This window comes from Rattus norvegicus, chromosome 1, assembly GCF_021556685.1.
Source record: "Rattus norvegicus strain SHRSP/BbbUtx chromosome 1, alternate assembly SHRSP_T2T, whole genome shotgun sequence".
In the NCBI taxonomy this organism is placed as follows: Eukaryota; Metazoa; Chordata; class Mammalia; order Rodentia; family Muridae; genus Rattus; species Rattus norvegicus.
In genome coordinates, this window is record NC_141534.1 from 84125486 (window position 1) to 84197574 (window position 72089).

The following is a 72089-nucleotide window of genomic DNA, read 5'->3' on the forward strand; positions in this document are numbered from 1 at the left end:
TTTGACAATTATGTGACGGGAGGTGTTTCTTTTCTGGTCCAATCTATTTGGAGTTCTGTAGGCTTCTTGTATGTCTATGTGCATCTCTTTTTTTAGGTTAGGGAAGTTTTCTTCTATGATTTTGTTGAAGATATTTACTGGTCCTTTGAGCTGGGAGTCTTCACTCTCTTCTATACCTATTATCCTTAGGTTTGATCTTCTCATTGAGTCCTGGATTTCCTGTATGTTGGACCAGTAGCTTTTTCCGCTTTACATTATCTTTGACAGTTGAGTCAATGATTTCTATGGAATCTTCTGCTCCTGAGATTCTCTCTTCCATCTCTTGTATTCTGTTGGTGAAGCTTGTATCTACAGCTCCTTGTCTCTTCTTTTGGTTTTCTATATCCAGGGTTGTTTCCATGTGTTCTTTCTTGATTGCTTCTATTTCCATTTTTAATTCCTTCAACTGTTTGATTGTGTTTTCCTGGAATTCTTTCAGGGATTTTTGTGTCTCCTCTCTATGGGCTTCTACTTGTTTATTTATGTTTTCCTGGAATTCTTTCAGGGATTTTTGTGTCTCCTCTCTATGGGCTTCTACTTGTTTATTTATGTTTTCCTGGAATTCTTTCAGGGATTTTTGCGATTCTTTCAGGCATTTTTGCGATTCCTCTCTGTAGGCTTCTACTTGTTCTCTAAGGGAGTTCTTCACGTCTTTCTTGAAGTCCTCCAGCATCATGATCAAAAATGATTTTGGAACTAGATCTTGCTTTTCTGGTGTGTTTGGATATTCCATGTTTGTTTTGATGGGAGAATTGGGCTCCGATGGTGCCATGTAGTCTTGGTTTCTGTTGCTTGGCTTCCTGCGCTTGCCTCTCGCCATCAGATTATCTCTAGTGTTACTTTGTTCTGCTATTTCTGACAGTGGCTAGACTGTCCTATAAGCCTGTGTGTCAGGAGTGCTGTAGATCTGTTTTCCTCTCTTTCAGTCAGTTATGGGGACAGAGTGTTCTGCTTTCCGGCGTGTGGTTTTTCCTCTCTACAGGTCTTCAGCTGTTCCTGTGGGCCTGTGTCTTGAGTTCACCAGGCAGCTTTCTTGCAGCAGAAAAGTTGGTCTTACCTGTGGTCCCGAGGCTCAAGTTCGCTCGTGGGGTGCTGCCCACGGGCTCTCTGCAGCGGCAGCAACCAGGAAGACCTGTGCCGCAGTTTCCGGGAGCTTCAGTGCACCAGGGTTCCAGATGGTCTTTGGCTTTTTCCTCTGGCGTCCGAGATGTGTGTGCAGAGAGCAGTCTCTTCTTGTTTCCCAGGCTTGTCTGCCTCTCTGAAGGTTCAGCTCTCCCTCCCACGGGATTTGGGTGCAGAGAACTGTTTATCCGGTCTGTTTCCTTCTGGTTCTGGTGGTGTCTCAGGCACAGGGGTCCTGCCGCTCCTGGGCCCTCCCCCACATGAGCCCAGCGGCCTTATACAGTTTCCTCTTGGGCCAGGGATGTGGGCAGGGGTGAGCAGTGTTGGTGGTCTCTTCCGCTCTGCAGCCTCAGGAGTGCCCACCTGACCAGGCGGTTGGGTCTCTCCGCATGTGTCCTTCTTGTATGTTAAAGCACCTTTTGGTTATTTTCCCAGGAGCTAATCTTATTTTAATTCTAAAATTACATTAATTGATTACTTTGCTTATAACTGAGATTCTGCGTGTGCATGTATACGTGTCTGTACACATGCGAGTGTTCCTGTGTGTATCAGTGTGTGGGTGTGCCTGTTGCACACACGTGTACACCTACAGTATGACTGATGGCCGAAGAACAGTGTGACGAGTCTTTTTTTCTATCCAACTCTGAGTAACAGAGGATAAAACTCAAGTAATGGGGCTTGGCAGCAGTCCTTTTAACTACTAAGCCATTTCTCTGTCCCTCATCTCTTACTGATGCCTCCCATACACTATGAGTAACATGCAAAACACACTAAAAACTATGACTGACAGTTATTCCAAATTAACTTCTGAGAGTCAGATCATAACTTCCCTTCATCTAAGAACACATGTCAGACCCAAAAGCTCACCCCTACACATCCTAACCCATTTTCTACCTTTTAGCGATATATGGTATAAACGTCTCATGATGACTGACAAAAAAAAATCATACATGACAAGTGAAGCCCACAAGGTGGCAAGATTCACAGCCAAGCCTATTCCCAATCCCTAGACCTCAGTGCTCTCATATACCTCAACAATTCCACCTGGTGTTTTCAGCACTCTCAGATGGTAGTTTTCTCTGTATCACCTGCTGGGTCCTGATCTGTCACTAATATCTCTAACTGCTTTCAGGAATTTGAACATGGTGCAGCTGTTTCTCTGAGAGGATTTCTAATCCCCATGCAGACACTTTCACTGCACTACAGGGTAAAATGAAAATCACCTCCCAGCAGGATGACCACAGGGTGTGACTAGTATTTATTTCAGGGATGAAATGCCCTCCTGTGCTCATGTTCTTCCTGTGACTTAGATGGCTACTACCCCTCTGAACATGGCTTGGTAAGCTGCCCCCTTCTTTACTGATAGATTTTTTTTTCTGTAAAAATCTTTAAGGCTAAGTATGAACATACAAAACTTTTTTTTTAAAGATAGGCTCTAACTATTGCCAAGCATTAGCCAGAAACTATTGGATTTAGGTCATCTACTTTGCACAACTTTAAAGAGTACAAGGATTTTTGGGAAATTTTTATCTTATGGGAACTTGCTGTTCTTAGCTGGATGTATGCTGAGCATTTCTGTAACATCCATAAATCCATACATCCCCTGCTCCTTTCTTACTGCTCTGGTAAACAAGATGAAGCTTATGATACAACTGATCCCATTGAAATAGAAAATTTCATGGACCCACGTGATCCAAGTAAAGAAATCTTTTCAAAAATGTATTAAAAATGTCAGTGAAAATTCACTAAGAGATTTGCAGAATTCTGGGGAACATAGAACTACAATCCATAGATATATTACCTGTGGATCTATCACGTGACCAAATTGATAAAACCTTGATAGAAACTGTCTCAAAAGGTTTATGCATGTGTTTGAAATATTTAAGCTTTTAGCATTTCCTCCTCTTAACCTTCCTGTAATTTTATCTAGATTTTAGTGTTTTCCAAACTTTAATATGAGCTATGTAATGTTTTTTCTAATACAATACAATTAATTTTGAAACAAATTTTTGTTACAAAAAGAGAGACAATTCTTCTTTTGGTGAATCCTATTTTAATTTTTAGGAAAATCATTATCATTTAGATAAGTGTTCTTCTATCTCTGAGTTAGGTGGGAATTGTTTATTTTGAGAGAGATTCTAAGAATGTGACCCTGCATGCCTTGAAACACCCTGTGTAGATCAGGCCAGCCTTGAACTGGTGGATACCTGATGCCTCTGCCTCAGGAATGCTAGAAATAAAGGTGGATTCCCCACACCTGGTCATTTCTTTAATAATAAATATATATACTTAACATCATATTGTACCATATAATTAATGCATATTAAATTTCATGGATTCATCTGATTCTACTTTTAATAATGCCACTGGAAAAACCTAACTCCTGTAATTTTGTCTCATGCATACAAACAAAGATGAACTTACTATATATCGGGGACCATCAATGCTTACTGTAGATTAGTTCTGCTGTCAAAAATGATCTTGATTTCCCCACTATTTGATTCATACTCCTCCTTTAAGGTCATTTTCTTGACTTTGCTTTTGTCATGCAGTTTTTGTTAGAGTTTTTTTTTTGAAAAGGAGTATTGAACCCTGGGCCTGTGCATTCTAAGTAAGTGTTCTGTTACTGAAAAACAGCCCAGCCTTGGGTGCTCCTGAACAGTAGCAAATTTAGAGTCATATATATTAATTTCTTTTAATACACTTGAAGTCTTTGCCATTAGGATTCCTCTGTGCTAAGTTTTCATCCAGGTTCCATCCATACATGTATACTGCTCTTCGTGTCTCCTTTTGTTTCTGTGAACAGAGGGAATAAATTTATTCCTTATGTATACAGGTGGCCCACACAAGTATTCTGAGCATTCTGGAGGTAGAGTTTAAGATTCCTCAGTAGCTTGGGGCCTAGGCAATGGAGCAGTTTCTGATCTCAGGATCCAAAAACCAAAATTGAAGGCATTTTAAAGCTATGTATGTATATTAAACATATAGTACATGTAACATATACTTGTTAAATAACTTACAATAATATCTCTTAACATTTTACCTGTATTTAATTTTATTATTGCATTGTGTAAAATTGTGCTGAAACAAATCTACTTAAACTCAATGTAAACAATAACTCACTGCTAGATTAGTACCAAATTCTGGGATAAGGTTTGGCTTGCTACTGTATGATTTGGTGGTTTTCTTGTTTTTGTTTTCTTCGGATTTGCTTTATGAGACAGGGTGTCACTACCCAGTCCTGGATGGACTGGGCTCCTTATATTGATCAGGATAGCCTTGAACTCATGGAGATATGTCTGCCTGTGCATCTCATATGCGAGAATTGAGCTTTACCTAGCTGGTTATATTTTTAATGTTAATCCTTAGACTTATGAATTATTTTTGACGCAAATGTTGGTATTATATGTTTATAAAAATGAACTTCTTTAATTTTTTTCCAGATGTATTTCTTATATTTGTAATCATATATGTGTGTGTATTTATGTTTGTGTGTGTTTGCATGCATAGGCAGGTACTTGTACACCTGAATGCAGTGCCCATGGAGCCTGAAAGAGATAGATAAACCCCTGCAGCTGGAATTGCTGGGAGTTGTGAACTGCACAAACTATGTTTTAGGTATTAAGCTTAAATCCTCTGAGAAGAATGAAGTGCTCTTAAACACCAAGTCATCTCTCCAGTTGTCCCCGTTTTGACAATGTACATGCTTGTGTATAGATATGCAATGTTGTTCATTTGGAAGGCATTTGTAGCATTATAGTTTGTTCTCCTACCACATACATCCAAAGGATCCAACTCAGGTAATCAGGCTTGGCAAGAACTTTAGGTGCTACGACACACGACTAAACACAGACAAGAAGGAAGATACATTTGTGACAGCCTGGTTCCATGCTGTCTTCTCTGAATGGCTACTGACCTTCACAAATGCTATTTTTTGAATTTGTGGTTTACTTTTACTTCTTAAAGATAAAGGAATAGAGATCTATCTGTGCCATATACTATGTTTCTCTTTGAAAACACTGCTGTTTGCTCAAAGGAACCCAGTCCACAGGATTTCTTTATCAGGTCCACAGTGGCAGAGCACACCGTAAGGGTAAAACCAAGCCAATGAGTCTTCTAGTGATTAGAGTGAAACACTTTGAGTGTGTGACTACAAGCATTGCTGTTCATAATGACATTACATCCAAAATGTCTCTCTGGTCATAATGTTGATATTCACAATAGAATCCGGTTTTGATAGAAAAGACATTTGTAAATTGGGGGGAATAAACAATACTGGCTTTCTGTGGTGCTATGATAAAACACTATAACCAAAGCAAATAAGAGAAGAGAGAATTTGTTTTTGCTTATGGCTCCAGAATCTATCATGAGGGGGAATGTACCACAAGCAGTCAGAGAAACATTGGAGAAAAGAACAGGAGGATGGATGATTAAACAAGCAAGAAAAACAACAGAATGTGGGACCAGGCTATCCTCAGGGCTTCCTCCTTTGCTCCCAGTGATGGCCATCCTCCAGCAAGTCATCATCTCCTAAAGAATCATAACATCATAAACAGTGCTACCAACTGTGAGGAAATTTGTCAAATACCATAAGTCTCTGGGAATTTTCTCATTCAGTCGACCATGAGTAACAACCCACCTCCATATTTCTCTGATTCAAATAAAGGAAGCTCAGAGCCTTCTCATAAAAATGGATACAGTAGTTTATACAGACTTAAACTGGGGAATAATGTTCCTCATTCAGACCACTGCTGGAATCCTAGGCAATTCCTTTCTCTTTCATATGTATAACTTCCCATTTTTCACTACACAAATGGTGAGACCCACAAACTTGATTATCAATCAGCTCATCATATCAAACCACCTGGTCCTTCTCTCCAAAGGGATCCCTCAGACAGTGACCTCTTTGGGGTTGACATCTTTCCTGGAAGATGCTGGGTGCAAATTTGTTCTCTGTTTGTACAGAGTGGCCAGAGGTGTCTCCCTCAGTACCACGTCCCTCCTCAGTGGCTTTCAGGCCATTAAGCTTCACCCCAATACTTCTGAGTGGCTGAGTCTTAGAATTAGATCCTCAAAGTGGATTGGCACCTGCTGTTTCCTTTGCTGGATGCTGCAGCTCATGCTCAATATACATGTAACCATTATTGCAAATGCCCCACAGAATACGAAAAACCTGACTTCCAAAGGAATCCGTAGATACTGTTACTCCACCACCCCTCAGAGATTTGTTTTTGTATTACTAGCAATGATAATAACCCTAAGTGATACAATATGTCTGGTCATCATGGCCTTGGCCAGTGGCTCCATGGTCCTTGTCCTACGCAAGCATAAGCAGCAAGTCCAGTACATCCATAGACACAGCCTGTCCCCAAAGCCTGCACATGAGAAGAGAGCCACACGGACTATCCTGATCCTAGTGACCATGTTTCTCTCCTTTTACCCTGTAGCTGCCATCTTATCACTGTGCATAACAGAGACTGTGAATCCAAGCCATTGGCTGATTACCATGTCTGTGCTGATTTCCCTGGCCTTCCCAACACTCAGTCCCTTTGTGCTGAATTTCACCAAAACTTGTGCCCCTCAGTTCTGTTCTGTCTTTTGGTCAAAGAAAATGAATCGCCCAACTATGACCTCTGAGTTTTGAGTTTTCTCTAGGATATGTCCAATTTTATATAATTTGCCATCAATATTAATAAGCATATATGCTTGTGATCATTCTTGCTAATATGCAAAACTTTGGAATTTAGTATCAATAATCAGGATGGTTATTTCTTCACACTGATCATTACAGTCCCAAAAAATGAACATGGTTCTTCTGCCAAGAAACCATGTAGGTTGACCTGTCCCTTTGTTTTTACTGATCCAGTCCCCTAATCTCATAGCCAGCTCAATAGCAAAACACAAGTCTAAGCTTGTCTCCAACTCTTGAGATCCCACAATTATTCTTCTCAGAATCCCCTTCCTTATACTTGTTGTTTTGTTCCAGCCTCCAACTCCAACAGGCCCTCCTTGATAACACAAAGGTCACTCCTGCCTGGGAAGCAGATACATGGGTGAATATTTTCACTTCTCCTTCTGCTCCTCCAGATCCAATTTCTCAGTCTCATGTAGCAGAACACATGCTGCAGTCTCTCCCCTCTGACCTAATCCCCAAGATATGAGCAAGATTATCCTCTCCAACCTTCCTTCCTCCATCCCATCCTATTACCACAGCCTACAATAGGATCAGACATTTCCAGGGAACACAGGATCTTCCCCAGGCCAGGAAAATAAGTAAGATAACTAAAATGTTCCCCATCCCCTCACCTCCTCTATAACAATCCCAGAGTCTCATCCCTTACTTTGCACCAGATCACTTGCTGCAGCCTTCCTGCCCCTAACCATACCCATATATCCTGATGATCCCAAGTACCTTCCCGTTCCTACCCATACTTTTTGCTTTATCCCAGGCCCTAAATCTAGTAGGCACTTCCTGATAAACCATAGGCCATTCCTGACACAAAAGCTGGTAAGCTGACTGCAAGTCTTCCCCTCTCCTTCCATTTCTCCATATCCAAACACCAAGTCTCATCAAAGAAGTAGTAGACCTTCAGGGACAAACTTCCTTCATTCTTTACTCCTATTCCTAGGAGACTAAATAAGCAGATCTTGGTGGAATGAACTACTTTCTTCCATTCTATAAATCTCTTCAGATAACCAGCCTATCCCATTTCCAAAGTATCAGCTCTTAATAGACAGAAATGTATTTACCTAGAATCTCTAGTACCCATATCTATCATGTCCACTTGTACTCATCCTTCATGTATTTGCTTCTTTTTGTTCTAGAACTTTCGAGAGTGCTGTGACTCTACTAGTGTTTGTTTTCTCCAGTAACTTTTTGGAGGAACTCAGAGCTATGAGTTTTCCTCTTAGCACTGCTTTCATTGTGTCTGATATGTTTGAGCATGTTGTACCTTCATTTTCATTAAATTTTAAAAAGTCTTTAATTTATTTTTTTAAATTTCCCCATCTTTATTAAATTGGGTATTTCTTATTTACATTTCAAATGTTATTTCCTTTCCCAGTTCCCAAGCCAACATCCCGCTAACCCCTCTGTCTCCCCGTCTACATGGGTGTTCCCCTCCCCATCTTCTCCCCATTACCACCCTCCCCCCAAGAATCCTGTTCACTAGGGATCCAGCTTTGGCAGGACCAAGGGCTTCCCCTTCCACCGGTGCCCTGACTAGTCTATTCCTTGCTACCTATGCAGTTGGAGCCAAGGGTCAGTACAAGTTTAGCCTATGGGTAGTGGCTCAGTCCCTGGAAGCTCTGGTTGGTTGGCATTGTTGTTCATATGGGGTCTCGAACCCCTTCAAGCTCTTTCAGTCCTTTCTCTGATTCCTTCAATGGAGTTCCAGTTCTCAGTTCAGTTGTTTGCTGCTGACATTCTCCTATATATTTGCCATATTCTGGCAGTGTCTCTCAGGAGAGATCTATATCTGATTCCTGTCAGCCTGCACTTCTTTGCTTCATCCATCTTATCTAGTTTGGTGGCTGTATATGTATGGGCCACATATAGGGCAGGCTCTGAATGGGCGTTCCTTCAGCCTCTGTTGTAAACTTTGCCTCCCTAGCCCCTCCTAGGGGTATTCTACTTCCTCTTTTAAAGAAGGAGTGAAGTATCCACATTTTAGTCATCCTTCTTGAGTTTCATGTGTTCTATGCATCTAGGATAATTCAAGCATTTGGGTTAGTATCCACTTATCAATGAGTGTATACCATATGTGTTTTCTGTGATTAAGTTACCTCATTCAGCATGATAGTTTCTGGTTCTATCTACTTGCCTATGAATTTCACTGTTTTTGATAGCTGAGTAGCATTCCATTGTGTAGATGTACCACATTTTCTGTATCCATTCCTCTGTTGAAGGGCATCTGGGTTCTTTCCAGCTTCTGACTATTATAAATAAGGCTGCTACGAACATAGTGAAACAAGTGTCTTTGTTATATGTTGGAGCATCTTTTGGGTATATGCCCAAGAGAGGTATAGCTGGGTCCTCAGATAGTGCAATATCCAATTTTCTGAGGAACCTCTAGAATGATTTCCAGAAATGGTTGTACCAGTCTGCAATCCCACCAACAATGAAGGAGTGTTCCTCTTTCTCTGCATCCTGGCCAGCATCTGCTGTCACCATAGTCTTTGATCTTAGCCAATCTGACTGGTGTGAGGTGGAATATCAGGGTTGTTTTGATTTGCATTTCTCTTATGACTAAAATTGTTGAGCATTTCTTTAAGTGCTTCTCAGCCATTCGATATTAGTCAGCTGTGAATTCTTTGTTTAGCTCTGAACCTCATTTTAACAAGGTTATTTGTCTCCCTGCAGTCTAACGTCATGAGTTCTTTGTATATTTTGGATATAAGCCCTTTCCCAGTGTAGAACTGTAATTTATTTATTTCTTCCTTGACCAAGTTGTCATTGAGTAGAGCATTGGTCAACTTCTCTGTGTATGTGGGCTTTCTGTTCTTTTTGTTGTTATTAAAGAGCAGCCTTAGACCATGGTGATATAATAAGATGCATGGGATAATTTCTATCTTCTTGTATCTGATGTGGCCTATTTTATGAGAGAATTTATGGCCAGTTTTAGAATAGGTGCCATGAGGTGCTGAAAAGAAGGTTTATGCTTTTGATTTAGTTTGAAATGTTCTATAGGCATCTGTTAAATCCATTTGGTTCATAACTCCTGTTACTTTCACTGTATCACTGTTAAGTTTCTCTTTCCATGATCTGTCCATTGCTGAGAGTGGGGTTATGAAGTCTCCACTATTATTGTGTGAGGATCAGTGTGTACTTTAAGTTTTGGTAAAGTTTATTTCATGAATGTGGGTGCTGTTGCATTTGGAGATTATTCAGAATTGAGGGTTCATCTTGGTGGATATTTTCTTTGGTGAGTATGAAGTATCCTCCCTTATCTTTTTGATATATTTTGGTTAAAATTCGATTTTATTCAATATTAAAATGGCTACTCCAGCTTCTTTCTTGGGACTACTTGCTTGGAATTTTTTTTGAACCTTTAACTTTGAGGACGTGTCTGTTTATGTCACTGAAGTGTGTTCCCTGTATGCACCAAAATGCTCGGTTGTATTTACCTATCCAGTAAGTTAGCCTAGGTTTGTTTATTGGGGAATTGAGTCCATTGATGTTAATGGGCAAAAAGGAATAGTGATTGCTGTTTTCTGTTATTTTTGTTGTTAGAGGTAGAATTATGGGGGTTGGAGATTTAGCTCAGTGGTAGAGCGCTTGCCTAGCAAGCGCAAGGCCCTGGGTTCGGTCCCCAGCTCCGAAAAAAAAAAAAAGAAAGAAAAGAAAAGAGGTAGAATTACGTTTGTATGACTATCTTCTTATGGGTTTGTTGAAAGAAGATTACGTTCTTGTTCTTTCTTTGGTTTTGTTTCCCTCTTTGTGTTGGAGTTTTCCATCTAATGCTTTGTAGGGCTGGATTTGTGGAAAGATATTGTGTAAATTTGGTTTTGTCATAGAAACCATAGATGGTTTCTCCGTCTATGGTAATTGAGAGTTTTGCAGGATATGGTAGAGTGGACTGGCATTTCTTCTGACTTTCATAGTCTCTGTTGAGAAGACTGGTATAATTCTGATAGTTCTGCCATTATATGTTATTTGACCTTTTTTCTTTACTGCTTTTAATATTCTTTCTTTGTCTTGCGTATTTTGTGTTTTGACTATTACATGACAGACGGTATTTGTTTTCTGGTTGAATCTAATTGGAGTTCTGTTGGCTTCTTGATTGTTTATGGACATCTGTTTCTTTAGGTGGGGGAAGGTTTCTTCTATAATTTTGTTTGAAGATATTTACTGGCCCTTTAAGTTGGGAATCTTTGCTCTCTTCTATACCTATTATTCTTCAGTTTGATCTTCTCATTATTTCCCAGATTTCCTGGATGTTTTGGGTTAGGAGCGTTTGGCATTTTTCATTTGCTTTGACAGTTATGTCAATGTTTTCTATGGTATTCTGCCCCTTGGATTCTCTCCTCTATCTCTTGTATTCTATTGGTGATGCTTTGTCTAGGACTCCTGATCTCTTTCCTATGATTTCAGCCTTCAGAGTTGTCTTCCTTTTTATTTCTTTATTGTTTCTATTTCCATTTTTAAGTCCTGGATGGTTTTGTTCAATCCTTCAACTGTTTGGTTGTGTTGTCATGTAATTCCTTCAGGAATGTTTGTTTCTTCTTTAAGGGCTTCTACCTGTTTACCTGTGTTGTCCTGTATTTTTTAAAATGAGTAATTTATGTCATTATTAAACTCCTCCAATATAATCATAGATGTGATTTTAAATCAGAATCTTGCTTTTTCGTTGTGTTGGGACACATAGGAATTGCTGTGGTGGGAGAACTTGGTTCACATGATAACAAGTGTCCTTGGTATCTGTTTCTTAGGTTCTGGTTCTTGCCTCTTGCCATGTGCTTACCTGGTGTTATCTGGTCTTGCTGTCTCTGACAGTGGCTCTTATGTTTACTACATGAAGAAAGTCAATTAGACCAGCACCATTTATTGAAGATGCTCTCTTTTTTCCATTATATATTTTTGTCTTCTTTTTTAAAGGTCAATTGTGCTTACATGTGTGATTTTATTTCTGGGTCTTCAATTCAATACCATTGCTCAACCTGTATGCCAGAGAGAAAAATGGAAAAAGATCTTCCAAGAAAATGGTCCCAAGAAACAAACAGGAGTTCCCATATTAATATCCAATAAAATAGACTTTCAAACAAAAGTTATTAATCATGGTTAAAAAAAGGTCACTTCATAGTCATCAAAGGGAAAAATCCCCAAAAAGAAAGTCTCAATTCTGAACATCTGTGCACCAAATTCAAGGGCATCCACATTCATTAAAGAAACTTTACTGAATCTCAAAACACATTGAATCCCATACAATAGTAGTGGGAGACTTCAACACTCCACTCTCATCAATGGACTGGTCATGGAAATAGAAACTAAACAGAAACATGGTGAAACTAATAGAGGTTATGAACCAAATGTGTTTAACAGGTACATTCAGAACATTTCACACTACAACAAAAGAATGTACCATCTTTTCAGCACCTCATGTTGCCTTATGAAAAATCAAACATATAATGGCTCAAAAAACAATAGCCAATACAAGAATATTGAAATAATCATGAAGCAAAAACAATAGAAAACCCACATACATGAGGAAATTGAACAACTTTCTACTTAATTATAACTCGCTCAGGAAAAAAGTAAAAATATAAACTGAGACTTCCAGGAATTTAATGAAAATGTTGATACATCAAACCCAAATTTATGGGACACAATTTAAGTGGTACAAAAAGGAAAATTCACCGCACTAAATGTAAAGAAACTGGAGAGATCTTACACTAGCAACTTTACAGCACACCTGAATGCTGCAGAACAAAAAGAAACTAACTCACCCAAGAGGAGTAGAAATCAGGAGATAGTCAAACTCAGGGCTGAAATCAACCAAATAGAAACAAAGAGAACAACATAAAGAATCAGAAAAGCAAGAGCTTGTTCTCGAGAGAATCAAGAAAATAGATAAACCCTAGGTAAACTAACTAATGGCCCCAGAGGCAAGACCCAAATGCACAAAATCAGAAATGAAAAGGGAGGCATACTGGACTCTGACCTCATAGGTAGCAATGAATATCCTAGTAAGAGCACCAGTGGAAGGGGAAGCCCTGGGTCCTGCTAAGACTGAACCCCCAGTGAACTAGATTGTTGGGGGGAGGGCAGCAAGGGGGGGAGGATGGGGAGGGGAACACCCATACAGAATGGGAGGGGAGGGGGATGGTTGCCCGGAAACCGGGAAAGGGAATAACACTCGAAATGTATATAAGAAATACTCAAGTTAATAAAAAAAAGAAAATTAAAAAAAAAGAAATACTCAAGTTAATAAAAAAGAAAAGAAAAGAAAAGAAAAGGGAGGCATAACAGAAATGGAGGAAATTAAAAAAAATCAGATTCTACTACAAAAGTCTATACTCAAAAAAGTGGGAAATTTACATGAAATGAATGGTTTTCTAGGCAAATACTACATAGCAAAGTGAAATCAAGAGCAGGGAAACTATCTACATAGGCCCATATTTCAAAAGGAAATAGAAGTCATTAAAAAACTCCCAACAAAAAAATGCCTAGGGCCAGATGGATTTAGTTCAGAATTCTACCAGTCCTTCAAAGAAACCTGATAACAATCTTCCTCAAACTATTCCATAAAATAGATACAGTAGGAACATTATGTAATTCATTCTGTGAAACCACAATTTCTTTGATACCTAAACCACATAAGTACTCAACCAAAAGAGAGAACATCAGAACAATCTCACTTACGAATATCGGTGCAAAAATTCTCAATAAAATTCTTGCAAACTGAATCCAAGAACATATCAAAACCTTTATTCACCACAATCAAGTAGGATTCATCCCAAGGATGCAAGGTTGGTTCAGCATACAAAAATCCATTAACATAATTCACCATATAAACAAACTCAATGAAAAAAACCATATGATCATCTATTTATATGCAGAAAAAGCATTTGACAAAATACAACACCCCTTCGTGGTAAAAATATTGAAGATCTCTTGAATGCCTAAACATAGTAAAAGCAATTTACTTCAAACCAACAGTCAGTATTAAATGGAGAGATACTTGAAGCAAGCTCACTAAAATCAGGGACAAGGCAAGGGTGCCCACTCTCTCCATATCTATTCAATGTAGCACTGGAAATGCTAGCTAGGACAATAAGACAGCAAACAGAGATCAAGGGGATACAAATTGGCAAAGAAGAAATAATTGTATCACTATTTGCAGATGATATGATAGTATACAAAGCTACGGCAAAAACTTCTTCAGCAGATAAACAACTTCAGCAAAGTGGCTGGATATACAATTAACTCAAATAAATTCCTTTATAGAAATGATAAACCGCTGAGAAAGAAATTAGGGAAAAAACTCCCTTCACAATAGCCACAAATAATATCTTGGGGTAATTCCAACCAAAAAAGTGAAAGATCTGTAAGACAATAACTTCAAGTTTCTCAAGAAAGAAATTGAAGATCTCCATGGGTATATCTCCTAGGCTCATATTTACACAGAATTAACATAGTAAAAATGGCCATCCTACCAGAGCCAATTTACAGATTCATTGATATCATCAACAAAAATCCCAACACAATTCTTCAAGGAAGAATTTGCAATCTAAAAAGGCAAAAAAAAACTCACAATAGCGAACACAATTCTTTTTTTTTATTAGATACATATTTTTACTTACATTTCTATTGTTATTCCCTTTCCCGGTTTCCTGTATATAAGCCTTCATCCCCTCCACCTGCCCCATACAGTTATTCTGCCCATCCATCCCCCTTACTGAACCAGCCATATTCCCCTGCACTGGGGGTCCAACCTTGGCAGGACCAAGGGCTTCCCCTTCCACTGGTGTCCCAACAAGGCTATTCTAGGCTACATATGTAATTGGCACCTGTGTCAGTCCATGTATAGCCTTTCAAGAGTGGTTTAGTCCCTGGAATCTCTGCTTGGTAGGCATTGTTGTTCTTAGGGGGTTACAAGCTCCTCCAACCCTTTCAATCCTTCCTCTAATTCTCCTCAAGGGGGTCATTTTCTCAGTTCAGTGGTTTGCTGCTAGCATTGACCTCTGTATTGGACATGCTCTGGATGTGTCTCTCAGGAGAGATCTGTATCTGGTCCCTTTCACCATGCATTCTTTAGCTTCATTAATATTACCTAGTTTTGGTGGTTGTATATATATTGGCCACATGTGGGGCAGGCTCTGAATGGCTATTCCTTCAATTGCTTCTCTAAATTTTGCTTCCATACACCATCCTATGGATATTTCCCCTTTTAAGAAGGAGTGGGAGCATCTGCCTTTTCGTCATCCTACTTCTTGAGCTTCCTGGGGTCTGTAGATCGCATCTTAAGTAGTTCAAGCTTTTGGGCTAATATCCATTATTCAATGAGTGCATACAAAGTGTGTTTTTCTGTGATTCGGTTACCTCATTTAGGATGATATTTTCAAGTTCATTACATTTGTCTATAAATTTCATGAAGTCATTGTTTTTGATAGCTGATTAGCACTCCATTATTTAGATGTACCACATATACTGTTGTCATTTCTCTGTTGAAGGGCATCTGCGTTCATTCCAGCTTCTGGCTATTATAATTAAGGCTGCTCTGAACATAGTGGAGCATGTGTCTTCATTTTATGTTGGAGCATCTTTTGGGTATATGCCAGGAGAGGTATAGTTGTGTCCTCAGGTAGGGGAATGTCAAATTTTCTGAGTAACCTCCAGATTGATTTCCAGAGTAGTTGTACCAGTTTGCAATCCCACCAACAATGAAGGAGTGTTCCTCTTTCTCCACATCCTCACCAGCATCAGCGGTCACCTGAGTATTTATCTTAGCCATTCTGACTTGTGTGAGGTGGAATCTCAGGGTTGCTTTCATTTGCATTTCTGTGATGACTAAGGATGTTGAACATTTCTTTAGGTGCTTTCTGGCCATTCAATAGTCCTCTACTGAGAATGTTTTGTTTAGCTCTGTACCACATTTTAATAGGGTTATTTGGCTTTCTGGAGGCTAACTTCTTGAGTTCTTTGTATATTTAGGTTATTAGCCCTCTATCGGATGTTTGATTGGTAAAGATCTTTTCCTAATCTGTTGGTTGACATTTTGTCCTACTGACAGTATCTTTTGCTTTACAGAAGGTTTGCAGTCTTATGAGGTTCCATTTATTGATTCTTGATCTTAGAGCATAAGCTATTGGTGTTATGTTCAGGAAATTTTCCCCAATGCCCCTGTGTTCAAGACTCTTCCCCACTTTTTCTAATATTAGTTTGAGTGTATCTGGGTTGATGTGGAGGACCTTAATCCATTTGCACTTAACCTCTGTACAGGGTGATAAGAATGGATCGATTTTCATTCTTCTACATACTCACCTCCAGTTGAAGCAGCACCATTTGTTGAAAAAGCTATCTTTCTTCCATTGGATGGTTTTAGATATTTTATCAAAGACCAAGTGACCATAGGTGTGTGGGTTCATTTCTGGGTCTTCAATTCTGTTCCACTTTTCTATCTTCCTGTTTCTGTACCAATACCACACAGTTTTTATGACTAGTGCTCTGTAATACTGCTTAAAAATCAGTGATGATGATTCCCCTAGAAGTTCTTTTATTGTTGAGTATAGTTTTAACTCTCCTGGGTTTTCGTTATTCCAAATGAACTTGCTCTTTCTATCTCTATAAAGAATTGAGTAGGAATTTAGATGGGAATTGCATTGAATCTGCACATTGCTTTTGGCAAAGTGGCCATTTTTATTATATTTATCCTGCCAGTCCATGAGCATGGAAGATCTTTCCATCTTCTGAGATCTTCCTCAAATTCTTTCTTCAGAGACTTGAAGTTCTCATCACCCAGATCTTTCACTTGCTTGGTTAAAGTCACACCAAGATATTTTGTATTATTTGGGACTATTGTGAAGGGCATCATTTCCCTAACTTCTTTCTCATCCTGTTTATCCTTTGAGTAGAGGAAGGCTACTGATTTGTTGGAGTTAATTTTATACCCCGACACTTTGCTGAAGTTTTTTTATCAGGTTAAGTAGTTCTCTAGTGGATCTTTTGGGGTAACTTAAGTATACTGTCATTTCATCTGCAAATAGTGACATTTTGATTTCTTCCCTTCCAATTTGTATCCCTTTGACCTCCTTTCACTATCTGATTGCTCTGGCTAGAACTTCAAGAACTATATTGAATAAGTAGGGAGAGAGTGGGCAGCCTTGTCTAGTCTCTGATTTTAGTGGAGTTGCTTCAACTTTCTCTCCATTTAGTTTTATGTTAGCTACTGGTTTGCTGTATATTGCTTTCACTATGTTTAGATATGGGCCTTGAATTCCTGATCTTTCCAGGACTTTTATCATGAAGGGGTATTGAATTTTGTCAAATGTTTTCTCAGCATCTAATGAAATGATCATGTGGTTCTTATCTTTGAGTTTGATTATATAGTGGATTATATTGATGAATTTCCATATATTTAACTATCTCTGCATCCCTTGGATAAAGCCTACACGATCATTATGGATGATCATTTTGATGTGTTCTTGGATTCAGTTTGCAAGGATTTTATCGAATATTTTTGCATCAATATTCATAACGGCAATTCAATAAAGAAACAGCTGGGGTAATCTCCATCCCTGGCCACAATCTCTGCTACAGAGCAATAGTAATAAAAACTACATGGTAGTGAGATTAAATTTTATACTAATTTTTATTCTTTTTTATTGTTTATCTCAGCCTCTCTTTTGACATTTTTATCATTTCCATTCATCTTGCTCACAAGATTTGTGTTTCTTCAGGTTTTCATCTCTTTTTTGGTTTGTTACTTTGTTTGTTTCTTTGAGTAACTGGATTACTGAACGGATTAAGCCTTTTGTTCACATTAGTACATTCAATTCATTCAGAAAAGTTAGAAGTATCTATTGGAAAATAATTTAGAAAAAAGCATTAGAGAATCTGTGAAGACTGGGAATGCATATCTACAAACAATTCTTACTCTCACAAATGCTAACCCATCTTATTTTATACCATGATAGTGTATCGTGATGGATTATATAACTTGAGATAAAATGGTCTTTTTGGACTTATTGACAACTTTTCCAGTAAAATTGCCAACTAAGCTCACACAGATGGATGTGGTTGATTGTCATGTGTGAGAAACACCAGTAGTAAGGGCAAATGAACATTTGTGTCCCCCATTTTCGAGGATGCAAAAGTATATTCATCCATCCCTGTTGTCATTACAATAACAATGTTTAGACACTCTGGAAAGGAAATCAATTAGGGAATGCTGTAACTATTATTTACTCAAACTACATACACACACACCACCACCACCACAACCAATAATACCACCAACACCAAGAATACCAACACCACTAACACCACTAACATTACTAACACCACTCCACCAAACACCACCATGAACACCACGACTACAACTCCACCATACAAAACTGTACTATAATTTTTATGTCTTTTACCCACAGCAAGAAGACAAGTTGATCACTGTGACTGATATATTTAGCACCATTTGCTATGAACATGTGTCATTTCTACCTGTTTTCTGTAGACTCTCATGATAATGCAGCAGAGCAAGCTTCCTTCATGTACTAAGCAATGCACACTACTTACTTTGTTTTTACAAACTGTAGTTACTTATTGATGATTCTCTCCTTCCTCTCTGCACTCACCTTGGCACTTTCTATCTCCAACATCTGATTTTCAGCTCTGAATTTACATGTGTGTTCTCTTGGCCCATCCTACTACTTCAGTACCTCTTTTCACTTTCTTGAGATTATCTCTCTAATGTTAAGCCCTATCTTGTGTGCACCTTTGTCTTCTATTCAATGTCCATCATACTGAGTATCTATCTATTCAACAATATTTGACAATCCAGGGCTCTGGATAATCAACAACTTTACATTGCTAGACACGTGCTTCCCCACATTTTGCCCTTTTTTCTTACCACTAACAAAATCTTCTCCCAAGAACCATTTTCCCTGCTGTGGGGAAAAGTAATTTTGCATGGTATATGTGTGCTATGGAACATTTAAATATTCTTCAACCATTACTAAAGATTAGATTCACCCATGACCAGGTGTTATTAAACAAGTCAATGGCCCTGTAAATTAACCATCATCAGCTGTTATAGCTATCATAATGCTGGCCAAACAGCTCTAAAATATTAAGATGTTTCATTGTTTTAATTCAAAATGCTCATGTTTTTCATGTACTGAAGAGTATATTATGTTAGAGATATTCAATTCACTGTTAAGATAGGAATTTCTCTATAGACATAGGCTGAGCTCTTGTCCTACTGCTGCAACTGAATAAAAGAATGGAAGTACAAAGAAAATGCAAGGTCTACAGAACATTGAGAGTAAATGTTTGTGTGACCAACCACACTCTATGTATTCATTCGTCAGCTTAACTGATATCCTACATGTGAACTAATGGCCCAAGCTTATGTCTCCAATGCAACCTTCTCTTTGGGAAGAAGAGTAAAATGATGCCTGTTTGCTTGCCTACTGACTCCTCAGGGTAACACTTGAACCCAGATACACCCCTACACACATCCCACCTGTGCAAAAACGTCATCTCTCAGTTGCCCATGCCTTGATATTTTGTACAATAGCCTTTACGAAGAAGAGTCTCTACATTTCAACAAAACAGTCTCCACATATTGTCTCATTGCACAACTCAGTGTTGGCAATATTGTCTCCAAACTCTGTTGAGATTTGGTCTGTTAATATGTATTTTACTCTAAAATACTTTCCCCCAAATCTGCTTGCTCCCACGGACAAGGAAATTCTCATGTATACCAAGAGATGCTATGTAACCTTACTCCTTAATTAAAAACTGTTGGTTAAATAAATATGTTTACAGCTAGTAGTTGGGTACAAGAGAGGTAGGCAGTGTTTCAGTTCCCAAGTTTGGGGTTGGAGGAGGACTACAATAAAGAGGAAGAAGGTGAGGACAGGAGAGGATTCTATGGGATATGTGAACCATGAAACCGTGGAAATGAGGACTGGTCAATTAAAGTAAGAGTAGCCCAGGTAGAAGATGGCAAGTCATATTTTACAGTTTTGACCAGGAAATATATACTAATAACATTGAAGGTTGATATCTGCACAGTTTATTGTTTTAAAGGATTATCATGAATATAATTTTTTTCTTTTATATAGAAACTAAATATTAACAATTAACATTAAACCTCCCTGATCCTGGCCCACAGATCCCTGCTCCCAAACACCGAGGGAGAAAGAGCTCATCACCCAGACAAGTGGACACTCCTGAGACTGCAGGGCAGGAGAGACAACCAGTACTGCCCACCCTTGCACACATCCCTGGCCCAAGAGGAAACTGTATAGGGCCTCTGGGAACAGGAAGATAGGGGCACTCAAGGTGCAGGTCCCCTGCAGTCCAGACACCGCCTGGATCTGAAGGTACCCAATCAAACAGCCCCCTGTACCCAAGTCCTGTGGGAGGGAGAGCTAAACCTTCAGAGCGGCAGACATACCTGGGAAGACAGAGGAGACTACACTCTTCCCACATTTCTGACTCTAAAGGAAAATGCCAAGCACCATATGTGCCCCTGTGCACAGGGACCCGAGAAAAGGTTGGGCAGGCCTTTCTGGTTGCTGCCCTCACATAGAGCTGAAACGGTGCAACTTCAGGCCACAGACCAGAGGTAAGACCAACTTTTCTGCTCCAAGTGATCTGCCTGGTGGACTCAGGACACACGCCCACAGGAACAGCTGAAAACCAGTAGACAAGAAAGACTACATGCCTGAAAGCAGGAAATCCAGGACTCTGTTCCCATTACTGGCTGAAAGAAAACAGGAAAACAGGTCTATAGAACTCCTGACACACAGGCCTATAGGACAGTCTAGCCACTGTCAGAAATAGCAGACAAAGGTAACACCAAAGACAACATGAGGGCAAGAGGCATGCCCAGGAAACCAAGCAACAGAAAGCTAGACTAGATGGAATTATAAGAGAACAATTCTCCCACAAAAGCAAACCCTGAATATCCAAACACACCAGAAAAGCAAGATCTAGATTTTAAATCACATTTGATCATGATGATGGAGGATTTCAAGAAAAACATAAAGAACTCCCTTAGAGAAAAGCAGGAAAACATAAATAAACAAATGGAAGACTATAGAGAGGAAGCACAAAAAATCCCTGAAAGAATTACAGGAAAACACAATCAAACAACTGAAGGAATTAAAAATGGAAATAGAAACAATAAAGAAAGCACACAGCGAGACAACTATGGATATAGAAAACCAAAGCAAGAGACAAGGAGCTGTAGATATAAGCATCACCAACAGAATACAAGAGATAGAAGAGAGAATATCAGGAGCAGAACATTCCATAGAAATTACAACACAACTGATAAAGATAATGGAAAATGGAAAAGCCACTGGCCCAAAACATACAGGAAATCCAGGACTCAATGAGAAGATCAAACCTAAGGATAATATGTATAGAAGAGAGTGAAGACTGCCAGGTCAAAGGAGTAGTAAATATCTTCAACAAAATCATAGAAGAAAACTTCCCTAACCTAAAGAAAGAGATGCCCATAAACATACAACAAGCCTACAAAATTCCAAATACATTGGACCAGAAAAGAAACTCCTCCCATCACATAATAGTCATAAAACCAAATGCTCAAAACAAAGAAGGAATATTAAAAGCAGTAAGGGAAAAAGGTCAAGTAACATATAAAGGCAGACCTATCAGAATTACACAAGACTTCACACCAGAGACTGTGAAAGCCAGTAGATCCTGGACAGATGTCATACAGACCCTAAGAGAACACAAATGCCAGCCCAGGTTACTGTATCCAGCAAAACTCTCAATAAACATAGATGGAGAAACCAAAATATTCCATGACAAAACAGAATTTAAACAAAAACTTTCTACAAATCCAGCCCTACAAAGGATAATAAATGGGAAAGCACAAAACACCCTAGAAAAAGCAAGAAACTAATCGTCTTGGAAAAAAAAAAAAAAAAAAAAAAGAAGACAAGCACACAAACATAATGTCACATCCAAATACAAATATGACAGGAAGCAACAATCACTATTCCTTAATATCAATCAACATCAATGGACTCAATTCCCCAATAAAAAGACGTAGATTAATGTAGGGAGACATTCTGAGCTATACAGTCACAAAGGATGTGGGAAGCAGGTGTGGCAGCAGTCCCAAGATGGCGCCTGGGACTACAGTTAAGTCTCATGACTAGCACCTGTCTTCCTCACACACCTGAAACTAGCCATGTCCATTGTGAGAGCTGCACAGGCGCACCACGGCACAAGATCAGGCCATGTGACATGGACCTAAAAACTGAGACTATGCCGTCTGGCCTGAGGAGGCAGAGATCAGGGAGGATATAAGGGAGTGTGCTTGGGGGCTGGAGAGGAGGAAGGGAAGAAAAGAGAGATTGCTGCTTGCATGCAGAAAGAAAGGTTCCTGAATAAACTGCTTTGAGAAGAATGTCGTGGTGTCGCTCCATGTCAACCTACATAGTTTCTTGGCAGAAGAACCATGTTCATTTTTTGGGAATGTAATGAGCAGTGTGAAGAAATAACCATCCTGATTATTGATACTAAATTCCAAAGTTTTGCATATTAGCAAGCATGATAAAAGCATATATGCTTATTAATATTGATGGCAAATTATATAAAATTGGACATATCCTGGAGAAAATACAAAACTCAGAGGCCATAGTTGGGCGATTCATTTTTTTTGACCAAAAGAACAGAACGGAGGGAAACAAGTTTTGGTGAAATTCAGCACAAAGGGACTGAGTGTTGGGAAGGCCAGGGAAATCAACACAGACATGGTAATCAGCCAATGGCTTGGATTCACAGTCTTTGTTATGCACAGTGATAAGATGGCAGCTACAGGGTAAAAGGAGAGAAACATGGTCACTAGGATCTGGATAGTCCGTGTGGCTCTCTTCTCATGTGCAGGCTTTGGGGACAGGCTGTGTCTATGGATGTACTGGACTTGCTGCTTATGCTTGCGTAGGACAAGGACCATGGAGCCACTGGCCAAGGCCCTGATGACCAGACATATTGTATCACTTAGGGCTATTATCATTGCTAGTAATACAAAAACAAATCTCTGAGGGGTGGTGGAGTAACAGTATCTCTGGATTCCTTTGGAAGTCAGGTTTTTCGTATTCTGTGGGGCATTTGCAATAATGGTTACATGTATATTGAGCATGAGCTGCAGCATCCAGCAAAGGAAACAGCAGGTGCCAATCCACTTTGAGGATCTAATTCTAAGACTCAGCCACTCAGAAGTATTGGGGTGAAGCTTAATGGCCTGAAAGCCTCTGAGGAGGGACGTGGTACTGAGGGAGACACCTCTGGCCACTCTGTACAAACAGAGAACAAATAATTTGCACCCAGCATCTTCCAGGAAAGATGTCAACCCCAAAGTGGTCACTGTCTGAGGGATCCATTTGGAGAGAAGGACCAGGTGGTTTGATATGATGAGCTGATTGATAATCAAGTTTGTGGGTCTCACCATTTGTGTAGTGAAAAATGGGAAGTTATACATATGAAAGAGAAAGGAATTGCCTAGGATTCCAGCAGTGGTCTGAATGAGGAACATTATTCCCCAGTTTAAGTCTGTATAAACAACTGTATCCATTTTTATGAGAAGGCTCTGAGCTTCCTTCCTTTGAATCAGAGAAATATGGAGGTGGGTTGTTACTTATAGATGACTGAATGAGAAAATTCCCAGAGACTTATGGTATTTGACTAATTTCCTCACAGTTGGTAGCACTGTTTATGATGTTATGATTCTTTAGGAGATGACGACTTACTGGAGGATGGCCATCACTGGGAGCAAAGGAGGAAGCCCTGAGGATAGCCTGGTCCCACATTCTGTTGTTTTTCTTGCTTGTTTAATCATCCATCCTCCTGTTCTTTTCTCCAATGTTTCTCTGACTGCTTGTGGTACATTCCCCCTCATGATAGATTCTGGAGCCATAAGCAAAAGCAAATTCTCTCTTCTCTTATTTGCTTTGGTTATAGTGTTTTATCATAGCACCACAGAAAGCCAGTATTGTTTATTCCCCCCAATTTACAAATGTCTTTTCTATCAAAACCGGATTCTATTGTGAATATCAACATTATGACCAGAGACATTTTGGATGTAATGTCATTATGAACAGCAATGCTTGTAGTCACACACTCAAAGTGTTTCACTCTAATCACTAGAAGACTCATTGGCTTGGTTTTACCCTTACGGTGTGCTCTGCCACTGTGGACCTGATAAAGAAACCCTGTGGACTGAGTTCCTTTGAGCAAACAGCAGTGTTTCCAAAGAGAAACATAGTATATGGCACAGATAGATCTCTATTCCTTTATCTTTAAGAAGTAAAAGTAAACCACAAATTCAAAAAATAGCATTTGTGAAGGTCAGTAACCATTCAGAGAAGACAGCATGGAACCAGGCTGTCACAAATGTATCTTCCTTCTTGTTTGTGTTTAGTCCTGTGTCATAGCACCTAAAGTTCTTGCCAAGCCTGATTACCTGTGTTGGATCCTTGGGATGTATGTGGTAGGAGAACAAACTATAATGCTACAAATGCCTTCCAAATGAACAACATTGCATATCTATACACAAGCATGTACATTGTCAAAACAGGGGGACAACTGGAGAGATGACTTGGTGTTTAAGAGCACTTCATTCTTCTCAGAGGATTTAAGCTTAATACCTAAAACATAGTTTGTGCAGTTCACAACTCCCAGCAATTCCAGCTGCAGGGGTTTATCTATCTCTTTCAGGCTCCATGGGCACTGCATTCAGGTGTACAAGTACCTGCCTATGCATGCAAACACACACAAACATAAATACACACACATATATGAATACAAATATAAGAAATACATCTGGAAAAAATTAAAGAAGTTCATTTTTATAAACATATAATACCAACATTTGCATCAAAAATAATTCATAAGCCTAAGGATTAACATTAAAAATATAACCAGCTAGGTAAAGCTCAATTCTCACATATGAGATGCACAGGCAGACATATCTCCATGAGTTCAAGGCTATCCTGATCAATATAAGGAGCCCAGTCCATCCAGGACTGGGTAGTGACACCCTGTCTCATAAAGCAAATCCGAAGAAAACAAAAACAAGAAAACCACCAAATCATACAGTAGCAAGCCAAACCTTATCCCAGAATTTGGTACTAATCTAGCAGTGAGTTATTGTTTACATTGAGTTTAAGTAGATTTGTTTCAGCACAATTTTACACAATGCAATAATAAAATTAAATACAGGTAAAATGTTAAGAGATATTATTGTAAGTTATTTAACAAGTATATGTTACATGTACTATATGTTTAATATACATACATAGCTTTAAAATGCCTTCAATTTTGGTTTTTGGATCCTGAGATCAGAAGCTGCTCCATTGCCTAGGCCCCAAGCTACTGAGGAATCTTAAACTCTACCTCCAGAATGCTCAGAATACTTGTGTGGGCCACCTGTATACATAAGGAATAAATTTATTCCCTCTGTTCACAGAAACAAAAGGAGACACGAAGAGCAGTATACATGTATGGATGGAACCTGGATGAAAACTTAGCACAGAGGAATCCTAATGGCAAAGACTTCAAGTGTATTAAAAGAAATTAATATATATGACTCTAAATTTGCTACTGTTCAGGAACACCCAAGGCTGGACTGTTTTTCAGTAACAGAACACTTACTTAGAATGCACAGGCCCAGGGTTCAATACTCCTTTTCAGAGAAAAAAACTCTAACAAAAACTGCATGACAAAAGCAAAGTCAAGAAAATGGCCTTTAAGGAGGAGTATGAATCAAATAGTGGGGAAATCAAGATCATTTTTGACAGCAGAACTAATCTACACTAAGTTTTCATGGTCCCCTATGTATAGTAAGTTTATCTTTTGTGTGTGTATGAGACAAAATTACAGGAGTTAGGTTTTCCAGTGGCATTATTTAAAGTAGAATCAAATGAATCCATGAAATTTAATATGCATTAATTATATGGTACAATATGATGTTAAGTATGTATACTTTATTATTAAAGAAATGACCATGTGTGGGGAATCCACCTTTATTTCTAGCATTCCTGAGGCAGAGGCATCAGGTATCCACCAGTTCAAGGCTGGCCTGATCTACACAGGGTGTTTCAAGGCTTGCAGGGTCACATTCTTAGAATCTCTCTCAAAATAAACAATTCCCACCTAACTCAGTGATAGAAGAACACTCATCTAAACGATAATGATTTTCCTAAAAATTAAAATAGGATTCACCAAAAGAAGAATTCTCTCTCTTTTTGTAACAAAAATTTGTTTCAAAATTAATTGTATTGTATTAGAAAAAACATTACATAGCTCATATTAAAGTTTGGGAAACACTAAAATCTAGATAAAATTACAGGAAGGTTAAGAGGAGGAAATGCTAAAAGCTTAAATACTTCAAACACATGCATAAACCTTTTGAGACAGTTTCTCTCAAGGCTTTATCAATTTGGTCACATGATAGATCCACGGGTAATATATCTATGGATTGTAGTTCTATGTCCCCCAGAATTCTGCAAATCTCTGAGGGAATTTTCATTGACATTATTAATACATTTTTGAAAAGATGTCTTTACATCTTTCATCATCATCCCATTTCAATGGGATCAGTTGTGTCATAAGTTTCATCTTGTTTACCAGAGCAGTAAGAAAGGAGCAGGGGATGTTTGGATTTATGGATGTTACAGAAATGCTCAGCATACATCCAGCTAAGAACAGCAAGTTCCCATAAGATAAAAATTTCCCTAAAATCGTGGTATACTTTTAAGCTGAGCAAAGTAGATGACCTAAACCCAATAGTTCCTGGCTAATGCTTGGCAATGCTTAGAGCCTATCTTTTAAAAAAGTTTTGTATGTTCATACTTAGCCTTAAAGATTTTTACAGAAAAAAATCTATCAGTAAAGAAGGGGGCAGCTTACCAAGCTATGTTCAGAGGGGCAGTAGCCATCTAAGTCACAGGAAGAACATGAGACAGGAGGGCATTTCATCCCTGAAATAAATACTAGTCACACCCTGTGGTCATCCTGCTGGTAAGTGATTTTCATTTTACCCTGTATTGCAGTGAAAGTGTCTGCATGGGGATTAGAAATCCTCTCAGAGAAACAGCTGCACCGTGTTCAAATTCCTGAAAGCAGTTACAGATATTAGTGACAGATCAGGCCCTGGCAGGCGATACAGAGAAAACCACCATCTGAGAGTGCTGAAAACACCAGGTGGAATTGTTGAGGTATATGAGAGCACTGAGGTCTATGGATTGGGAATAGTCTTGGCTGTGAATCTTGCCACCTTGTGGGCTTCACTTGTCATGTGTGATTTTTCTGTCAGTCCTCATGAGAAGTTTATACCATACATCACTAAAATGGAGAAAACTGGTTCGGAGGGTAGGGGTGAGCTTTTGGGTCTGACATGTGTTCTTAGATGAAGGGAAGTTATGATCTGACTCTCAGAAGTTAATTTGGAATAACTGTCAGTCATAGTTTTTAGTGTGTTTTGCATGTTACTCATAGTGTATGTAAGACATCAATAAGAGATGAGGGACAGAGAAATGGCTTAGTAGTTAAAAGGACTGCTGCCAAGCCCCATTACTTGAGTTTTATCCTCTGTTACTTAGAGTTGGATAGAAAAAAAAAGACTCGTCACACTGTTCTTCGGCCATCAGTCATACTGTAGGTGTACACGTGTGTGCAACAGGCACACCCACACACTGAAACACACAGGAACACTCGCATGTGTACAGACACGCATACATGCACACATAGAATCTCAGTTACAAGCCAAGCAATCAATTAATGTAATTTTAGAATTAAAGTGAGATTAGTTCCTGGGCATATAACCAAAAGATGCTTTAACATATAAGAAGGACACATGCTCCACTATGTTTACAGAGCCTTAAGTATAATAGGTGGAAGCTTAAAAAAACCCAGATGTCCTTCAACAGAAAAATAAATACAGAACATGTGGAACATTTGTGCAATGTACTGCTCCTCAGCTATTAAAAACAATGTCTACATTAAACTCTTGGACAAATGGATGGAACTAGAAAATATCATCCTGAGTGAGGTAACCCAGTCACAAAAGAACACACATGGCATGCACTCACTGATTAATCATTTTCGGTCCCAAAGCTTGGAATACTTAAGAAAGAATTCACAGACCATATGAGGCCTAAGAAGAAGGAAGAGAAAAATGTGAGTGCCTCATTCCTCCTTAGAAGGGAGAACAAAATACTCACAGGAGGAATCACAGGGACAAAGAGTAGAGCAAGGACTGAAGAAAAGGTCATCCAGAGACTATCCCATCTGGGATCCATCCCATATGCAGTGACCCAAACCCAGTCACTATTGCTGATGCCAAGAAGTGCTTGCTGACAGGAGCCAGGTATGGTTGTTTCCTGAGAGGTTCTGCTAGAGCCATACTGATACAGATGAGGATGGTTGCAGCTAACCATTGGACTGAACAAGAGGACCAAATGGAGCAGTTAGATAAAAGATCTAAGGACTGGAAGGGGTCTGCAACTCCATAGGAAGAACAAGAGTATCAACCAACCAGACCCCATCAGAGCTCCGAGGAACTAAACCACCAACTAACGAATAAACATGGAGGGACCCATGGCTCCAGCCATATATGTGGCACAAAATGGCATTGTCCAGCATCAATGGAAGGAAATGCCCTTGATCCTCTGAAGTTTAGTTTCACCAATGTAGGGTAATGCCAGGACAATGAGGTTAGAATAGATGGGTGGAATTGGTAACATCCTCAGAGAAGCAGGTGGAGGAAGGAGGGGATATGGGACAGGGGAAAAGATGAATAACATTTGAAATGCAAATATATAAATTATCCAAGAAAAATAAAATTAATTTTAAAAAAGAAAAGTAACGAGAACAATACAAAGAATCTTTGGAAGAATTAGTTCTTTGGAAAAATGAATGACATGAAAAAAACTGACTCTAAAAATTATCCAACTTTCTCCCAATTTTCATGGAGATACTTATTTTATTGATGACTCACCTAATGTTATAGGGAAGGATTCATGATCTAGCTATTCATCAATCTATTAATACTTATGGAACTGGCTGTTTTATTTCATCTTTAATGTTTAATTCATACACTTAAATATCATTTCAGATTCTGCTAATGTTGCAGTTTTATTTTCAAGAAGAAACTCAAACTCATGCACACTCCACCTTCTGTGACTTTACCTCAGAAGGAAGTGAGCAAGCTGATGCAATAACTTTCCCTAGTTTTACTGGTTCAGAAGTAGATTGGGGAAGGTATGCATCTGTTATTGCAGATGGACCCACTGAAACATGATGGATATTCCCTATACTCTTTCATCACTTAGCAATCAAGGACATGGCTGGAGGCCAAGGAAACAGAGTAAGTCACTAGAAAGAAAGCAAACCTACAGTTATAGGACATTGTGACATGTGGATCGTATCATCAGAATTCAAATCTGACCACCAGGGGCCAAATTAAGGCTCTATGTACCAAGGGAGAGATACTTTACTAATTACTGAACCTTGGGACCATAATAGATTTGTTCATTATCTGAAGAAAGAACTGTATTTAATTTTTCTTTGGGATATAAATCACTTCCTATTTTGCGTAAGACATTATAAAATTTGTATTTCTATTAGAAGGCAAATATGGGCATTGTTTTACCAGACACCAGAACTACTAATCATATAAGTAACTTTTCTTGGTATCCTTTAGACTTTTCTCATTAATATAAGAATATTAATATATAACAATTTAGCTAATAGTTCCACACATATTTTGGATCTCTGTTTTGGGTGGCAAAGTATAACACAGACTGCTTTTACAGTTCTAATATTATAGTTTGATTTCTTATAAGATACTTGCATATCAAAGGACAAATAAACTTACTAAAATATTTAAAATCAAGATTACTATGAATATCCTGCCATTCAAAACTAAAAGGGGGGCTTATGTTTGAATACAGTCTATGAATGGACTAATTCAAGGTGAACTCTGTGTGTTTTTTCAGAAAATCCTATGAAAACAAGATGAGAATCTTTTGAATTCAATGTCTTCAAAAACATTAATTTATTCTTGGAATGTGATTTCATGCTCCTCATAGGTGTACCAGATATGAGTGAGTTTACTTCCGATGTTGCCATGCAGGCGCCTCTATGGAAAAACAAATTTTGCCATGTGTCACTTGTCCTTTATTGCATGACTTAAATATGTCATTCTTCTTAAGCCTCAGAGATAAATAGCAGAAAGAGAAACAACGTGTCCCACTGCTTAATAACATCTGGTCATGGGTGAGTCTGATGATCAGTAATGGAGGAAGAATATTTAAATTTACCATAGCACACAAATGACCATGTAAATTGCCTTTCCCTATAGCAGGGAGAATGGTTCTTCAGAGAAGATTTTATCAGTAATAAGAATAAAGGGCAAAATATTGGGAAGTATGTGTCTAAGGAATGTAAATTTGTTGATTTTGTCAAATATTGTTGAATAGATACCCAGTATGAGGGACATTTCGTAGGAGAAGATAAAGGTGCACACAAGAATCAAGATGGTTTTTGTGGCTCTTTCTTCAAGAAAGACTTTGTGAGAATGCTGAGAAAAGTGTCTGTATCGGATCTGACTCTTGTGCCTATAGAGAATGTTTCCCATGAAGACATTGGCCCAAACCTTGAGACTCGAACACAGAACATCAATGAAACAAAGGAATGAAAGATTTATCAGAGTTATGATTTTGCCAAAAGCTAATGTTGAACACTTCCTCAACTTGATTTTCTTAGTTAAATTTTTGTTATTTTGAGAACCAATTACTTGTATAACTATCCTTATGTTTAGAAGAAGATGCACAAACCGGTTTAGAGAACAGAACCTAAATATGTACTGGGAGGCTGAGTGTGAAAACTTCATCTAACTGAGTGTCTGTAGCTGATTGTGATTGCTTGGATGGAACTCAAGAGGCAGGTGCTGTGCAGGGAAACACCCTGGGACTCTTGATTTCTGTAGAGAGTATGTTTACATAAGAGATCATCCCAAAGACACTGCAACTCCAGCTCTACCATTATGTGAGGTGTTATTCTTGAGATAATGACCAAGAAATTGGCTAAAGTCAGATGTTTTAAAATCTGGTCTTTAGGTGCCCATCTTTTCCCAGTGAATATGGAAAATGTGGCCAAGATTCAGGAAGAAAAAAAACCTGCATGCTCTCTTATATTTTCAGGTCTTAACTTTTACTATATGTTTATGCTGTTGTTTATATAGGGCTTAACATTAGAGAGATAATCTCAAGAACGTGAAAAGAAGTACTGAAGAAGTGGGTTGGGCCAATAAAACACACAAGTAAAGTCAGAGCTGAAGAGCAGCTGTTGGAGATAGACCGGTGCAAGGGGGAGTGCAGAGATGGAGAGGAGAATCATCAATAATTAACTATAGTTTATAAAAACAAATGAAGCAGCGTGCATTGCTTAGTACATGAAGGAGGATTGCTCTGCTGCATTATCACCGGAGTGCTACAGATAGCAGGTAGAAATGACTCAGGCTCATAGCAGTTTTTGGTAAATATATCTCTCACAGTGATGAACTAGTCTTCTTCCTGTGGGTGAAAAAACATAGATTATAGTACAGTTTAGTATGGTGTGGTGTGGTGGTGGTGGTGGTAGTTGGGGTGGTGGTAGTGATGTGGGTAAGTGTATGTGTGTGTGTAGTCTGAGATATAATAGTAGTAGAAGCTCCTGATAGATTTCTTTCCAGAGTGTCTAAACATTGTATTATTGCAATGACAATAGCGATGCATAACTATAATCCTGCATCCTCAAAAATGGGGATGCAAATCTTCACTTGCACTTACTATTGGTGTGTCTCCCACATGACAATCAACCACATACATATGTGTGAGCCTAAGTGCCAATTTTACTGAAAAAGAAGTCAATAAGTCTAAAAGTCCATTTTATCTCAAGGTTTATAATCCACCAAGATACAATATCATAATATAAAATATGATGGGTTAATATTGTGGGAGTGCGAAATGTTTGTAGATTCATATCCAGTCTTCACAGATTCTCTAGTGCTTTTCCTAAATTATTTTCCAATAGATTCTTGTAAGTTTTCTGAAAGAATTGAGTGTAGTAATGTAAACAAAGACTTAATCCATCCTGTAATTCAGCTATTTAAAGAAACGTACAAACAACCTGAAAAAAAAAGAGGTTAAAAAACTGTCCCAAGAGACACAAAAACTTGTGAACAAGATGAATGGAAAGGTTAAATATGTCAAACAAGAGGCTGAGACAAATAATGAAGAATGAGATATAGTAAAAAAAAATGAATTTTACTACCATGTAGTTTTTATAACAATTGCTCCAAGGTAGAGTTTGTGGTCATGGGCAGGGATTACACCAGCTGTTGTTTTATTGTTAAATTTTTTTAACAATCCTGGGTTCTTTGCTTTTCCAGATAAATTTGAGAATTGCTTTTTCCATGTCTTTGAAGTATTATGTTTGGATTTTGATGGAGATTTTGATGGAGATTGCACTGAATCTGTAGATTGTCTTTGGTAGGATGACCATTTTTACTATGTTAATTCTGTGACTATATGAGAATGGGAGATCTCTCTATTTTCTGAGATTTTCTTTATTAGTGTCTTGAGAAACTTGAAGTTAATAATTTATAGATCTTTCATCTGTTTGGTTAGAGTTACCCTAAGATATTATTTGTGGCTATTGCCAGGGGAGTTGTTTCCCTAATTTCTTTGTCAGCGGGTTTATCATTTGTATAAAGGAAGGCTACTGATTTATTTGAGTTAATTTTATATCCAGCCACTTTCCTGAAGTTGTTTAGCAACTGGAGACATTCCCTGGTAGAATTTTTGTGGTCGCTTGTGTATACTATTATATCATCTTCAAATAGTGATACCTTCATTTTTTCTTTGCCAATTTTTATCACCTTCATCTGTTTTTGTTGTCTTATTGTTCTAGCTAGTATGTAGAGTGCTGTATTGAATAGATATGGGGAGAGTGGGAACCCTTGTCCTGTCCCCAATTCTAGTGGGATTGCTTCAAGTATCTTTCCATTTAATTTCATATTGCCTTTGGTTTGCTGCCTATTGCTTTTTTTATGTTTAGGTATGGGCCTTGCATTCCTGATCTCTTCAAAACTTTTAACATGAGGGGGTGTTGCATTTTGTCAAATGCTTTTTCTGCATCTCAGGTGATGAGCATCTGACTTTTTTATTTGAGTTTGTTTATATACTGGATTACCTTAACAGATTTTCATATATTGGACCAACCTTACATACCTGGGATGAATCCTACTTGATTGTGGTGAATGATGGTTTTGATGTGCTCTTGGATTTAGTTTGCAAGAATTTTATTGAGAATTCTGGCATTGATATTCATAAGTTAGATAGGTCTGAAGTTCTCTTTTTGCTTGAGTCCTTATGTGGTTTAGGTATCAGAGTAATTGTGGCTTCATAGAATGACTTAGATAATGTTCCTTCTGTTTCTATTTTATGGAATAATTTGAGTAATATTGGTATTAGGTCTTCCTTGAAGGTCTGGTAGACTGTGAACTAAATCCATGTGGCCCAAGGCATTTTTTTTTGGTTAAGAGGTTTTTTTGTTTTTGTTTTTGTTTTTGTTTTTCATGACTTCTATTTCCTTTTGGAATATGGGCCTGTTGACATAATTTACCTGCTCTTGATTTAACTTTGTTATGTGGTATCTGTCTAGGAAACCATCCATTTCATGTAGATTTTAAAGTTTTGTTGAGTATAGCCTTTTGTAGTAGGATCTGATGATTTTTATAATGTCCTCAGATTCTGTCATTATGTCTTCCTTTTCATTTCTGATTCTGTTAATTTGGATACTCTGTGCCCTCTTGTTAGTCTGATTAAGGCTTTATCTATCTTGTTGATTTTCTCAAAGAACCAGCTCCTTTTCTTTTTGATGATTCATTGTATAGTTCTCTTTGTTTCTCCTTGGTTGATTTCATCCCTAGTTTGATTATTACCTGCCACCTACTGATCTCAGGTGAGTTTCCTTATTTTTGTTCTACTGCTCTCAGGTGTGCTGTTAAGTTGCTAGTGTAAGATCTCTCCAGTTTCTTTACCAGTGCATTTAGTGTTATGAATTTTCCTCTTAGCACTGCTTTTATTGTGTTTCATGACACAATATGATGTATCAATATTTTCATTAAATTCCAGGAAGTTTTTATTTCTATTTTTATTTCTTCCCTGACCAAGTTATTATTGAATAGAGAGTTATTCAATTTCCACATGTATATGGGCTTTCTGTTGGTTTTGCTGTTATTGAAGACCACTCTTAGGCCCTGGTGGACTGAAAGGATGCATTGGGATTATTTCAGTCTTCTTGCATCTGTTTAGGTTTGTTTTGTAACCAATAATATGATCTATTATTTTTGATACGGTACCCTGAGGTGCTAAGAAGAAGGTGTATTCTTTTGTTTTAGTGTGTAATATTCTTTAGATATCTATTAAATCCATTTGATTCATAACCTCTATTAGTTTCACTCTGTTTCTTTTTAGTTTCTGTTTCCATGAGCTGCCCATTTGTGAGAGTGGGTTGATGTCTCCTACTATTATTGTGTGGGGTTCAATGTGTTTTGAGCTTTAGTAGAATTTCTTTTATGGATGTGGGTACCCTTGCATTTGGGGCATAGATGTTCAGAGCTGAGACTTTTTTTTGGTGGATTTTCCCTTTGATCAATATTAAGTGTCCTTTCTCACCACAATTGAAATTTTGGTTGAAATTCTATTTTATTGGATATTAGGATGGCTACTCCAGCTTGTTTCTTAGGACCATTTGCTTGGAAGACCTTTTTCCATTTTTCTTTCTGGCAAACAGGTTGGTCAATGAAATAGAGTTGAAGGTACAGAAATAAAACCATACACTTATGTACAATTGTTCTTTGACAAAGAAGCCAAGAATATAAAATGGAAAAAAGAAAACCTCTTCAATTAATGGTGCTGGTCTAACTAGCTTTCTTTAAGTAGAAAAATGAAAATAGGCCTGTATTTATTACCTTTTACAAAGCTTACCCCCTAGTAGATCAAGGACCTAAACATAAAACCATGCACACTCAATCTAATAGAAGAGAAAATGGAAACTATCCTTGAATTCTTTGACACAGAGGGAATTTTCCTAAACAGAACTCCAATGGTTCATGCTCTAAGATCAAGAATTAATAAATGGAACCTCATGAAACTGGAAAGCTTCTGGAAGGCGAAGGACATAGTCAAGAAGAAAAATCAGCAACCTACAGAGTGGGGAAAATCTTCAGTAACCCCACATTCAATAAAGGACTAATATCCAAAATATATGAAGAGTTCAAGAAGCTGACAACCAAAAAACCAAACAACCTAATAAAAATGAGGTATAGAACTAAACCAAGAATTCACAACAGAGGAATTTCAAATGACTGAGAAGTACCTAAGGAAAAGTTAAAAGTCCTTAGTCCTACCCAGAACTGAACTGATACCATCCCACCGTTCCCTGCACCCAAATCCCGAGGGGAATAGAACTGAACACCCAGTAGTGCAGACATCTTGAGACTGCAGGAGAGACTGCCACTTCTGCATTTCTGCACACCCATGCCTACATCCCTAGTCAAAGGGGAAACTGCACAGTGCCTCTCGACACAGAAACATAGGAACAGTCAGCTGCCAGTACCTGCAGTTCTGGTCTGCACCCAGGACTGAAATGAACTAGTCAAACAGCTTCCTGTGCCCAAATCCTGTGGGGAAGAGAGTTGGACCCTCAGAAGTGTGGACACTACTGAGAAGTAAGAGACTACCCTCTACTCTACAGAATTCCAAATATATTGGATCAAAAGAAAAATTCCTCCCGGTACATAATAGTTAAAACACCAAATAAAAAAAAAACAAAGAAAGAATATTAAAAGCAGTGGGGAAAAGGTCAAGCAACATATAAAGGCACACCTATAAGAATTGTACCAAATTTCTCACCAGAGACTATGAAAGCCAGAAGATCCTGGACAGATGTCATACAGACCCTAAGAGAAGAGAAATACTAGCCCAAGCTACTGTATCCAGCAAAACTCTCAATTACCGTAAATGGAGAAACAAAGATATTCCATGACAAAAACAAATTTACATAATATCTTTCTACAAACCCAGACCTACAAAGGATAATAGATGGAAAACTACAACACAAGGAGAGAAACTATACCATACAGAAAACAAGAATATAATCGCCTTGAAATGAAACCAAAAGAGAGACACACAAATGTAATTCCAACTCTAACAATTAAAATTACAAGAAGTGACAATCAATATTCCTTAATATCTCTCAATATCAATTGACTCAATTGCCCAATAAAAAGACATAAACTAACAGACTGGATATGTAAAGAGGACCCCACATTTTGCTGCATGGAGGAAACACACCTCACAGACAAAGACAGATATTATCTCATAGTAATAGACTGGAAAACAATTTTCCAAGCAAATGATTACAAGAAAAAAGCTGGAGTAGCCATTCTAATATTGAATAATATCGACTTTTAACTAAAAGTTATCAAAAAAGAACAGGAAGTACACTTCATAATCATCAAAGAAAAAAAATCAACCGAGATGAACTCTCAATCCTGAATACATATACTCCAAATGCAAGGGCATATACATTCATAAAAGAAAACTTACCAAAGCTCAACGACCCATTGCACCTCACACAGTAATAGTAGGAGATTTCAGCACCCTATTCTCATCAATGGACAGATCATGGAAACAGAAACTAAACAGACACATAGAGAAACAAAGAGAAGTTATGAATCAAACAGATTTAATAGATATTTAAGAATATTTCATCCCAAAACAAAAGAGTATACCTTCTTCTCAGCACCTCATGATTCCTTTTCCAAACCTGACCTTATACTTAGTCACAAAACAGGCCTTAGCAGATACAAGAAGATTGAAATAATCTCATGCATCCTATCAGATCACCATGGACCAAGGGCTGGTCTTCAATAACAACAAAAACCAGAGAAAGCCCACATACACATAGAAATTGAACAATGCTCTACTCAATGATAACTTGATCAAAAAAGAAATAAAGAATAGATCGAAGATAATTTAGAATTTAATGAAAATGAAGGCTCAACATATCCAAACTTATGGGACACAATGAAAGCAGTGCTAAGAGGAAAACTCATAGCTCTGAGTGCCCCAAAAAAGAAACTGGGGAGATCATACACAAGCATATTGACAGCATACATAAAAGCTGTAGAACAAAAAAAAGCAAGTACATGGAAGAGGAGTAGATGGCAGGAAATATTCAAACACAGGGCAGAAATCAACCAATCAGAAAGAATGATAACTGTTCAAAGATTCAACAAAACCAGCAGCTGGTTCTTTGAGAAAATCAGCAAGATACATAAACCCTTAGCCCGACTAATCAGAGGGCAAGGAGAGAGTATCCAAATCAAAAAAATCAGAAATGAAAAGGCAAACTTAATAGAAACCAGGGAAATTCAAAAAATTATCAGATCCTACTACAAAAGCCTATATTCAACAAAACTGGAAAATCTGGATGAAATGGACAATTTTCTTGACAGATACCAGGCTCCAAATTTAAATCAGGATCAGATAAGCTATCTGAACAATACCATAACTCCTAAACAAATAAAAGCATTTTTTAAAAGTCTCCCAACCAAAAAAATCCCAGGGCAAGATGTATTTAGTAGAGAGTTCTATCAGACCTTCATAGAAAACCTAATACCAATACTGTCCAAACTATTCAAAAAATTGAAAGGAAGGATAACTTCCCAATTCCTTCTATGAAGCCACAATTACTCTTATACCGAAACCACACAAATACCCAACAAAGAAAGAGAATTTCAGACGAGTTTCCATTATGAATATCAATGTAAAAATACTCAATAAAATTCTTGCAAACCGAATCCAAGAACACATCAAATGATCATTCAACAAGATCAAGTAGGCTTCATCCCAGGAATGCAGGGATTGTTCAATATACAGAATTTCAGCAATGTAATCCACTATATAAGCAAACTTAAAACAAAATGCATCATCTCATTAGATTCTGAGATGACACGTGACAAAATTCAACACTCATTCATGTTAAAATTCTTGGAAATATCAGGAATTCAAGACCATTCCTAAACATAGTAAAGTCAACATACAGCAAACCATTGCCAACATCAAACTAAATGGAGAGAAACTTGAAGCAATCCCACTAAAATCAGTGACTAGACAAGGTTGCACACCCTCTCCCTACTTATTCAATCAAGTGCACAAAGCCCTAGGCAGAGCAATCAGGCAACAAATGAAGGTCAAAAGGATGCAAATTAGAGAGAAAGAAAGAAAGAAAGAAAGAAAGAAAGAAAGAAAGAAAGAAAGAAAGAAAGAAAGAGAAAGAGAAAGAGAAGGAAAGGAAGGAAGGAAGGAAGGAAGGAAGGAAGGAAGGAGGAAAGAAAGAAAGAAAGAAAGAAAGAAAGAAAGAAAGAAAGAAAGAAAGAGAAGGAAAGGAAGGAAGGAAGGAGGAAAGAAAGAAAGAAAGAAAGAAAGAAAGAAAGAAAGAAAGAAAGAGAAGGAAAGGAAGGAAGGAAGGAAGGAGGAAAGAAAGAAAGAAAGAAAGAAAGAAAGAAAGAAAGAAGTCAAAATATCACTATTTGCAGATGATATGATAGTATACTTAAGTGGCCCCAAAAGTTCCACCAGAGAATTACTAAGCCTGATAAATAAGTTCAGCAAAGTGGCTAGATATAAAATTAACTAAAAAAAAAATCAATCAATGGTCTTCCTCTACTCAAAGGATGAGTAACAAACTGAGAAAGAAATTAGGGAAATGACACCCTTCACAATAGTCACCAATAATATAAAATGTCCTGGTGTGAGTCTAAACAAGCAAGTGAAAGATCTGTATGACAAGAACTTGAATTCTCTGAAGAACAAAATAGAAGATCTCAGAAGATGGAAAAATATCCCATGCTCATGGATTGGCAGGATTAATATTGTATAAACGGCCCTCTTCACAAAAGCAAGCTACAGATTCAATTGAATCCCCATCAAAACTCCACCTCAATTCTTCACAGAGTTAGAAAAAGCAATTGGAAAATTCATTTGGAGTAAGAAAAAACCCAGGATAGCAAAAACTATCCTCAACAATAAAAGAACTTCTGGGGGAATCACCATCCCTGACCTCAAGCTCTATTACAGAGCAATAGTGATAAAATCTGTATCATACTGATACAGAGGCAGGCAGGTAAATCAATGGAATAAAATTGAAGACTTATAAATGAACCCACACACCTATGATCACTTGATCTTTGACAAAGGAGCTAAAACCATCCATTGGAAAAAAGGTAGCATTTTCAACAAATGATGCTGGTTCAACTGGAGGTCAACATGTAGAAGAATGCAAATCGATCCGTTGGTATTGCTCTGTACAAACCTCAAGTCCAAGTGGATCAAGGCCCGTCACATAAAACCAGAGACACTCAAACTAATAGAAGAAAAAGTTGCAAAGATCCTCAAACACAGGAGCACTGGACAAAATTTCCTGAATAGAACACCAATAGCTTATGCTGTAAGATCAAGAATTGACAAATGGGACCTCATAAAATTACAAAGCTTTTGTAAGGCAAAGGACACTATCATTAGGACAAAGTGGCCACCAACAGATTGGTTAAAGATATTTACCAATCCTACATTCAACAGAGGGCTAATATACAATATACTCAAAGAAGTCTAGAAGTTAGTCTCCAGAGAATCAAATAACCCTATTAAAACGTGGTATAGAGCTAAACAAAGAATTATCAGATCAGGAATATCGAATGGATGAGAAGCACCTAAAGAAATGTTCTATATCCTTAGTCATCAGGGAAATGCAAATCAAAACAACCCTACGATTCCACCTCACAACTTTCAGAGTGGCTTAGACAAAAACACTCATTTGTAGCAATGCTGTTGAAGATGTGGAAAAATAGGAACACTTCCCCATTGTTGGTGGGTTCACAAGCTTGTATAACAACTCTAGAAATCAGTCTCGACGTTCCTCAGAAAATGGACATAGTACTATCTGAGGACCCAGCTGTACTACTCCTAAGTATATACCATAAAATATGCTCTGATGTATAACATGGTCACATATTCCCTTGTGTTCACAGTAGCCTTATTTATAATAGCCAGAAGGTGGGAAGGACTGAGATGTCCTTCAATAGAAGAATGAATATAGAAAATGTACATCTACGCAATGGAGTACTACTCTGCTATTAAAAAAAATGACTTCATGAAATTTGTAGGCAAATGGATGGAACTATAAAATGTCATCCTGAGTGTGCCAACTCAGTCAAAAACCCCACACATGACATGCACTCATTGATAAGTGGATATTAGCCCAAAAGCTTGGATTACCCAGCATATAATCTACAGACCACATGAAGCTCAAGAAGAAGGACAACCAAAGTTGAGAAACTTCATTCCTTCTTAGTAGGGGGAACAAAAATATTCATAGGAGCAGAGATAGAAGGAATGGCTATTCAGAACCTGCCTCACCTGATGGTTTGGTCCATATTTAGACAGCCACCCAACCCAAACAATGTTTCTGATGCCAAGAAGTACATGCTGACAGGAGCCTGATACAGCTGTGTCCTGAGAGGCTTTGGCAGAGCATGACAAACAGAGAGGAATATTTTCAGTCAATCATTGTACTGAGAATGGGGTCCCCATTGGAGGAGGCTGAGAAAGGATTGAAGGAACTGAAAGGATTTGCAACCCCATAAGAAGAACAATACCAACCAATCAGAGTTCCCAGGTTACTAAACTATTCAAGAGTACACATGGACAGACCCATGGCTCTAGCTGCATATGTAGCAGAGGGTGGCCTTGTTGGGCAACAATGGGAGGAGAAGCCCTTGTGGCTGCCAATGTTTGACTCCACAGTGCAGAGGAATATCAGGCAGTGAGGATGGGAGGGGTTGATGTTAGGGTGGCAGAAAGGGAATAACATTTGAAATGTAATAAAAAGTATCAAGTTGCAAATCTTTGCATTCATGGCATAGATATTATGAATTAAAATGTCATCTTGGTTAATTTTTTCTTTGATGAGTATGAAATGTCCTTCCTTATCTGTTTTGATTTGTTCTGTTTCAAAGTCTATTTCTCTAGATTATATTTTTCTTGCTCTGTTGTTCAATCCTTTACCTTGTAGTGACATCTAATGTTGATGTTGAGGTATGTTTTTAGATGAAGTATGATTTATCTTGTTTTTGCATCCATTCTGTCAATCTGTTCCTTCTCTGGGGGGATTAATTTCAATGATATAAAAATAATCAATGATTGTTAATGTCTTTTATGTTATTTTTGCTGGTGTTTATATAAGTGTGTGTGTGTGTGTGTGTGTGTGTATGTGTGTGTGTGTGTGTGTGTGTGCATGCTTCCTTTCTTTTGATTTTTTTTCTGACCTTATTCATTTACTATATTTTCATGGGTGTAGTTAACCTCCTTGGTTATATTTTTCTTCTATTAACTTCTATAGGGCTATATTTGCAGATAAACAAATTTTGCTGTATCATGGAATTTCTTCTTTGTTCCATCTATTGTGATTGAATGTTTTTCTGATTATATCAACATAGGCTTTACTCTGTAGTCTCTTAGAGTATGTAGAACATTTGTCCAACCTCTTCTGGTTTTAGAGTCTCCATTCATAAGTCAGGTGTAATTCTAATAGGTCTGCTTTATGTTTCTTGGTCTTTTTCCCTTGTAGCATTTAATATTCTTTATTTGTTCTGTACATTTAATGTTCTGGTTATTATGTGGCAAATGGTCTTCCTTTCTTTTTTTCTTGCACCATTCTAGTTGGCATTTTATATTCTCATGTCTTCGTAGGAATTTTATGTTAGAAATATTTTCTTCTATTGTTTTACTGAACATACTTTCTGTGCCTTTGACCCAGTTTTCTTCTCTTTCCTCTATTTCTATTATTCTTCACTTTGGTCTTTTCATAGTGTCCCAGATTTTCTAGATTATTTTTTACCAGGAGACTTTATTAGGTTTACATTTTTCCAAACTTAAATATTCATTTTTTTCCTATCATTTTTTTTCAAAGCTGGGGACCGAACCCAGGCCCAGGGCCTTGCGCTTGCTAGGCAAGCGCTCTACCACTGAGCTAAATCTCCAACCCTCCTATCATGTTTTAAGGCCTGAGATTCTCCTTTTCCATCTGTTGCATTGTGCTGGTAAACCAATGCCTCTAAACTTGTTGGAATTTCTAAATATTTCATTTCCAGAATTGCCTCAGTTTGAGTTTTCTATTAATTCTATTTACATTTTCAGGTATTGAACAGTTTTACTCATATCTTTTCACTATTTGTGTTTTCCTGGATTTCTTTAAGGTGTTTATTAATTCCCTATTTAGGGACCCCTAGCATATTCATAAAGGCTGTTTTGAGATTTTTTAATTGTTCTTCTGCTATTTTCAGGTGCTGCTGTGGTAGGGTTTCTAGCTCTAGTCGGGATCTATTTTCCTGGTTGTTGTTGATTGTGTTTTTTTTGCTAGCATCTAAGTGTCTGGGTCTGTGATTGCGAAGAATACTATTTTAGATAGTAATATCTGGTTTGGTCTTTGTCAGGTGGGTGCTTTTTCCTTGGTCTTTTTTCCTCTATGTTTCTTAGGAGAGTGTGGTAGCTGTGTTGAATAGTAGGAAATTTTCTGTGGACCTGATAGATGTGTATACTGGGGATTCTAGGTAAAATATAATTCTGTCTATTGGGAGCTGATACATTAGAATGGGGATAGAATAGGTATCTGAAGAGATTTACAGAAGGGAAGAAAGTAGCTTGTTCCACCAAGATCTGCTTATTTAGTCTCCTCGGAATAGGAGTAGAGAGTGAAAGAAGTTTGTCCCTGAAAAACTTGTACTACACATTCTTTAATGAGACTTGGAGTTTGGATATGGAGAAATGGAAGGAAAGGGGCAGACTCCCAGTCAGCCTACCAGCATTTGGGGTAGGCAGGAAGTTCCTGCTGGAGCTAGTGCCTGCGAGACAGCAAAAGTAGAAGAGGGAAAGGGAAGGTCCTTGGGATCAACAGGATATATGGATATTGGCAGCAGGAAAGCTGCAGCAAGTGTTCTAATGCAAAGCAAGGGATGAGACACAGGGACTGATATTGAGGAGATGAGGAGATGGTGAACTTCTTTAGTTAGCTTCCTTAATTTCCTGGCATGGGAAGCTCTTGTGTTCCCAGGAAATGCCTGCTCCTATTGGAGACTGTAGTAATAGGATGGGATGGAGGAAGGAAGGTTGGAGAGGATAATCTTGCTAAGATCTTGGGGAATAGGGCAGAGGGGAGAGACTGAAGCAGGTGTCTTGCTACATGAGACTGAGAAATAGGATCTGGAGGAGCAGACAAAGTGAAAATATTCATCAATGTATCTGCTTCTCAGGCAGGAGTGGCCTTTGTGTTATCAAGAAGGGCCTGTTGGAGTTGGGGGCTGGAACAAAGCAGCAAGTTGAAGGAAGGGGATTCTGAGGAGAATAATTGTGGGATCTCCAAGGGATGGGGACTTGCTTAGACATGTGTTTTGCTGTTGAACTGGGCCTGAGATTAGGGGACTGGATCTGGAAAAATAAAGGGACAGGTAAAGATGTGCAGTCAGCCTATGTGGTTCCGTGGCAGGAGAACCATGCTCATTTTTGGGGAATCTAATAGGAAGTTTGAAGAAATAACTGTCATTTTATTGAACATTAAATCCCAAAGTTTTACAAATTAACAAGCATCACAACAAGCACATAAGCCTATAAATATTGGTGGGAAAATATATAAAGGTGGCTATGTCCTAGAGAAAACTCAAAACTGAGAAACCATAGTTGGACCACTCATTTTCTTTGTCCCAAAGACAGAACAGAACTGAGGGGTACAAGTTTTGCTGAAATTCTACAGAAAGGAACTGAGTGTTGGAAAAGCCAAGGACATCAGCACAGACATGACTATCAGCCAATGACTTGGATTCTCAGTCTGGGTTATCTAAAGTAATAAGATGGAAGCAAGAGAGTAAACGGAGAGAAACATAGTCTCCGGGATCAGGATAGTCCATGTGACTCTGTCCTCATAGGCAGGCTTTGGGGACAGGCTGTGGTTATGGACATAGTGGACTTGCTGCTTGTGCTTGCATAGGACAATGACCACGGAGCCACAGGCCCAGGCCATGAGGACCAGACCTATAATATTTCTTAGGGATAAAATCACCCCCCTTATCAAAAAAACAAATTTGTCAGGTGTGCTGGAAGAACAGTATCTGTGGATTCCTTTGGTAGTCAGATTTTTACTATTCTAATTGGCATTTGAATCTTGGTTACATATTTATTGAGTATGAGCTGTAGCATCCAGGAAAGGAAACAACAGGTGTCAATCCACTTTGAGGTTCTAATTCTTAGGATCCGCCACCCAGAAGTGTTGGCATGAAGCTTAATGGCCTGAAAGTCAGTGAAGACAGAGCTAGTTCTGTGGGGGAGATACACTGGGCACTCTTTACAAACAGAGGATAAATTTGCACACAGCATCCCCCAGGAAAGATGTCAAACGCAAAGTGGCCACTGTCTGTGTGATCCATTTAGAGAGAAGAACCAGGCTGTTTGTTATGATAAACTGATTGACCATCAAATTCGTGTGTCTGATCACATGTGTAGTGAAAAATGGGAAGTTATATACATGAAAGAGAAAGGAATTGCTAAGGATTCCAGCAGTGGTCTGAATGAGTAACCTTAGTCCCCAGTTTAATTTTATGTAAAATGCTGCATCCATTTTTAGGAGAAGGCTGTGGGCATCCTTTATTTGAGTCAGAGAGATATGGATACAAGTTGTTACTCATGGTGGATTGAATTAGAAAATCCCCAGAGACTTATGGTCTTTGAATAGTCTCTTCACAGTTGTTGTTACTGTTTTTGATATTATGATCCTTTTAGGTGACGATGCCTTACTGAAGGATAGCCATCACTGGGAGGAAGACCTGAGTGTGAATAGCCCAGCCCCATATTCTCTTGGGGTTTTTTTTTTTTTGTGTGTATTTAATCATCCCTCCTTCTGCTCCTTTCTTCACATTTTCTCTGTTAGTGGTATATTTTCCCTTATGATACACTATGTTTCTGGAGCTGTAAGGAAAAACAAATCCTCTCTTCTCTAACTTGCTTTTGGTTATAGTGTTTTATAATAGCACCAGAGAAAGCCAGTATTGTTACTCCTCTCAATTTACAAATATCTTTTCCAGATTCTATTGTGAATATTAACATTATAATCAGAGCCTTTTTGGATGTACTGAGACTTTGGACAGCATTGTGTGTAGCCACAAACGCTTTGCTGTAATCACTGGAAGATTTATTGGCTTGGCATTACCCTGACCATGCGCTCTGCTGCTATGGGCCTGATAAAGAAGTCCTGTTCACTGGGTTCCTTTGAACAAACATCAGTGTTTACAAAGAGAAAAAATAGTAAAAGGCACAGGTGGATCTCCTTCTTTTATATTTAAGAAGTGAAAGTAAACCACAAATTCCATAATAGACTTTGTGAAGGTCAGTAGGCATGCAGAGAAGACAGCATGGAACCAGGCTGTCACAAATGTATCTTCCTTCTTGTCTGTGTTTAGAAGACTATGGCTTATCACCTAAAGCTGTTGCCAATCCCGCTTACTTGAGTTGGATAATTGGGCGGTATGTGGTAGGAAAACAAACTAAAATGCTACAAATGCCTTCCAAAGGAACAACATTACACATCTATACACAAGCATGTACAGTATCAAAATAGGGAGATGGCTGGAGAGATGGCTTTGTGTTTAAAGCACTTCATTCTTTCCAGAGCATTTAAGTTTAATACCCAAACCAGAGTTTGTGAAGTTCAAAACTCCCTACAATTCCAGCTCCAGGGGATTGTCTATCTCTTTCAGGCTCCATTGCACTGCTTTCTTGTGTGTGAATATCTGTATATACATAAACACATACACATATATATGCATACACACACATTCACGAATAAGAATATAAGAAATACATCTATTAAAAAATAAAAGTTCATCTTCTTAAACATATAATACCAACATTTGTGTCAAAAACTATTCATAAACTTAAGGATTAACATTAAAAAAATAATCAACCAGGTATAGCTCAATTCCAGCATGTGAAAGGCAGAGGCAGACATATCTCCATGGGTTCAAGGCTAAGCTGAACGGCATAAGGAGCCTAGGCCGGCCAGGACTGCATAGTAAGATTCTGTCTCAGAAAGCAAATCAAAAGAAAACAAAAACAACAAAACAACCAAAACATATAGTAGAAAGCCTAACGTTATTGCAGAATTTAGCACTATTCTCACAGTGAGCTATTGTTTTCATTGGTTTGAATGGATATGTTTAGCATAATTTTACACAATTCTATAATAAAATTAAATAATGTAAAATGTTAGGAGGTAGTATTGTAAATTATTAAACAATATCTGTTATATGTCCTATATGTATAATATACATATGTAGCTTTAAAGTGCCTTCATTTTTGGTTTTGGAGTCAGAGATCAGGTCCTACTCTATTGCCCATGATAGCCCCAAGCTACTGAGGAATCTTTAGCTCTACCTCCTGAATGCTGAGAATACAGTTGTGGGCCACTTCACTCAGCTTAAATAACAGTCTTACCAAAAGCAATTTGAATGTCCAGGCAAATAAAAAAAAGCCATCTGTATATTTAAGTAATAAATTTATACTCTATAAAGAAATACATGGAGACATGAAGAGCAGTGTACATTTGTGGATGGAAACTGGATGCAAACTGGGCAAAGAGGAACCCCAATGGCAAAGACTTCACGTCTATTAAAAGAAATATATATATATATATATATATATATACATACACACACACACACACACACACACACACACACACACACACACATTTGCTACTATTAAGGAAAAACCAGGACTGGGATATTCTTCAGTAACGGAGCAGTAACTTAGAATGCACAAGGCCCTGGGATCAATATTCCTTATGAGAAAAAAAAAACTCTAACAAACATTGCATGACAAAAGCAAAGTCAAGAAGAACCTGGCCTTTAAGGAATAATGTGAATCAAATAGTGGGGAAATCAAGATCTCTCTCGATAACACAACTCTCTCTACCCTAAGCATTTATGGTCTCCTACTTATAGTAAGTTCATATTTTGTGTTTCTGTATGAGACAAAATTATAGGACTTACTTTTGTTCAGTGGCATTATTTAAAGTAGAATCAAATCAGCCCATGAAATTGAATATGCAATAGGTATATGATACAATCTGATGTTAAATATATTATATTATTATTATTGTTATTATTATATTAAAATAGAAAAATGGTCAGGTGGGAGGAATCCACCTTTACTTCTAGCATTCTGGATGGCAGCAGATATCCACAAGTTTGGGGTTGATCTGATCTACACAGGCTGTTTCAAACCATGCAGGGTCACATTGTTAGAACTTCTCTCAAAACAAACATTTCCCACCCAAATCAGTAATAGAAGAACACTAATCTAAAATATCATGATTTTCCTGAAAATTAAAATTAGGATCCATCAAATCAAGTATTGTCTCTCTTTTGGTAACAAAAATGTATTCGTTTAAAATTAATTGCATTGCATTGTAATAAGTTATGTAGCTCATATTAATGTTTGGATAACACTAAAATCTATTTAAAATCACAGGTAGGTTAAGAGGAGGAAATGCTAAAATCTTAAATGCTCCAAACAGATAAACCTTTCGAGACAGTTTCTATAAAGGCTTTATCAATTTGGTTACACAATACATCCACAGGTAATGTATCTATACCTTGAGCTTCTTCGTTCCCCAGAATCCTGCAAATCTCTTTGTGAATTTTCAGTGGCATTTATATTGCGTTTTTGAAAAACACATCTTTACCTGGATCACATGGGTCCTTAGAAGTTCTATTCTAATGGGATCAGTTGTGTCATAAGCTTCATCTTGCTTACCAGAGCAGTAAGAAAGGAGCAGGAGATGTATAGACTTATGGATGTTACAGATATTCAGCTAAGAACAGCATGTTCCCATAAGAATAAAATCTCCTGGCAATCCTGGGACACTTTCTTTCTTTCTTTCTTTTTAAAAAGATTTTATTTATTCACTGTATGTATGTGAGTACACTGTCACTCTCTTCAGACACACCAGAAGAGGGTATCAGATCTCATTACAGATGGTGGTGAGCCACCATGTGGTTGCTGGGAATTGAACTCAGGACCTCTGGGAGAGCAGTCATTGTTCTTACCCACTGAGCCATCTCTCCAGCCCCCCTGGCACACTTTCAAGCTGAGCAAAGTAGATCATTTAAACCCAATAGTTCCCAGATAATTCTTGGCAATGGTTAGAGCCTATCTTTAAAAAAGGTTTGTATGTTCATACTTAGCCTTAAAGATTTTTAGAGAAAAAAATCTATCATAAAAATAGAGGCCAGCTTACTAAGCCATGTTCAATGGGGCAGTAGCCATCTAGCTCACACTCAGAGCATGAGCAAAGGAGAGCATTTCATCCCTAAGATAAATACTAGTCACAGCCTTTGGTCATCCTGCTGGGAGGTGATTATCATTTTACCTTTTAGTGCAGTAACAGTGTCTGCATGGAGATTAGAAATCCTCTCAGAGAAACAGCTGCACCATGTTCAAATTCTTGAAAGCAATTATAGATATTAGTGACAGTTAAGGCCCAGGTAGGGGATACAGAGAAAACCACCATCTGACATTGCTAAAAACACTATGTGATATTGGTGAGGTGTATGAGAGCACTGAGGTCTAGGGAGTGGGAATAGGCTTGGCTGTGAATCTTGCCACCTTGTGGGCTTCACTTGTCATGTGTGATTATTTGTCAGTCTCCATGAGACATTTGCACCATGCAAACCTAAAAGTGAGAAGATGGGTTGGGATGGGTAGGTGTGAGCTGTTGGTTCTGACATGTGTTCTTAGATGAAGGGATGTGATGATCTGAATCTCAGAAGTGAATTTGGAAAAACTGTCAGTCATAGTTTTTGGTGTGATTTTTCTGTTATTCATAGTGTATGGGGGCATCAAGAAAAGATGAGAGGCAGGGAAATCGCTCAGTAGGTAAAAGCACTGCTGCCAAGCCCTATAACAAGTTTTATCTGCTGTGAATCACAGGTGGAAAGAAAATAAATGACACTTATACTGTTCTTTGGTCATCACTCATATTGTAGGTGTACACATGTGTGGAACATGCACACATACAACATGCACACAGGCACACTCACATGTGTCCACACAGAAGCATACATACCTGGACATACAATGAGAAGAAGCTCTAAAATATAACAAGGATACATGCTCCACTACGTTTATAGTAGCATTATTTACAATAGATGGAAGCAACAAAAAAAGAAATGAATACAAAATATGTGGAACTTTTATACAATGGACTGCTACTCAGCTATTAAAAACAATGACTACATGAAATTCTTAGGCAAAAGGGATAGAACTAGAACAAAATATCATCCTGCAATCACTGATAAATTGATATTACCCCCCAAACCTTTGAATACCTAAGAAAAAGTACACAGATCATATGAAGTTCAAGGTTAAGGAAGACCAAAATGTGAATGCAAAATACCCACAGGAGGAAACACAGGGAGAGTGAGTTGCGCAGGAAATGAGGAAAATGTCATGGAGAGACTGCCCACCTGAGGATCCATCCCATATGCAGCCACCAATCTGAGTCACTATTGCTGATGCCAAAAAGGGGTTGCAGACAGGAGCCAGATATGGGTGTCTCCTGAGATGCTCTGCCAGAGTCCTACTGATACAGATGAGAATGGTTGCAGGTAACCATAGGACTGAACAAGTGGACCCCAATGGAGGAATTAGAGAAAAGACTAAAGGAGTGGACAGAGTTTGCAACCCCATAGGAAGAACAACATCAACCAACCAGACCACACCAGGGCTCCCAGGGACTTAACCATCAACCAATGAGTTCATATGAAGGGACACATGACCCCAGTCACATATGTGGCAAAGGATGGCATTGTCCAGCATCAATGGAAGGAAATGCTGTTGATCCTGTCAAGGCTTGTTTCCCTAATGTAGGGTAATGCCAGAGCAATGAGGTTGGAATGGGTGGGTGTGAATGGGAGCATCCTCAGAGAAGCACGGGAATGAATGAGCGGGTATGGTGGGGAGGGGGAAGACGGAGATAACATTTGGAGTGTAAATACATAAAATGTTCAAGAAAAATAAAATTATTTAAAAAAGAGAAGTAAAGTGAACAATAAAAAGAATCAATGAAGGAATTAGGTCTCTGGAAAAATTAATGAGATGAATAAACTGACTCTAAAAATTATCCAACTTTCTCCCATTCCACATGCAGATACTTATTTTATTGACAGGTCACCTAATGTTATAGGGAAGGATTTATGACCTAGCTATTCATCAATCTATTAATACTTACAGAACTGACTGTTTGGATTCATCTCTAATGTTTAATTCATATACCCTTAAATATTTCAGATTCTGTTTACACTGCTGATGTTTCAGGATTATTTTCAACAAGAAACTCAAGCTCATGCATACTCTAACCTCTATGGCTTTATTTCAGAAGGAAATGAGCAAGCTGATGCAATAACTTTCCCTAGTTTTATGGTTTCAGAAGAAATTTGGGGAAGGTATGCATTTGTTAGTGCAGATGGACCCACGGAAACACTATGAATATCCTGTAGGTTCTTACACCACTCACTGATGAAGGACATAGCTGGAGGCCAAGGAAGCAGTGGAAATCACTAGAAAGAATGGAAACCTGCAGCTAAAGGACAATAGGAGATGTGGATCATATCATCAGAAATCAAGTCTGCCCACCTGTGGCCAAATTAAGAACCTATGTACCAAGGGAGAAGGTACTTTACTAATCACTGAACCTTGGGACCATAATAGATTCATTCATCTATCTGAAGAAGGGACTGTCTTTTAATTTTTCTTGGGATATAAATCATTTCCTATTTTGTATAAGTCATTATAAAATTTGTATTTCTATTAGAAAGGAAATATGGACTTCTGTGTGACCAGACATGAGAACTACCAATCATATAAGTATCTTTTCTTGCTCTCCTTTAGATTTTTCTTACTAAAACAATAACTAAGTTAAAAGCAGCACAAATAGTTTGGATCTCTGTTTTGGGTGGCAAAGTATAACAGAGAATGCCTTTACAGTCCTAATATGATAGCTTGATTCCTTATAAGATACTCACACATCAAAGGGCAATAAATTTAGAAAAATATTTTAAATCAAGACCACTACAAATATCCTTCCATTGAAAATTAAAAGGGGGCAGATATTGGAAAACAGCCTAAGAATGCAAGGGAACTGTGTGTACTTGTGATAAAATCCCAAGAAATCAAGATGAGAATCTTTTTACTTTGATTTCTTCAAAAACATTAAATTGTTCTTGAAATGTGTTTTCATGCTCCTCACAGTTATACTAGATAGGTGAGCTTACTTCACATGTTGTCATGCAGACACCTCTCTGGCAAAACATACTTTCGCCACATGTCACTTATCATTATTATTGAATGCTTTAAATAAGCCATTCTTCTTAAGCCTCAGAGTATAGATAGCAGGAAGAGAGATAGGAAAGTCAGATATAGTAGAATAATTATGCATATGAAGGCCAACAAAACAGCAGTCACTTACAAATGAAATATACACAGCCATTGTCCAGGACCAAGGTTAGTAGAAATGGGAACAACATTTTTACAAAGAGCTGATGGTGGGATTCTGAGATGTCTCCATCTAGGCCTGCTGTGGGTAGCTTTTAATTTCTGATGACAGGTAAACTGGAGGGATGTGTCTCCTTTTTCTCAAAGTTCTACATATCATCCCTGTGATGGTATGCTGTCCTTAGCAGGATCAAACTCAGGTTGTCATTCTGGGAGGCAAGTACATTTACATGTTGAGCCACCTCACTGGTGCCAGTGTATTACTTGCTTTTGCTTATGAACCCAAAACATCAATGAGACACACATTAGGTTCTATCCTGCATATAAAGGTTGTTAATTAAAGCTACTCCAAATTCACTTTTGAGAGTCAGAGCATCACTTATTTTTTTGTCTGGGAACAAATGTCAGTCAGAATGGTTCATTCTTACCTGAGCAGCTCATTTTCCCACTTCTAGGTATGCATTGTGTGAATTTCTTAGGATTAATAAATAATCACACATGAGAAGTGAATCCCTCAAGGTGGCAAGATACACAGTCAAACTTATTCCTCCTTCCTTGATCTCAACGCCTTTGTATACACAATCAATTCCACCTGGTGTGACCCTTTTAGCCATTTGAGATGATGTTTTTGTCTATATCCCCTGGCCTGGCCTTATCTGTCACTAATAATTCTAATTGCTCTCAGAAATTTGAACATGGTACACATGTTTCTCTTAGATGAGTTTTAATCCCCATGTAAACACTGTCACTGCACTAAAGGGTAAAATGATAATCTCTTCCCTTCAGGATGACCTCATGGTGTAACAAGTCTTTATCTTAGGGATGAAAGGCTCTCCTGTACAGATGATCTGAGTGTGACCACAGTGGCTACTGCCTCACCAAATATGGCTTGGTAAGTTGACTCCTTTTTCATAGATCTCTTTCTCTGGAAATGTCTTAAGGAGTATAGGGTAGATATGCAGAATTTTGAGACAGGTTGTAGTAGTGTTGTCCAGAGTTGACCAGAACTCATGGGCTCACATGGTCCACTTATTTCAGCCTACATATATGTAAGGCTGGCTAGAAAACTAACAAACTTGTGGTCCATGTTGTGCTCAGTTAGCTCTATTGAACATTCTTTTGAGTGTTTTCACTACCCATACAACCATACACACCAGCTTTCATATTGGCCGTTTGTAGCAGGATAAATCACATTAATCCGTTAATTTCATTGTCACAAAACCTTCTAAGATCATGTCTGAAGGTAAATACACCTTTTTATAAAAGTAAGAAAAGTGTCATCCCAAACTGACTAACATGCTTTTAGGATTCTGGGTATGAAGAATTGGAAAACATAGATACATTACCTGTGGCTTCATCATGGGACCATACTTACTTGCCTTGATAGCCCTGAATGCTCTGGACCAGTCTCAAGTCCCAATCCTATCTTTATTTTTTATTTGATATTTTATGTTTTTACATTTCAAATATTATTCGCTTTCCTGGTTTCCCTTCCAGAAACCCCAGTCTCATCCCCTCTTCCCCTGCTTCTATGAGAGTACACCATCTCCCACCTATGCACTCCCACTTCAGCAATGTGGCATTTACCTGGACTATGGAATTCACATTCTAAAATGCACAAGAAAAGGGAGGGAGAACATGTAGAGACCACATCTAGAGGTAGGCAAGGCCACCAGTTAACGGAAGGGGCTACTCACTCATCTCAAATTTTTAACTCAAATGGCTCCTGTCTAAAGGAAATATGGGAACAAAGTGTGAAGCAAAGACTGAAGGAAAATCAGTCCAAAGGCCCCACCTAGGGATCCATCCCATATACAGACACCAAATCCAGACACTGTTGTGGATGGCGAGAGCCTGAGAGCTTGCCCAGTGTCTCCTGAGAGGTTCTGCCAGAGCCTGACAAATACAGAGGTGGATGCTCACAGCCTACGATTGGACAGAGCATGGGGACCACAATGGAGCAGTTAGAGAAAGAACTGAAGGAGCTAAAAAGATGCACAATCCATAGGAAGAATAACAATATTAACCAACCAGACCCGCTGGAGTCTCGGGGAATAAATCGACCATCCTATCTCAAGGCAGTGAAAACATACTTTTCCTGACCACACATTTGAGATGCATTTTCCTGTCCTAATTCTAGAAAATGTTTCCTTCTTATTCCTTACTCACTTCTCCACTGGTAGCCCTCTAATACAGAAAAAGAGATAGATTTTTGCATGAATGACTTCTGTTGTTAAATGATATAGGTTTTCTGGGATCCTACCATGTCAAAGGGTCACATACTGTCTTTTTCCCGTGTGTGTGCCTCTAGTGTCCACAATTCATTGCTGAGGATACAGTGAGTATATTTACTCACTGCTCTATGAAAGACTTCCATTGCCTGTAACAATGCAAATTAATCTGCCTACTTTTAATTATGGAATGTTTTATATTTGCAGTGCAAAGAATTGGACCTGGAGGCTTGTGCATTTTGGGCAGGCATTCTAATCCTGAGCTACATACCTTGGTCATAGAAAGAATTAAGAATTTTATAAGAAATATTTCTGTTTTTATCATTTCCTTCTCTTAACCTACCAGAATTTTATCTAGGCTTCAATATTTTCCAAAACTGCAATTCAGTTACATAACTTATTGTGAAGTAATAGCATTAAATTTGAACAAATGAAATTTTGTTACAAAAAGGACAATTATTGTTTTGATGGATCTTAATCAACCAGAGAGTACACATGAAGCAACCCATGGCTCCAGCCAAATATGTAGCAGAGGATGGCCTTGTCCAGCGTCTATAGGAGGAGAGGCCCTTAGTTCTATGAAAGATCTATGCTCCAGTATAGGGAATGCCAGTAGGGAGGTAGTGGGTGGTTTGGTAGGTGTCTTAGTCAGGGTTTCTATTTCTGCAGAAGACATCATGACCAAGAAGCAAGTTGGGGACGAAAGGGTTTATTCAATTTACATTTCCACTTGCTGTTCATCACCAAAGGATTTCAGGACTGGAACTCAAGCAGGTCAGGAAGTAGGAGCTGATACAGAGACCATGGAGGGATGTGTTTTACTGACTGTCTTCCCCTGGCTTGCTCAGCTTGCTCTCTTCTAGAACCCAAGACTACCAGCACTCGGACAGCACCAGGCACAATGGTCTGGGTCCTCCCCCACACACACAACCCCCTTGATCACTAGTTGAGAAAATACCTTACAGCTGGGTCTCATGGAGGAATTTCCTCAACTGATTCTCCTTTCTTTGTCATAACTTCAGCTTGTGTTAAGTTGACACATCCAACCATCCAGTAAAGTAGGGGAGAACCCTCATGGAGGTAGGGCGATAGGAGAGGAAGTTTCTGGGGCGGAAACCAGAAAAAGGGGTAATATTTGAAATATAGATAAAGAAAATATCCAGCAAAAAATAAAATAAATCTAAAAGAAAAATGAGCATTATATTTCCCATGATTTTTTTCTATTTCTTTTTTGGGCTGGCTTGCTGGGTTTGAGGCAGTTCTCACAATATAGCACTGACTGGCCTGAACCTTCTTGTGTAGATCTGACCAGCCTTGAACTGGCAGATGCTTCTGCATCAAGAATTCCACCCATCTGGTTAATTTTTCTATTTTAATGTCATAATATATTTAACATTATATTATAAGTACACATATCACACATTATATTTCATTGAGTTATCTGGTTTTACTTTAAATAATGGCACTGAATAAAACCTATATAAGTCCTGAATTTTTTTCTCATAGATTAACCGAAAGATGAACTTATTTTATAAAGTAAACCCTAAAAATTGGCAGAGATAGAGCTCTGTTTCCAAGAGAGATCTTGATTTCCCATTATTTGGCTTTTATTCTTCTTTAAAGGCCAGTTTTTGACTTTGCTTTGGTTATACAGGGTTTGTAGGTTTTTTATGTCCGAGCATGATAATGAGTATTAAAATCTGGGCCTTGTCCATTCTAAGCAAGTGTTTGATTACTTATGAATTATTCTAGAAACAAGAATTGGTATTATATATGTTTAAGATTGTAGTTTTATCCTTTATATCTTTTATCAGATGTATTTCTTCTATTCTCATGTGTGTATGTGTTGTGTGCACATGTGTGCATGCACACACATATTTGTACAATTGAGTACAGTGCCTATGGGAGTCCAAAACAGATAGACAAACTCCTGGAGCTGAAATCACAGGAATCTGTGAACTTAACAAGGAGTCTGTTGGGAACTAAAGCCAGGTTCTCTAACAATGGCTGAAGAGATCTTAACATCAAGCCATCTCTCCACTCTCCACCTTCCTTTATCACATACATGTTTGTGTGCACATATGTACTGTTGTTTATTTGAAAGGCATTCGTAGCATTTCAGTTTGTTATCCTACCACATACATCTAAAGAATCCAACCCAGGTGATCTAGCCTGGTGACAGCTTTATCTGCTGAGCCATAATCTTGTAAGCACATACAAGAAGGAGGATAACTTTGGAGTAGCTTGGCTCAGTACTGTCCTCTCTGCATTGCTTATTGATTCTCACAAGGCTGTTTCTGAAATTGGTGATTTATTTAAACATATTAAAGATAAAAGATGAAAAATTGATCTGTGCTAAATGTGATTTTTTTGCTTTGTATACACTGATGTTTCCTCAAAGGGATATGGTAAAATGAACTTCTTTATCAGGTACAGAGCTGCAGGCACTTTGTCAGAGCAAGGCCAAACCACTGAAGATTCCAGTGACTGCCTGAAGAGCTTTGAGAGTGTGCCCACCGACAGTGCTGTTCAAAATTCTTTTGCATCTAAAAAGTGTCTGCTGCTAATGCTAATTTTCATGACAGATATTTTTAATAGAAAGAACATTTTTTGATGAGATAACTATACTAGCATTATATGATGCTGTGATAAAAAATTATAACCTAACGTAAGGTAGAAAAGAGAGGAATTTGCTTTTTCTTATTGCTCCATAAAGATAGTCTATTATACAAGGTGAAATAACAAAACCATGAAAAAAGTGCGAGGGAGCAACAAGAGACTAGAAGATTAAACACAAGAAAAAATAGAATATGGGGCTGGGCTCTCCACACTCAAGTCTTCCTTCTTCCCAGTGATAGCTGTCCTCCAGCAAGGCATCATTCCCTAAAGAATTATAATGTCATAAACAGTGCCACCAACTCTGTAGAAATTATTCAAATACTGTAAGTCTCTGAGGATTTTCTCATTCAAATCACCACAAGTAGCTACCCATCTCCATATTTCTCAGATTCAAATAAAGGAAACTCACAGTTCTCTCCTAGAAATGGATGCCTTATTTACCATTAACTTAAACTGGGGAATGATGTTCCTCATTCAGACCACTGCTGGAATCCTTGGCAATTCCTTCCTCTTTCATGTGTATAACTTCCCATTTTTCACTGCACAAGTGAGGCGACCCACAAACTTGATTATCAATCAGTTCATCATAACAAACAACCTGGTTCTTCTCTCCAAAGGGATCCCTCAGACAGTGGCCACATTTGGGCTGACAACTTCCTTGGGGGAGGCTGGTTGCAAACTTGATCTCTATTTGTACAGAGTGGCCAGAGGTGTCTCTCTCAGTACAACCTCCCTCCTCAGTGGCTTTCGGGCCATTAAGCTTCGCCCCAATATGTCTGAGTGACTGAGCCTCAGAATTAGGTCCTCAAAGTGGATTGGCACCTGCTGTTTCCTTTGCTGGATGCTGCACCTCATGCTCAATATACATGTAACTAAGAATGTAAATGCCCCACAGAATAATAAAAACCTGACTACCAAAGGAATCCACAAATACTGTTGCTCAACCATTCCTGAGAGATTGGATTTCTTATTCACAGGTGTAATTTTGTCCCTGAGTGATATAAAGTTTCTGGTACTCATGGCCTGGACCAGTGGTTCCATGATATTTGTCCTACACAAGCACAAGCAGTGAGTACAGTACATCCATAGTCACAGCTTGTCCCCAAAGTCTGCCCATGAAGACAGAGCCACACAGACTATCCTGCTCCTGGTGACCATGTTTCTCTCCTTTTACTCTCTATCTTCCATCTTATCACTTTTGATAACCCAAACTGAGAACCCAACCCCCCAGCTGCTAAACACCTTTATACTGGTGTCACTTGGCTTTCCAACGCTCAGTCCCTTTGTATTCAATTGCAATGATTCTTATACTTCTCACTGTTGCTTCATTTCTCATATAAAGAAAAGACAAAATCCAGCTGTGGTCTCTGCATTTTAATCTTCTTTGAGAACATCTGCCCTTTTATGTAGTCACCTTTTCCTAATATTTGTAAGCTTATATTTTTATTTTCATGCTCGCTTATCCATAAAACTTTTATGTCATGATATTAAATAAAATGGTTATTTTTGCTTCTAGTTGCTTGTCAGTAAACATAGTTTAAATGTAAACCAATGTGAATTTATGTTCTGAAACTTCCATACAATTTTTATGTAAGCATGTGATGTTCCCACTCTCAATCCTACAGCATTGGATTTGGAATACAAGCATATCCTCAGCTATTTATCAACTTAGATATCAGTTTAGAATACAGGAGACTCTGTCTTCAAAACACAATACCATTTGTATTGTTCCCCTCTGTTTATTGTCCTTGTGTCATTCCCAGGTCTGCAGCAGAGCATCTGTAGCAACCATGCCTATCCTCACTTCCTATGTCCTGTCAATTCCACAAATCTCCCTAGTTCAACTTTTCCCTTCTCAGTTGGCATTTTGTTGCAGTCCCAAACTGCAGCACACACTTTAAGCCAACATAGGGTTAGTTATGCTCATGCAGGCCAATAATTAATCTGGAGACAGATTCAGAGCTATGGGAGATTGAATGGAAATGGTTATGTAGTAGCACTACTAGGAGATATAGCCTACTTGGAATAAGTCTGGCATTGGAGGGAGTGTGTAACTGGGACAGGGTTCTGAAGTTTCACAGGCTTAAGCCAAGAATGGTGTGACTCTTCCTTTATGCTTCCTTAAGACCCATTTGAAGACCTCTCAGCAATCATTTCAGCACCATATCTGTTTGAATGCAGTCATGCTTTCTAACATGATCACAATGAACTATACCTTGGAATAAAAGCCAAACGTCAGTGAAATGTTTTCCTTTATAGGGATTGCCATGGTCATAGTATGTCTTCACAGTAATAGAAATTGTAAGAGAACACCTCTCCTGCTTCTGTAGGTCCAATTGCTCCAGTCTCATCCCAAGTTCCCCAGCAGGAAATCTGCTGTAGTGTTCCCTTCCACTTTGACTCCATCCCAAAGGAAAAACAAAGATCTCTCCTAAATGTCTTTCCCCAAAGTCTCCCCACTTCCCAGTTTCCAATATCATCTGGTATTCTCTAGAAACACACTAGCTAAATTGGGATGGAGAAATGTCTAGAAGCAGTTTCCTACCAATCAGAACACAGCCACCATACTCTCCGAACATCCAAACTGGAAGCACAAACCCAGGAATTATTGAACCCTTGCAATAGAGACAACACATTTTGTCACTTCTGGGTTATGTTCTACGATCCAGAGTTGACTAATGGGACCTAATAAAAGTGGAAAACTTTTGTAAGGCAAAGGACATTGTCATTAGGAAAAAATGGCAACTAACAGATTGGGAAAAGATCTTTACCAATTGTACAACCAATGGAGGGTTATTATTCAATATATACAAATAGCTCAATATCTTAGACTCCTGTGAATCAAATATGCCTGTGATAAATGAGGTTCCAAGCTAAATAAAGAATTATCAGCTGAAGAATATCAAATGGTTGACAAGTACTTGGAGAAATGTTCAACATCCTTTGTCATCAGGGAAATGCAAATCAAAACAACCCTGAGATTTTACCTCATATCAGTCAGAATGGCTAAGATCAAAAACTCAGTTGACAATAGATGCTGATGGGGATGTAGAGAAAGTTGAACACTCCATTATTGGTGGGATTGCAGGCCGGTATAACCATTCTGGGAATCAGTCTGGAGGTTCCTCACAAAATTTGACCTTGCATTACCTGAGGACCCAGCTATACTACTTCCAGGCATATACCAAAATGGTGTGCCAACATACAACAAAGTCACATGCTCCACTATGTTCATAGCAGCCATAACACTCTTTTAACATCCAAGTTGGAAGCACAAACCAAGGAACAATTCATCCTTGCAACAGATATACTGCCCTATATCACTTTGACCTGCAACGATCCAAATCACACATGTCTAGGCCTTTGTGTTAAAACTCAATCAGTAACAGAAAATATATCTCCAATAGTGTCTTAGTACCCTCCCACAAGAGAGTTGCACAGATGGCCATGGAAATCTGCAGCTGATGGAGGTGATATCATGGGGGTTATCTCCTGAATGAAACAGAGAACTGGGGTAAATGGGATAACCAAGAATCAATGGGTGACTCAGTACATTGGGCATATAGAACCAGAAGAGGTTACCTCTTGTAGGCAGGCAGGAACTCCAGTGGAGCAATAGTCAGACAGAAACCCACCCACAAAACTGTCAACCCAAAATTATTTTTTCTTCAGGAAATGTAGGCACAGGAGATGGAGCAGAGACTGACAGAATAGTCTACTGAAAACAAATCCAATTAACATACACCATATGGGCAAACACCAATTTCTATCTGTATTAATGATGCTCTGTTGTGATTATAGACAAGAACATGTTGGTCTCTGAGAGACTCCATCCAGCAACTGACTTAGGCAGATACAGAAATTCACAGCCATAGATTGGATAAAGTTTGGAGACACTTAGGAGGAAGGATTGTGGTTCTGAAGAGGATAAAAAATCCACAGGAATACCAAAAGAGTTAACTAACCAGGACACTTGGGTCTCTCAGAATCAAAACCATTGACTAAAGAACATACACAGGCCAAATTTAGGCATCCCCATGAATATGTAGCAGATATGCAGCCTGGTCTTTATGTGGGTCCCAAACAAATGGATCTGGTACTATCCCAAAAGCTGTTGCCTATACATGGGATATATTCTTCTAGCTGGCCTGCCTTGTCTGGCTTCAGTAGTAGAGGAGCCCCTATGCTCACAGAGACTTGACGTTCCAGGGTGAGGGGATACCAACTGTGCACAGGAGAATGAAAGAGGAAATGAGGAAAGGATTGAAGGAGGGAGTGACTTGGCAGTGAACAGTATGTAAAGTGAGTAAGTAAAAAGTAAAATTAAACAATAGAAAATGAACAAATCAATCTGAGACCTGAAGATAAAAATAGAATCAATAGGGAAGTCTATGAAGACATTCAGGAACTGAAAAATTTTATCATTACAACAGATGGAAAAAACAATCTCAGGTCTTGAAGATCCTATGGACAAAATGGATATAATGGTCAAAAATGTTAAATTTTAAATTTTTCTGATATAGAATATGCTGAAAATTTGTGACACTACCAAGAGATGAAATCTAAGAGTAATGGGAATAGATGAAGTCGAAGTCCATGTCAAAGGTACAGAAAATGTTTTTAACAAAATCCTCAAAAGAAATTCTTATCCTAAGGAAGAAAATGCTAATGAAGTTTCAAAAGGAATACAGAACACCTAACAGATTGAACCAGAAAAGAAGATTGAACTCTTGTCACATAATCAAGACACTGATTGTGCAGAATGGAGAAATACTATTGAAAACTTCAGATGAATAAACTAAGCAACATATGAAGTCAGACTTATTAAAATTATACCGGACTTCTCAATATAGATTCTAAAAGCCAAAAATGCTTTGTTAGATTTCCCATAGAATCTAAGAGACAGTAGATACCAGAGCAGACTACTAGACCTTGCAAAACTTTCAATCACCATAGACAGAGTAAATAAGATATTTGTCAAAAATATCAAGGACCTCCTCATAAAACCAGATACACACAATCTAATAGAGAAATGTGGGGAAGAGCCTCAAACACAGAAGCAATGGGGATAATTTTCTAAACAAAGCACCAATGGTTTATTCTCTATAATCAAGAATTGCCAAATGGGACCTTATAAAACTACAGGCTTCTGTAAAGCAAAGGTACCTGTCATTAAGACAACACCCAAACAACAGTGTGGGAAAAGATCTTTACTAATCCTATATCTAATAGAGGGCTAATATCCAATATATACAAAAAAATCAATAGGTTACACACCAGAGAACCAAATAACCCTATTAAAAATGGGCTAGAAAGTAAACAAAGAATTTTTAGCTGAGGAATATGGAATAGCTGAGAAGTACCTGAAGCAGTTTTTAACATCCTTAGTCATCAAGGAAATGGAAATTAAAACAACCCTCAGATTCCACCTAACAATGGTCAGAGAGGTTTAGATAAAAACACTCCAGTGACAGTACATTATGGTGAGGATGTGGAGAAATAGGAATACTCCTCCATTGTTGGTGGGATCGTAAGCTACTATAAGCACTCTGGAAATCTATCTGGAGGTTCCTCAGAAAATGAACATAGTATTACCTGAGAACCCAGCTATACTACTCCTAATCATATACCCTAAAATATACTCTAATCTATAACATACACATGCTGCCCTGTATTCAGTAGCCTTATTTATAACAGCCAGAAGGTCAAGAGAACCAAAATGTAATTCAATACAAGAATGTGCACTGAAAATATACATCTACACATTGGAGTATTAATATTCTCCTATTAAGAGCAATGATTTCATGAAATTTATAGGCAAATGGAACAAACTAGAAAGTATTATCCTGAGTGAGTTAACCCAATCACCAAAAAACAATGTGCTGAGCACTCAATGAAAAATGGATATTAGCCAAAAAGCTCGAATTATCCAAGCTACAATCCAGAGACCACATGAAGCTCAAGAAGGATGACCAAAGTGCAGATGCTTCAGACCTTCTTAAAAGGGGGAACAAAAATATTCATAGGAGGAGTAATGGAGACAAACTTTGAAACAGAGCCTGAAAGCATGGCTTTTCAGAGCCTGCCCCACTGGTCATCCAGCCCATATAAATACAGCCATCAAACTGAGACAATTGATGAGGCCAAAAATTCATGCTGACAGGAGCCTTATATAGCTGTCACCTGAAAGTCTCTACCAGAGCATATCAAACACTGTGGCGAATGCAAACCATTGATCTGAGAATGGGGTCCCCCTTGGAGGAATTAAAGGATTGTAGGAACTGAAGCAGCTTGCAACCCCATAAGGACAACAATACCAACAAACTAGAGTTTTCAGAGACTAAACCACTACCCAAAGACTACACATGGACAGACCCATGGCTCCATCTGCATATGAAGCAGATGATGGCCATTTTGGCCACCAATGGGAGGAGAAGCCCTTTCTCCTTCCAAGGTTGGACTGCCAAGTGTAGGGGAATGTCAAGGTGGGGAGCTGTGAAAGGGGGTGATGGTGGTTGGGGATGGGGAAAACCCTTACAGAAGAAGGAGGAGAGGAAAGGAATAGGGGGCTTATGGAAAGGAAAACAGGAAAGGGAACAACAATTGAAATGGAAATAAAAAATATCCAATAAAAATAAACTAAAAAAAGAAAAGAAAGAGGAAAATGAGAACCCCCCCAAAAAATAGTATCTCTTAATGTTAGAAAAAAATTCTAAACTAAGGAAGTTAGCTAAAACCATGAATACACATGGAGTAAATAATCTCAGACCAGAAAAATCATAAAAATGGAAGTATATGCATATCATCCCTAACATTTTCAAGAAGAATAAAAAATACCAAGAATCAACTATCATTAGGCATTGGTATCTTTCAATCATTTGTCTTAATCCATCACTAAAAAGACATAGAGTGACAGAACGGAGGCGAACAGTGGGCCTATTCTTTTGTTGCATCCAAGAATCACAGCTTGACATGAAAGTTAGACATTAACACAGGGTGAAAGGTTGAAAAAGACAGTGCAAGTAAATGATCCAAGAAACAAGCTGGTATAGCATTGTAAGATCTGACAAATTAGACTTTAAATCAGAACTAATGAGAATAAATAGCAACTTGTTCACTGCCTCAGGTACCTATGTGATTCTCGGAGGGTGAGGACTAAGAATGAAGTGGACCAACATGTCATGCAATAGATGATTTTTATCCAGAGCATCAAGCAGTTTCTACTCTGAGGCTTAAGGAGGATCACATGAGTAAGCTATTCAATGACAATGATAAGCTACAGGGTGTAAAAGAAGTATGTAAGGACATCTGAAGTCAGCTCATGCCTATCTCATACACCTTAGAAGACCATAAAACCACATTCCAAGAACAATTCTATGTTTTCAAAGAAATTGAGGCCACAATACCCTTGTGTGGTTTGCTTTGAGTTTTTTTACAAGTACTCAAAATTTTCTTTGCACACTTCTAATCTTTGACTATGTTCTGATGTGCTCCCACTTTTTATTTTTCAATAGCAGGATATCTATAGTAGTTTTGATTTAATATGTTTTATATAAATTTATTTGTGATTTGGTGCATATTTATGTCCTAAGGAACCAAATTATTATAGTAGATCCATGAAAGAATTTTGTGTAGTACTATCACCAAAAACCAATCCAAAGTATGTCTGGTATTGTTAGGTACATGATTACTTCAATGAGGATAATCTAAATAATAGCATGAGAATAAGTTTATATTTTTAGTAGTTCTTTTTTCTTTCTTTTATTGGATATGTTATTATTTACATTTAAAATGTTATTCCCTTTCCTGGTTACTAAGACATAAGCCCCCTATCCCATCCCTCTCCTATACTTCTATAAGGGTCTTCCCCTTCCCTGACACCCCCTTTTCTCACCCCTGACATTCCCTTACACTCAGGTTCCAACCTTTGCAGGACCAAGGGCTTCTCCTTCCATTGGTGCTTAATAAGGCCATCCTCTTCTACATTTGCAGCTCGAGCCATGGTTAAGTCCATGCATAATCTTTGAGTAGCCTGTTGGGATCATGTGCAAGGACTGAACAATTTCTCTCTCCTCACAGAATTTTACATAAATAAGTTGGTGCATATAAACAATGTGGATTTTGTTGAGGTTGCACTGGAAATACCAATTAATCTTCATGATTCTAGGAGTAGTTCTTAAAGTAATTCCCTCTCTCTGGTGTACCCTAGCTTCCATAGATTGCAAAGTTTGCTTTTGTATAAGTTTCTTAAATCCACATGAGGAAATGTAGAAAATATAACATAGGGTGCATTTTCATGTTACTCCACACATACTTCAAGGTCATTTTCAGGCTATGGAGGATACTTATCTAAAGAAAATTCCAGTATATGTGTTGAGGTTGTCATTACTGTTGGCATAGATGTCCAAATGAAAGCCCAAGGGACCAAAAATTGAGCAGGGACCTATTCTATTTGTTATTGTTGTGTCTTCAATAACTGTATGGACTCTATCTAATGCTTCATCGAACTTTTCTTATTCTGGAATTGAAGGATTTAATGGGAAACAATGTGCAAGCAATCTAGTAGTTCTCGCTTTAATATTAGTGCTCCACCTTCCTTTTAAATTGTTGAACAACCATGACACAAAACAAAGCCTCTTTTCTGTTCCATTGTTCTTACTCATGTATTTCTGTGAAGGTCCCTACTCTCTTATCTCATAAGCAACTTCAGGTCCCAGACTCAGGATATTGCGACTCTAGAGCCTGTGGGAACTGGGAGAATGGGAATGATAAATGAAACATACTCAAATGTCACGAAATAGCCAATTTTATTAAGTGCATCAGGCAATTTATACACTGAGAGACAAGAATACTTACATTAGTGTGGTTATGAGGCACAGGTACACACCATTTTGAAGGAAAAATGGTTTCATAGATGCATATGACTAATATAAGCTGAAGTAACTCCTATCCCCTACACTGGGAAGTAGCATGAAACCACATTCAAAGAACAATTCTTTTTTTTTCATCTTTATTAACTTGGGTATTTCTTATTTACATTTCGATTGTTATTCCCTTTCCCTGTATCCTGGCCAACATCCCCCTAACCCCTACCCCTCCCATTCTCTATGGTTGTTCCCCTGCCCATCCTCCCCCCATTACCGCCCTCCCCATAACAATCATGCTCACTGGGAGTTCAGTCTTGGCAGGACCAAAGGCTTCCCCTTCCACCGGTGATCTTACTAGGCTATTCATTGCTACCTATGAGGTTGGAGCCCAGGGTCAGTCCATGTATAGTCCTTGGGTAGTGGCTTAGTCCCTGGAAGCTCTGGTTGGTTGGCATTGTTGTTCATATGTGGTCTCAAGTCCCTTCAAACTCTTTAGTCCTTTCTATGATTCCTTCAACGGGGGTCCCGTTCTTAGTTCCGTGGTTTAATGATGGCATTCGCCTATGTATTTGCTGTATTCTGGCTGTGTCTCTCAGGAGAGATCTACATCCGGTTCCTGTCAGCCTGCATTTCTTTGCTTCATCCATCTTCTCTAGTTTGGTGGCTGTATATGTATGGGCCACAGGTGGGGCAGGCTATGAATGGGTGCTCCTTCTGCCTCTGTTCTAAACTTTGCCTCCCTTTCTCCTCCCAAGGGTATTCTTATTCCACCCCCCTTTTTCCATCTTTATTAATTTGAGCATTTCTTATTTATATTTCAAATGTTATTCCCCTTCCCTGTTTCCGGGCCAATATCCCCCTAACCCCTACTGCTCCCTTTTGTACGGGTGTTCCCCTCCCCACCCTCCCACATTACCACCCTCGCCCCCAACAATCACATTCACTGGGGGTTCAGTCTTGGCAGTACGAAAGGCTTCCCCATCCACTGGTGCTCTTACTAGGCTATTCATTGCTACCTATAAGGTTGGAGCCCAGTGTCGCCCATGTATAGTCTTTGGGTAGTGGATTCATCCCTGGAAGCTCTGGTTGGTTGGCATTGTTGTACATATGGGGTCTCAAGCCCCTTCAAGCTCTTTCAGTCCTTTCTATGATTCCTTCAATGGGAGTCCCGTTATCAGTTCAGTGGTTTGCTGCTGGCATTCGCCTATGTATTTGCTGTATTCTGGCTGTGTCTCTCAGGAGAGATCTAAATCCGGTTCCTGTCACCCTGGAATTCTTTGCTTGATCCATCTTATCTAATTGGGTGGCTGTATATGTATGGGCCACATGTGGTGCAGGCTCTGAATGGGTGTTCCTTCTGCCTCTGTTCTAAACTTTGCCTCCCTATTCCCTGCCAAGGGTATTCTTGTTCCCCTTTTAAAGAAGGAGTGAAGCATTCGCATTTTGGTCATCATTCTTGAGTTACCTGTGTTCTGTACATGTAGGTCAATTCAAGCATTTGGGCTAATATCGACTTATCAATGAGTGCATACCATGTGTGTTTTTCTGTGATTGGGTTACCTCACTCAGGAAGATATTTTCAAGTTCCATCCATTTGCCTATGAATTTCATAAAGCCATTGTTTTTGATAACTGAGTAATATTTCATTGTGTAGATGTACCACATTTTCTGTATCCATTCCTCTGTTGAAGGGCATCTGGTTTCTTTCCAGATTCTGGCTATTAAAAATAAGGTTGATATGAACATAGAGAAGTATGTGTCTTTGTTATATGTTGGGACATCTTTTGAGTATATGCAAAGAGAGGTATAGCTGGGTCCTCAGGTAGTTCAATGTCCAATTTTCTGAGGAACCTCTAGACTGATTTCCAGAATGGCTGTACCAGTCTGCAATCCCACGAATAATGGAGAAGTGTTTCTCTTTCTCCACATCCTCGCCAGCATTTGCTGTCACCTGAGTTTTTGATCTTAGCCATTCTCACTGGTGTGAGGTGAAATCTCAGGGTTGTATTGATTTGCATTTCCCTTATGACTAAAGACATTGAACATTTCTTTAGGTGTTTCTCAGCATTTCAGCATTCCTCAGCTGTGAATTCTTTGTTTAGCTCTGAACCCCATTTTTAGTAGTGCTATTTGTCTCCCTGACACCTAACTTCTTGAGTTCTTTGTATATTTTCGATATAAGCCCTCTATCTGTTGTAGGATTGGTAAAGATCTTTTCCCAATCTGTTGGTTGACGTTTTGTCCTAACAACAGTGTTCTTTGCCTTACAGAAGTTTTGCAGTTTTATGATATCCCATTTGTTGATTCGTTATCTTAGAGCATAAGCCATTGGTGTTTTGGACAGGAAATTTTCTCTAGTGCCCATGTGTTCGAGATGCTTCCCCACTTTTTCTTCTATTAGTTTGAGTGTATTTGGTTTGATGTGGAGGTCCTTGATACACTTGGACTTAAGCTTTGTACAGGGTGATAACCATGGATCGATCTGAATTCGTCTACATGCTGACCACCAGTTGAACCAGCACCATTTGCTGAAGATGTTATCTTCTTTCCATTGGATGGTTTTGTCCCCTTTGTCAAAAATCAAGTGACCATAGGTGTGTGGGTTCATTTCTGGGTCTTCAATTCTATTCCACTGGTCTATCAATCTGTGTCTGTACCAACACCATGCAGTTTTTATCACTATTTCTCTGTAATACTGCTTGAGTTCAGCAATAGTGATTCCCCCAGAAGTCCTTTTATTGTTGAGTATAGTTTTAGCTATCCTGGGTTTTTTGTTATTCTACAAGAATTTGCAAGTTGTTCTGTCTAACTCTCTGAAGAATTGGATTGGTATTTTGATGGGGATTGCATTGAATCTGTAGATCACTTTTGGTAAAATGGCCATTTTTACTATATTATTCCTGCCAATCCATGAGCATGGGAGATCTTTCCATATTCAGAGATCTTCAATTTTTTTCTTCAGAGGCTTCAAGTTCTTATCATACAGATCTTTCACTTGCTTGGTTAAAGTCACATCAAGGTATTTTATATTATTTGGGTCTATTATGAAGGGTGTCATTTCCCTAATTTCTTTCTCGGCTTGTTTCTCTTTTGTGTAGAGGAAGGCTACTGATTTATTTGAGTTAATTTTATGCCCAGCCACCTTGCTTAAGTTGTTTATCAGGTTCAGTAGTCCTCTGGTGGAACTTTTGGGATCACTTAAGTATACAATCATATCATCTGCAAATAGTGATGTTCTGACTTCTTCTTTTCCAATCTGCATCCCCTTGATTTCCTTTTGTTGCATGATTGCTCTGGCTAGAATTTCAAGAACAATATTTAATAAGTAGGGAGAGAGTGGGCAGACTTGTCTACTCCCTGATTTTAGTAGGATTGCTTCAATTTTCTCTCCATTTATTTTAATGTTAGCAACTGGTTTGTTGTATGTGGCTTTTACTATGCTTAGGTATGGGTCTTGAATTCCTATTCTTTCCAGGACTTTTATTATGAAGGGGTGTTGAATTTTGTCAAATGCTTTCTCAGCATCTAATGAAATGATCATGTGGTTTTGTTCTTTCAGTTTGTTTATATAATGGATCACGTTGATGGTTTTCCGTATATTAAACCATCCCTGCATGCCTGGAATAAAGCCTACTTGAACATGGTGGATGATTGTTTTGATGTGCTCCTGTATTCGGTTTGCCAGAATTTTATTGAGTATTTTTGCATCGATATTCATAATGGAAATTGGTCTGAAGTTCTCTTTCTTTGTTGGGTCTTTGTGTGGTTTAGGTATAAGAGTAATTGTGGCTTCATAGAAGGAATTTGGTAGTGCTCCATCCATTTCAATTTTGTGGAATAGTTTGGATAGTATTGATATGAGGTCTTCTATGAAGGTCTGATAGTGTTCTGCTTTTGGGCGTATAGTCTTTCCTGTCTACTGGTCTTCAGCTCTTCCTGTGGGCCTCTGTCCTGATTCCACCAGGCAAGTCGCTTGGAGCAGAAAAGTTGGTCTTACCTGTGGTCCTGTGGCTCAAGTTTGCTTGTGGGGGGGTTGCTTTTGAGCTCTCTGTGAGGGTGGCAACAAGGAGGGCCTGCACTGCCTTTTTCTGGAGCCCCTGTGCACTGGGGTCCCAGATGGCATCAGGTGTTTTCCTCTAGAGTCAGAAATGTGGGCAGAGTGTAGTCTCTTCTGGCTTCCCAGGAGTGTCTGCCCCTCTAAAGGTTTAGCTCTCCCTCCCACAGGATTTGGGTGCAGAGAACTGGTCCCTTTGGGTCCAGGCGGTGTCTGGAGTGCCGGGGACCTGCAGTTCCAGTGTCCCTGTCTTCCGTTTCCCGGAGGCCGTATACAGTTTCCTCTTGGGCCATGGATGTGGGCAGGGGTGGGCAGTATTGGTGATCTCTCCTGCTCTGCAGTCTCAGGAGTGCCCACCTGTCCGGGTGGTGAGCTCTCTCTCCCAAGGGGTTTGGGAACAGTGAGCTGCGGGCCAGGTTCAGTGAGGTTAGGGCTTCAGCTAAAAACCGGAAGTGTCCAGTCCCAGAGGAATTTTGCCTCTGTGTGTCCTGAGACCACCAGGCAGGTCGCTTGGAGTAGAAAAGTTGGTCTTACCTGTGGACCCACAGCTCACATTTGCTTGTGGGGGGTTGCTTTTGAGCTCTCCGTCACGGCGCAACCTGGAGAGCCTGCACTGCCTTTTCCCGGACCTCCTGTGCACCGGGGTCCCAGATGGTGTTAGGTGTTTTCCTCCGGAATCAGAAATGTGGGCAGAGTGTAGTCTCTTCTGGCTTCCCAGGAGTGTCTGCCCCTCTGAAGGCTTAGCTCTCCCTCCCATGGGATTGGGGTGCAGAGAACTGTTGATCTGGTCCCTTCAGGTCTGGGTGGTGTCTGGAGTGCCATAGGCTGAATTTTTATCCTACTGCTGCAACTGAATAAAAGAATGGAAGTACAAAGAAAATCCAAGTTCTCCAGCACATTGAGAATAATATGTTTGTGTGACCAACCACACTATATGTATAAGCTTTACTAATATCCTACATCTGACTTCATGGTCCAAGCTTATGTCTCCACTGCAACCTTCTCTCTTGGAAGAAGAGTCAAATGATGCCTGTTTGCTTCCCTATTGCCTCTTCAGAGTGCCACTTGAAGTCAGATATACCCCTACCCACATCCCAGATTTACACAACTTTCACCTCTCTCTCTCAGTTGCTTGTGCCCTGATATTCTGTACAACAGTCTTAAAGAAGTACTCTTCTTTTAAGAAGTCCTCTACATTTGTACAAACCACTCTGCATATATTGGCTAATTGCACTAGTCAGTTTTGGCAACTTAGTCTCCACACTTTATTGAGGTTTTGTCTGTTGCTATGCATTGTAACTTTAACTACTTTCCCCCAAATCTGGTTGTTCACAGTGACAAAGAAATTCTCATTTATACCAAGAGATGTTATGTAACATTACTCCATAATTTAAACTATTGGTTAAATAAATGCTTACAGCTAGTAGCTTGGCAGAGAGGTAATCAGTGTTTCAGTTCCCTGGCTTGGGGTTGGAGGAGGACCACAATGAAAAGGGAGAAGGTGGAGAGAGGAGAAGATTCCATGGGGTAGGTGAACCATGAAAACATGGCCATGAAGACTGGCCAATTGGAGTAAAAATAGCCCAGGTAGAAGATGACAAATCATATTTTTCAGCTATTGACTGGGAAATATGTACTAATAGCATTGAAGGTAGCTATCTTTCCAGCTTTAGTATTTAAAAGGTTTATCATAAATGTAAAATTTTGTGTCTTTTATCTAGAAACTAAATAATCAAAGCAGGGGTAGAAATTGCTGATTAATATTAAATGCTTACAACAATACTCATTTTTCACTTTCATGGAAAACATATTTTTATCTCAAAATATGTCACCAGTTGTGTTGATCCATGTTCATAAGTATATTCCTATGTCCCCATATTTGTGCAATTGTTAGCCTCCTTGTTGACCAAGCAGTATTAGGTAATATGATGGTAAATATGGATACTCAACTCAACAGTGTATACAATCACCTTGGAATCCTACCTCTGTATATGTCTTTTTTTTGTGGTCTTTTTTTTTATTAACTTGAGTATTTCTTATATACATTTCAAGTGTTATTCCCTTTCCCGGTTTCCGGACAAACATCCCCCTCCCCCCTCCCCTTACTTATGGGTGTTCCCCTCCCAACCCTCCCCCCATTGCCGCCCTCCCCCCATAGTCTAGTTCACTGGGGGTTCAGTCTTAGCAGAACCCAGGGCTTCCCCTTCCACTGGTGCTCTTACTAGGATATTCATTGCTACCTATGGGGTCAGAGTCCAGGGTCAGTCCATATATAGTCTTTAGGTAGTGGCTTAGTCCCTGGAAGCTCTGGTTGCTTCACATTGTTGTACTTTTGGGGTCTCGAGCACCTTCAAGCTCTTCCAGTTCTTTCTCTGATTCCTTCAACGGGGGACCTATTCTCAGTTCAGTGGTTTGCTGCTGGCATTCGCCTCTGTATTTGCTGTATTCTGGCTGTGTCTCTCAGGAGCGATCTACATCCGGCTCCTGTCAGTCTGCACTTCTTTGCTTCATCCATCTTGTCTAATTGGGTGGCTGTATATGTATGGGCCACCTGTGGGGCAGGCTCTGAATGGGTGTTCCTTCAGTCTCTGTTTTAATCTTTGCCTCTCCCTTCCCTGCCAAGGGTATTCTTTTTCCTCATTTAAAGAAGGAGTGAAGCATTCACATTTTGATCATCCGTCTTGAGTTTCGTTTGTTTTAGGGATCTAGGGTAATTCAAGCATTTGGGCTAATAGCCACTTA

The 72089-nt window shown here is 38.7% G+C and overlaps 2 protein-coding genes and 4 pseudogenes across 2 annotated transcripts; 3 read left to right on the forward strand and 3 right to left on the reverse strand.

The window, feature by feature from the left end:
- Positions 1–5851: 5851 nt before the first annotated feature.
- On the forward strand, positions 5852–6805 carry Vom1r53 (vomeronasal 1 receptor 53). Its single transcript, XM_087603161.1, has one exon. The coding sequence runs from the start codon at positions 5852–5854 to the stop codon at positions 6803–6805; it is 954 nt and encodes a 317-aa protein (XP_087459287.1).
- Vom1r-ps61 (vomeronasal 1 receptor pseudogene 61) lies at positions 18610–18781 on the forward strand (annotated as a pseudogene).
- Vom1r54 (vomeronasal 1 receptor 54) lies at positions 22515–23438 on the reverse strand. Its single transcript, XM_087603166.1, has one exon. It carries the CDS (start codon positions 23436–23438, stop codon positions 22515–22517), a length of 924 nt encoding a protein of 307 aa, XP_087459292.1.
- On the reverse strand, positions 30037–31145 carry Vom1r-ps62 (vomeronasal 1 receptor pseudogene 62; annotated as a pseudogene).
- Vom1r-ps63 (vomeronasal 1 receptor pseudogene 63) lies at positions 43778–44644 on the reverse strand (annotated as a pseudogene).
- Positions 56751–57904, forward strand: Vom1r-ps64 (vomeronasal 1 receptor pseudogene 64; annotated as a pseudogene).

Excerpts from the sequence above, each read along its gene's own strand:
- Vom1r53 (XM_087603161.1), top strand. The coding sequence starts at position 5,852 with ATGGATACAGTAGTTTATACAGACTTAAACTGGGGAATAATGTTCCTC.
- Vom1r54 (XM_087603166.1), bottom strand. The coding sequence starts at position 23,438 with ATGGATACAGTTGTTTATACAGACTTAAACTGGGGAATAATGTTCCTC.